The 60,948-nt window shown below is 44.8% G+C and overlaps 1 protein-coding gene across 7 annotated transcripts; it reads left to right on the top strand.

The window, feature by feature from the left end:
- Positions 1-259: 259 nt before the first annotated feature.
- tns1b (tensin 1b) lies at positions 260-36,231 on the top strand. 7 transcript variants are annotated; one of them, XM_044131287.1, is made up of 29 exons: positions 260-290; positions 1,326-1,497; positions 2,349-2,399; positions 2,482-2,604; positions 3,577-3,641; positions 4,184-4,267; positions 4,386-4,498; positions 4,571-4,631; positions 5,107-5,182; positions 7,537-7,666; positions 7,744-7,809; positions 7,925-8,041; positions 17,400-18,884; positions 20,808-20,888; positions 22,768-22,949; positions 23,026-23,164; positions 25,673-25,768; positions 27,199-27,379; positions 27,492-28,513; positions 28,733-28,822; positions 30,887-31,015; positions 31,140-31,232; positions 32,053-32,130; positions 32,207-32,275; positions 32,377-32,403; positions 32,629-32,797; positions 33,057-33,125; positions 33,711-33,740; positions 33,818-36,231. In XM_044131287.1, the coding sequence occupies exons 2-29, from the start codon at positions 1,465-1,467 to the stop codon at positions 33,954-33,956; spliced, it is 4,998 nt and encodes a 1,665-aa protein (XP_043987222.1). In that variant the 5' UTR covers positions 260-290; positions 1,326-1,464; the 3' UTR covers positions 33,957-36,231. The 7 variants fall into 7 exon arrangements, with proteins under 7 accessions (XP_043987222.1, XP_043987225.1, XP_043987221.1 ...); XM_044131290.1 differs by having other exon boundaries at positions 7,919-8,041; positions 23,026-23,101; XM_044131286.1 differs by having other exon boundaries at positions 7,919-8,041; positions 28,736-28,822.
- Positions 36,232-60,948: the final 24,717 nt, after the last annotated feature.

The raw sequence follows: 60,948 nt of genomic DNA, 5'->3' as shown, positions 1-60,948 counted from the left end.
TCACAAAATCCTCCCAGTAGATCAGACTGATCTGATCAGAACTCCTGGTTCTGGTTCTGGAATAAGAAGATCAAGGAAGCAATATTTGATGCAGGTGAAGTTGACATGTTTTCAGACAAATATCTGCGGTCTCTGTTTTGAGGAAGGAACTGTTGTGAGCAAATCAGATGGGCGTATTACAAAAATTTCTGATGTTCGTTTGTAACTGTTTCTAGAAAAAAACAAGATGATCATTTTCAGGGGTTATGGAAATCCTCCAAGCGTTGAGTCTCCTCCAGGCGACCGTCCAGGTGGACGGCATGAAACCGACCGCAGTTCCTCTCATCAGTCTGATATTCTACATCACAGAGCGGATAGGAATGGAGAAGATCAGGAAGCAATGTTTGATGGGCAAAATAAGGTAGCATCTGATGGTTGTCATGGAACTACTTTCATTAATTGTAGCTTTGGAAGTTTTCACCTTCTGCTAAAGCTAATTTTAGCTTAGCAGCTTTAGCATTTACATTTCAACCAGAGAGTTATTTAGAAATACCTGTACAAAAATCAAGATGAAAACCTAGAAAAGTTTTTAGGTTTCAATCTTTCAACAAATTGACAAATCAAAACAGCAGCTGACCAACCAGAGAGGCCCGTTCCACTCGGCGCCCACATTAGAAATGAATCACATTCAAAGTTTAGCAACGCTAACAATCAATGCTAGCAAGGCTGCTGCTCCACCTCCTGACTCGCCACCAGGGGGCGTGTCTGACTGGTGTATGGTTTTATACCAGAATGAGTTTCGCCGGATCGCTGGAACCAATAGGAAAATCCAACTGCAGTACCAACGTCCAACCCAATGAGGGCAGCACTGAGACCTTTTTAGGTTAAATATTACAGAATTAAACATGAAAATGTCATAATTGGAACAGAAACATTAAGTTACAACCATTAGGGACCAATTTAGACATTGAATCTGTAAAAACAGGTTTAAGTTTCGTTACTCTGTTGAGTTCTGGCAGATTAATTCAAACTAAATGATCCGGTTAGTCAGTTCTGGGACTCTTCTCCTCTGACTCGTGTTAACTGACCCGATCTGACTCCGAGCCGTCCCGTCAGAATCCTTCCCTTCATCACATGATGAACTTGTGAGGCTCACATTTCTCTGAATCCCTCCTGCTGTGCGGCTGCACGGCGCGTCAGCGATCAGCTGCAGGAATGACTGATGTCGCCGTGGATTCAGCGTTGATGCTGCAGGCTCTGCCTTCTCCATATTAGGATGTTTGAGGTGAAGGAATGTGAGCGAGCGCCAGAGCTGCTAACCTCTGATCTGTGCTGTTTGCCTGCAGGAGCGCGAGTCTCCTCCAGGCGCTGGACGAAGGCTACGAACTGGACCTGATCTACATCACAGAGCGGATCATCTCCGTGTCGTTCCCCAGCAGCGTGGAGGAGCAGAGCTACGCCGCCAACCTGAGGGAGGTGGCCTCCATGCTGCGCTCCAAACACGGACACAGCTACCTGGTACCAGAACTCACTCGTGCTTCAGCTTCACGTCCAGCTGCCATCATCAACAGTTCCTGTCCAAACTCGACCAGTGGAAACATTTTCTGAGACTCAGCTAATGCTAAAGTCCAGAAAACTACCCGTTTACGTTTGTGATGGTAGAAAAGAAAAGGCTTTTTCCAAGCAGCAGTTAGCCTGAAGGTAGCATCTGATGGTTGTCATGGAGATCCATGCTACTAGTTCATTAATTGTAGCTTTGGAGATGTTTTCACCTTCTGCTAATTAAAGAGCTAATTTTTAGCTTAACGCTTTAGCATTTACATTACCAACCAAGAGAGTTATTTAGAGAAATACCTGTAAAAATTAAATTTCTCGATCGTTTTGAAGGAATAGTCAAGTTTTCCTTGTTACACACGGTAGCACTTTAGCATTAGCTTCACCTGCTCCTGTTCATGTAGCGCTTTAGCATTAGCTTCTCCTGTTCATGTAGCGCTTTAGCATTAGCTTCTCCCGCTCCTGTTCATGTAGCGCTTTAGCATTAGCTTCTCCTGCTCTTGTAGCGCTTTAGCATTAGCTTCTGCTGCTCCTGTTCATGTAGCGCTTTAGCATTAGCTTCTCCTGCTCTTGTTCATGTAGCGCTTTAGCATTAGCTTCTCCCGCTCCTGTTCATGTAGCGCTTTAGCATTAGCTTCTCCTGCTCTTGTTCATGTAGCGCTTTAGCTTTATCTTCCACTAAACTAAGCAGCTGCTTTTGGTTTTGTAAGGATTTTAACACAACTAGGATATAAAAAAAATGAATTTAATTAAATGAATTTCTCTCTCTAATGCATCAAAACGCCTCTATTAATATTTTCTTTGTTTATTTTCAGCTCTTCAACCTCAGTGAGAAACGTTATGACATCAGTCAGCTCAATCCGAAGGTGAGTTTCTGTTCTCCACTCGTCTCTCCCACATCCTGATTGCTCTTCATCTAATCCTCCTCTTCCTCTTCCTCCCTCCCAGGTGTTGGACTTCGGCTGGCCTGACCACCACGCTCCGGCTCTGGATAAGATCTGCAGCATCTGTAAGGCCATGGACACGTGGCTGAGCGCGGACAGCCACAACGTGGTGGTGATCCACAACAAGGTGAGGCTGGGCAGGGTGCAGTTCCCTCTGCAGACAGCAGGCGGTGCTGTGGGCTGCTCTCTGGGGCCCGTCCTGGTGGAACAGGGCGGGGTGTTTGTTTGGGTCAGGTTCCACTCGCAGGCTTAGGAAAACACAGTCAGAACCGTCATCATGGCTGCTCAAATTTATTTACTCTTTCGTCCTCAACAGTGCCATAAAATCTCAACTTGACCAATATTTCCCTGTTGTTGCTTCACGTTAAACTTTTGTGGCGAGCCACACTCATCTGGTGCCAATAAAACGACATCCAAGAGCAATTACTGAACTGATGCCCCAAAAACTCCCAAAATCTGGATGCTTTCCTGTCAGACGCGCCGCGCTGCTCGTTTTCAGGCTTCCTTCAGCGCGTTCCCACTGGGAGGTTGCCATGACGACTGCAGCTTTTCTTCTTATTATTAGTTTGCTCTAAAAGTTGGGAAATGTAGCTGAGAGGAACCGGGCCATGTTGGGTTTCAGCAGATCAACAAATCATTTCCACTGGCTCGGTGCGGTTCGAGCAGCTGCAGTTTATAAGGCAGAAATGTTTTGAGTCGCCGCGATCTGCTGCAGAGGAACCAGAGGAAAGTCAGTCCAGCTGGAAACAAGAGGAAGCAGCAGCTTCACTTCAAAACACTTCACTCTGTCATAACATCTGACCATCGTCTGTTTTCAGGTTTCAGGGTCAGAAACTTCTTGACTGAAAAAGTCCTGATCCATTCAGCCCAGTTGGTTCCAGTTAGATGTTTCTAACTGGTCAACTGGGTCGGTTCTTGTCTGGGAACCTCATGAAGTTTGCTGTTATTGGTCTGACCCGGGATGGAGATGAGTCCGGTCCACCGGTGTGGTCAGACCCGCCTGGAACAGTACCGGGTCCAGACCTGGACCGGGCTTCTGCAGGTCTGGGGTCCCTCTGGATGACGCTCTCCTTACTGATTCCTCTCTGGTCTGTTTCAGGGGAACCGGGGCAGAACCGGCGTGGTGGTGGCAGCCTACATGCACTACAGCAACATATCTGCCAGGTGGGTCCGGAGTCTCCGATCAGGCGCCGTGTTGATGATCGGACCATGAGGAGCCAAACATGTGATGCTTTCAGTTCACACATCTTCCTGAGGAGCAGCAAACTCCAAGTTATCAAAAACAAGGAGATACGCTCCGTATAATTATGAGCAGAAAGCAGCAAGTTAGCTAAAACCGTCTCTGCGTCATAAGACTCGGATTATGCCAGATAGTCTCTGCTATTTTTTTCCTGGGTTTGTTTTTAGGATCAAACGGTAACAATCAGACGATCACATGATGCTTTCAGATCGGCTCCCTTCACAAGCTTCAGTTTCTGCCTTAATCTGATTATCCTGGCAGCTTTTCTGAGGCTGACAGTGAGCAACCTGAGAGCCTTTATTAGCAGCAAGCTGCCTGAATGTGATGAATCTGATGGATTATGGGTAAATCAGATTTACAAATCCAAGCTGGTAACGGTTGCTACGTTGATCATGAAGGTGGTGGTGGTTTGGGTAAACGGCTCTGCTGGTTGTAGACATGCTAACCTCGCCTCTGTCTGCTGCAGCGCTGACCAGGCTCTGGACCGCTTCGCCATGAAGCGCTTCTACGAAGACAAAGTTCTTCCTGTGGGCCAGCCGTCTCAGAAAAGGTCAGTGACCCAGTGACCATGTGATCTTGTTTGTTTAGACGTCCAACATGTAACCAGGATTAGAAGCAATGACTATAGATCAGCTGTGATCTGTGGTCCCGGTTCTCTGATCCTTCAGGTATGTGGAGTACTTCAGCGGCTTACTCTCCGGCCAGATCAAGATCAACAACAAACCGCTGTTCCTTCATCACGTCATCATGCACGGCATCCCAGACTTCGAGTCCAAAGGAGGTCGGTGTCCGTTGGGCTCTCCACCTCCGTCTGACGCCTCCAGCCGTTTTCTAACAGCTGTTTCTGCCGCAGGTTGCCGTCCCTTCCTGAAAATCTACCAGGCCATGCAGCCCGTCTACACATCTGGGATCTAGTAAGTCCAAACAGACACTCAAACAATTTACAAGTTTCCAGGGATGGAGAACTCGTAAGGGCCGGATAATAAAGCCCCTGATTTTCCTTTATTGCCTAGTAGTATCCCCTCCTCTCTTGTATAGGATATTAATCTGTGACTAGAGAGCCAATGAAAGAGCCGGTCAGGCATCTGTGTGGACGCCCTCAAGGTTGTTCCTAGATGAGGACCCTTCAGGGTTCCAACAGTCAGAGGGGAAACACACCTTCCTGTCAATTGAGGGGACGATTCAGCTCTTCTTCTATGGTCTCCTTGGTCATTTTACATCCAACATGCCTTTAACCTTGTTAGGTTAGAAAACCTTCCAGACCTTCCTGCACCATGTGGTCACTCCTGAAGAACAAACCGGCTCCTATCCACCGGGCAGTGGGATGGCGTTGGCTGTTTCCACCACTGATGATGTCATCATCTGACATTTTGTCTCTTCTTCCTGCAGCAACGTTCAAGGCGACAGCCAGACCAGCATCTGCATCACCATTGAGCCTGGTCTTCTTCTGAAAGGAGACATCCTGGTAAGAACCGAGCCACAGAGCAGGTGGTTACTGGGTTCCAACTGGTTCCAGTAAATGTCCAGAAACCTCCCAGGAACTTTCCTTTGGGAATCCATGGGAAAGTTTGGACCTAAACCAAGAAATGTTTAGTCATGGGAAGCCATACATGTGACGTTTAATGAATAATCACATGTAAAATATCAGTTTCAAGCCCAGATGTTCACATCTGTGTGTCCTCATTATGCATCAAATATATTTAGCCGGTAATTTCTTTAAACTTCTTTAAACCTTTCTGTTGTCCACAAGCTCAGATGTGCAGCTCAACAGTCAGCTAGCAAGCTAAACATTTAGTGTGAAGCTGTAGCGTTTAATAATGAATGAATGAATAACATGGTGAACATATGAATCCCCTCTTTATTCACTTATAATAATCTAAATAATCCAAACTGCTGCTCATGTTTCCTGCAGTGCATGTTTCCGGGCCACCAGTTTAACATCGTTTGTTTATTTTGGGGTTTTTTAATGTTCACCTTTAAGACTTTAGCTGGTGCTTTGGTATTGTTAAAGGTGTCGTCCAATAACATAATTACCTCGTGATATTTTCACATTTTTAACTCAGAAACACGGTGGGCTGCTGGATCCCTGCCCCAGCATCCGCACCGCCGGGCTCAGGGAAACCCTGCTGCTGTTCATACTTCACTCTGTAACTTTACAATAGAACCCCATAAAAACCTCTTCCTGACCAGAAACAGTTTCAAGTTCCATATTTTCCTCAGTAATGATCATTTTAGATCCCGTAAAAAAGCGGCCTGCCCAGCGGGCAGTGAGTCCGGGTTCTGGACGGCATCGTATGAACGCTCTGCAGAGGTTTATGGGGATTATTGACAGAAGCAGTAAAACGAGGGGAACGACTGCCGGACTGGATCCTGCAGGCCTGTTTATAGAACCTCATTAGCACAAAATGTGTTTCTGGAAACCGCGATGCAGCGGCGGACTGTTAACTCTGAGATCCGGTTCTTGGGGAGGACCGGCCCGGCAGGCGTGTTGTTGGGTTTATTTCCATCCTGTCGCTGAAACCATAAAGTTCTCCAGGAGCCGAGTCCTCCGGGTCCATCAGAACAACCTCTGCGGTTCTGCTCCTGGCCACAGACCCAAACCCGTATCTCCTCCGTGTTTCAGGAGACGAATGGATTCTATTGGATCAATGATCAGACTGAGCTTCTTGTTGCTGTGATTCCAGGAACGGAGATGATGTCATTGTGGGCCGGGGGGCCCGGACCCAAAGGGGGCCCCGGACCCGAAGGGGGCCCCCGACCCAGAGGGCCCGGGATTCTCTGATTCATCTTTAGGATTGAAACATTGATCCTGATTCATTTTAAGGATGTAGATCTGAATCAATTTCTTTAATTTCTTATTTCTAACGAACAACAAAAAGGAAAATAGTTCCTGGTTTTCCATCCGGTAGAAAGTTAAATAAATGCATCAAATCAACTGATCTTAGCATTTATCTGATTTTTACTGAACTCAGTTTGGTCACTGATGCGTTTAATGAGCAAGAAAAAAATCTGATTTGTGAATATTTGAGCTGCTGCTGGTCATCCAGAGGAATGGCTGATTCTAAAACTGAATCCAGAAAAAGAATCGTTCGACGTTGTGACTGAATCATTCCTGAAAGTGAACACAGATCCAGATCTTGTGTTTACAGTGGAAACAGGAAGAAGCTGCTTCTGGTTCGGAGCTGTTAGGAAATAATAACAGAAACATCACAGCATGTTCCCTCAGGTTTGGAAAAAATTCATTTGTTCATATTTTTGTTTTTTGGTTTCTTCTGGAGAGAAATGTGAACATTTGGTGGTTTTAAATCGAGCAGTTTTGTCTTTATTAAAGGTTTTCTAAAAGCTGCTTCTTCCACCAGAGAAAGTTTTGCTTGTTGAGTTTGAGGTTTGACTCGGGGTTCTGGTGGTACTTCTGGACTCAGAACCAACTCACATCGAGGCTCTAATCCTGCATCCAGGGGTGTGCACAGACATTCTGGGGGCCTGGTGTTTGAGTGGGGAAAAGGCCCCCCTGGGGGGGCACATGAACCTGATTCAAACCGTTAGCCACATGCTAACAAGCAACAGTACATTAATGTGATTGATTGTTAATGTAACCCACATTTAAAGTATTGTTCTCAGAAGGCCACTTCCTTTGCCCAGGGGTTAAAGGTCATGTGCTTCAGCACCACATAGCCTCTCTGTGCTCATTCCTGCCAGCAGCTGTTAGAACCCAGACGAGCTCCTGGGTCAGAGGTATCAGGACATGCGGTGCTGTAGCAGTCTGTGAACCATCCAGCGGTCTGACGGTGACCTCTGTCTGCACTGTTTGACCCCCAGCTGAAGTGCTACCACAAGCGCTACCACAGCCCCTGCAGAGACGTGATTTTCCGGGTCCAGTTCCACACCTGCGCCGTCCATGACCTGGGAATCGTGTTCGGGAAGGACGAGCTGGACGAGACGTTTAAAGGTAACGGAGCTTCTCCTCTGGGTTCCACCTGCTTGATGCAAAAATGATTCATACTTTAAAATGCTCCCTTTGTTCAGATGACAGGTTTCCAGAATATGGGAAAGTAGAGTTTATTTTCTCCTTTGGACCAGAGAAAATCCATGGTAAGCATCAGAGAGTCCCAACGTCCGTCTTTAACTCTGAGTCACTGTAAAGTCCAAGCGTCTGATGTAAAGACATTCACGTCTTCTGCTCCGTCTCTTTGTACTTCTGGTCAAGGTATGGACCACCTGGAAAACGGGCCGACCGTCTCGGTTGACTACAACACCCAGGATCCTCTGATTCGCTGGGATTCCTATGAAAACTTCAACCAGCTCTGTGAGGACAACACAGATGGTGAGAACAGGAGTTTTATTATTCAAGAGGAGTAAAGCTCTGCAGACATTGTTCAGGTGGAACAGGTGATTCTATGCCTCGTTCTTACTGAGCGGTACGGGTCGGTACGGGTCGGTACTCTGTTTTATGACTCTCCTCCATGGGCTCAACCAGTTCTTCCCCAGTCCACCAGGTTTGTGTCCAGTGGCAGATCCAGTGTGGTTCTCAGGGTTGGTACCAGCCGGTCCAAGATGGATTTGATTGGCAGCAGACGATATTCACTGATAGAGTCTCGTCATGGATTTCAACCCATGATGAGACTCTAGTAGTTGGTGAGACGGCGAGTTGGAAATGGGTAATTCGATGGTCAAAGCTTGAGGTTTGAATTGTTCAGGATACGATGCCAACTGGACGGGCCAACCTGGAACGAACAAGTAGACTGAGATTTTGTAGAAACTGGTTTGGAGACGCACACCATGACATCATCAGCCCAGTGACCACACACTGGAGACACACCCAACTTGGCTGTAAGAGACATTGACCTCTGAAAATGAGGCCTGGTGAGAAGCTGGACTCTCACTGGGCAGGCAGAGTTAAACCCACAACGCCAAACATCATCCTGGAGCGACAGCAAGTGTGGTTGACACAATGACGTCTTTCTGTCCATCAGTCGGTGGTCAGAAAGACGATGTTGTGGGTGTTGTGTGTAGCTGTAGCTCCGCCCTAACCGAACCGTTGACCTTTGAACCTATAGCTGAAGGAAAGATGCAGAAAGAGTCAGAAAGCTGAACTGTATCAAACCTGTGTTTGGATCCAACTCTGAGGTCTAGTACAAGGACGGAGAGTTTTACTGACTGCCCAACGAGATCCAGTGATTCTGGACCTGGTAGTTTGTCTAAATGGATTTGTGTTTCGTGGACTTGGAGATTCGCCGCGGCGTGCTGCGTCGTCTCAGCTCTTGGGTTTTGTGCAGCCATCCGGTTCCTGTAGGACCAGACTGAGAGCTTGGTCCAGATTGGGTCGGGTTGGTTCTGGTTGGTTCTGGTCCAGTGCAGCAGGTCTTGGTGCTGAGCAGTTGGATGGAGACAGATCCATCCGCTCTAGATGTCACAGTGTGAACACGGTTCTGTGTTTGACAGGACGGTGCCATCATTGGCACAAAGACCTCTGAACCGAAGCTGCTCTTGTTTTCTTGTGGGCCGGACCGGACCGGACCGTCCCACCGGGCTGCTCTGCATCCAAAATACCCTCACATCATAAACTTGTTGTGTTTTATTATCTCCTGAAAATCTCCCCACCCGGGGTGTAAATGATGGTGAAAGGAGACGGTTTTACGGCCCAAATCATCTGCGGTAAAATTATCACAACAGAGAAGCCAACCGGGCCCAGCAGAACCGGGTCTGCAGACATTCCTGGGCCGAGCCACAGGCATGGAGCGAGGTTTCCCCTGAGGCGGCCGCGGTCGCTCGGAGACCAGAGCGCCGCTTTCTGTGCCACCCAAAAAAGGAAGCGACGCCACGCCCTGAGCGGCACCGAGGAGCCGACCCGACCCGACCCGGACCCGCCGCTCAACAAAACACTCAAACAGGAAGTGTGTGTGTTATGGGAGGGGTCAGGCTGCTGTCCTCACATCCCCTCCCCCACCTGTTTTTATTAGGCTCCCAGTTAGTCAAAGGTCAGAGGTCATTTGGCTTCCCTTTATCACAGCTCATAAAGTGTTGCAGCCTGAAATAGATGTTGCTGAAATAGAGCAGGTGAAAGTCTCACCTCATTCTGGGGAGGTGTGTGTGTGTGTGTGTGTGTGCGTGTGCGTGTGTCACATCATCCTGAACTAGTGGGATCAAAACAAGACAAACCTTTTTTAAAAACCAGCAGCCATTTTTATTTGAAGACATTTTATTAATTCTTAAATTCTGTTTAAAAACTGAATTTAATTGATTTTATATTAAACTTTAATTTCTTACAGTTTTCCTGTAAGGTTTGAATTATATGTTTATAAAATGTTCAACATGTGAAACATGATGAGACTCAACTGGCTGCATGATGAAGTGATTTATGTAGCAGAACCGTTTGGATCCACTTCAGACTCATGAACAGAACCAGTTCGACCCGGAGCCGTTCGGCCGGCCCAGAACCATCAACCTGTCTGGTTCTGGGCGTTAGTCAAAAATCATCTGTTTCACACGGTTCTGCTCTAAAACCGAGCTTCTGGAGGTTCTGCTGAAAATTACAATACAGTACAAAGAGATGGTTCATGTGGCAGAGTGGCCTAGTCAAAGTTCAGATCTAAATTTGATTGGTGGAAGACTTGAAAATTGATGTTGGAAAAGTGAATGAATAATGGAGGGAAGTTTCAGCTGCAGTTCGTCGGTCTGAGTTCGTCCTTCCAGATGACTTTCACTGGATTCCTGTCATCAGTGAACACTCAGCGTCTCAGACAGAAACTCTCTGGATACTTTCTGTTTTTCCCTTATTTCTCAGAGTGTGGAGGCAGGTTGTTGTGTTTTTGCGCCTGCTGCTGCTCTGAGGAGCTGCAGGAGTTAACGCAGACTCCCGGTCCCGCGGCGGGTGACGCAGCGGGGCGGCGACTCTGTGCTGCTCCGCTTCAGACTGCTGTCTGCAGCCCGGGGTTCGGCTGTGCTGCTGGTTTCTCTGTGACGCTGCGGGAAGAAAAGCTGGGAGGAAATGTGAGTCGGACCCTCCGGACGCAGCGGAGCCACAGCCTCTGATTCACCAAGTAACATCAGGTTCTGCGTTGTCCTGCTGTCTGGATGTTTGAACTGTGTGAATGTTGATGTTGCTCTGGTGCTTCTGTCCGTTTGTCTCGATGTTTTGATCATTTCTGGGATCTTCCTGGAATGAGAGGAGAAAACCCTCCAGAGGTTTCAATCGGCTGAAGTTTACAGTTTGAGTTTCAGTGTTTTGGAGACACTTGTGAAGCTTCAGATGTTCTCCTGGCTCAGCTGTGGTCGGGTCACCTGAGGTTCTGTTACCAGAGTACTTTGTTAGAGGAGTAACGTCTCCAGGACGAGCTCAGACCTCTAGTGACCTTGATTTCTCTGTAAACAGATTTTCTCCTGCCACAAAGTTGCGGTTTCACCTCTTCCAGTTTTTCCTCGATGTCCTCTTGCATGTTAGCTCCGGGTCGTGGTCGTTTTCCCAGCCGAGCCCGGTCCGTCTGTCCGGTTGACCTCCTGCAGTCCAAACGGCAGAACTGGACTTCAGGAAGTCAAACTGAAACTTTGAGCCCAGAAGGATTCAGATTGGGATTGGAGCGGATTAAAGAAAGACGCTGCCAGGACTTTGTAATGTGAAGCTTGTTTGTGGTTCAAGGATCATTGAAAAGATCTCTAACTTTAAGATCAACTTCATTCATTTTTAGCATTTTGTAGCAATTGATCTGTAAAACAACCAACAAGTTAAACTAGATGTGACTCAGATTTAAGTAACGTCCAGCAAACTAAACAGCTGGATTCCCAACATCAGTCATCAGTTACATTTAAATATTTATTTGATTGGAATACATTTTTAAAAAGTGGATGAAGTTAAAATGAGATGTTGGGTTTTTAAAATATTGTTTCAAAAGGAAAACATGAAAAGAATAACTGGGCTGAAAGCAGAACCCTGAGGAACTCCTGAATGTTGTCAGGATCTGATTCATGGAAACGGCTGGTTGAAAGGCAGAGTCTGAACTGGGTAAAGTGGTTCCCAGGAAAGTAATTTCTCCATGTGAAGACGATGCTGACCCTTTCCCACTGCCGGGTGACCTTCAGTGGTTCGCTGAAGGTCACGTTCCATCATGGAAGAAAACCCAAACCTGACAGTTCGAAACACTTGTTGTGGTTTCCCTGAGGTTTGTTGGGACGGGTTGTCCCCCCAGCGGGTCGTCCCCCCAGCGGGTCGTCCCCCCAGCGGGTCGTCCCCCCAGCGGTTTGTCCCCCCGGCAGGTCGTCCCCCCGGCAGGACGCTGACGTCTCGGCCTTTGTGTAGGACGCTGACGTCTCGGCCTTTGTGTTGGCAACAGGCTGCAGGCTGGTTCCAGGCTTTGGCAGATTATTCTGCTTTGACTCCAAACAGCTCTGGTTGCGTAACGACCCCGATGGAGAACTAAAGGTCCTCTAGTGGAGGCTGCATCGGACACAGAGACAACAAGTGTCCCTGTTTGGCTCATGAAGGGGCCACAGAGGCAAAAGGGCCTCTGCAGGGCGACCGGGGATACGGAGCTTCATTAACAACCAAATGCTTTGTTAAGGACTTCCAGGAGAATTAATGGTTGATCTGCCTGTTTCCTTGTGGTCTGTGAGCTCCAGCGCGGTGCTGGTTATCTGCTGTCCATTATGTGTTGGAATGAATGGGAGGTCTGTTATCGTCTAATGGAAACGGCTTTATTCCAGCTGTTAGCAGTGAGCAGCACAGCTTTATACAGCTGATTCGGCTGAACGAGCCAAACACGACCAAGGATGTTATTAATTATGGGCCTTTATCCATCTGGAAAAAACCAAACATGGACAGAGTTATGAGGAAGGAAAACAAGGTTATAGCAGATGATGCAACCTCTGATATCCGTATGTTTGCTTCCTTCTGCCCAAAGCTGCTGACTTCCTCTAACCGCAAATGATTAAACTAGCAAAAAGAAACCATTAATTACTGGAAAACTTAAACTTCTTTTCTCTTAATGTAATTGTACATGTATGCTGCTATCTTTTCATGAAAATTCCTCCTGACATTTTCAGAAATCGATTTCCTTATCACTATATTTCTAGCTAGCTGCTCATATTTAGAACCACTTTAAAACATTGAGACTAACAAAGTATTGAACAGAAATCATAAAAGTTCCCGCAACTCCCTTTCTTCTTGTTGCTAAGTACTTTCCTTGTGTTTGTTAGCTAGCTAGCTAGCAATCTCAGTTTCCAAAGGAATCTGAAATGTTTGAAGCCAAATTAAGAGCCTGAACCACCAACCTTTGGTTTCCAGTCGTCCTCCCAGCATTCCCAAAAACAACATGAACAGATGACTTCTGTGGTTCTGCTGCCTTATTTATTGTCCTGCGGCCTGTGGGACCTGTTAATGTGGGTCGTTTATCTTCCTGAATCGGCCAACGAGGCCTCAGCTTCTCTATCAACTCATTCTGGTTCCACTGGGAAACTGGCTTCTCTTTGGTTACCGTCTTTCTTTTGATACTCCTGTTCCTCGTCATAACACGATACTCCCCGTTGCACATGGAGCCATGTTTTATTATCATGAAGCACATCCTACATCAGTGGCTGGTCGCATTAGATTTTGGTTTATTGTTTCATCAATAGCCTTTCGAACCAACCTGGGGGAAAAGAACTCACCCAAAACCCAAAAGAACCCAAAAAGGTTAAGATGGAGGTTGAGAACCGATGAACAGAGTCAGAGGATGTTGAGTCGTTTCCTTAGTGGTTCTTGGTGCAGCGCCCCCACAGGTGAGGAGGGGAACAGGTTGCTCAGAGGATGTAGTTGGTTTGACACGGAGCAGTGAGAAAGAAAACCGCAGAACCAAAGTTACAACTTTCCAATTTGTTTCCCAATCAAACCAAAGTCTACCAGACTAACAGGTGTGGAAACACGGCTGGATCTTTGTCTTAATGTGGCCACAAGGTGGGGCTGTTTGGACTCTGGTGTCAATGTGGAGGGTGTTAGCTGTTGCTGCTTTCTTATTTGTGGTTTCTGTAAAACTGCTGACATCATGATTGAAAATCAATGATCTTGTTGGTTCCATTATCTTGTCCTTTATTTTCCAGTCCTAAACACTTTGCACTTCCAGATATCGACTCTCTACGGCTTCTGATGAATATTTGATGAGCTGCAACACAAGTGTTTACTGGGACCAGTGTTTTGGAGAGAAAGGGGTTTTCACTTTGCCAGCTTCACTCAGATATGCTTTATTGTTGCAGACCTTGTGTAAGCATTTCCAAACCCTGTGTGTTACTGTAAGTAAGAACCATTGAGCTCTGGTTTACAGTAAAGGCAACCTCTGTTGGCAAATCAATCGTTCAGCCATTATCTTTGTCCAAATACGGCCACAGACTAAACTTACATACGATTACAGCATCATGCGCCTCTGGGGCGTATTAAATGTAAATACATGTAGAGCTATTCTGGTGCTGCTGTGAGTCGAGAACATTCCCAGAACGAGTTTCATGATTGCTTTTTATTAACGCAGAGCTTCAAACGCAGAGAGACCAACAGGAGCTGCACACATGTGTGTTTGTATATGGACGCCGCAGGAGGAACATGCTATTTCCGTTGTAACGGGGGTATCTGCTGCCACTGGGGTGAGAGGTCAAAGTTCAGAGATGAAGAGGTCAAACAGTTGCACCATATGGCTCACAGAACCTCAAAATATCTGGCACCACCTAAACGCGCCTTAGATTACAGCCGTAAAAAGTTAGAGTTTATCAGCTGCTGTTCTTGTTGAGGATCTGAAAACGATCAGAAATCAACTTCTGGTTCCTCCACAGCAGATCAGCACATGATCCGTCTTTTCACTTGGACGGCTCAGTCAAAGGTTATTTGTAGAGGCTTATGTGGATTCATTTCAGGCAAATGAAACAGCAGCAGACGCATCAACATAAATAGTCGTTTGGACCGCAGACGAAAGTGTAAAGTGACGGATTAGATGTCCTGTAGTACAAGAGGAGATGCTGTTTGTTCGTCACTTCGGTTTCAGGACGGATGACTAAAGTCCTGGAATCGTTCCTTATCTTCCTCATCAGGGAAGAACGGAGGACACTGAGACGGCCGGGGGAAATTTGTTGGTTGTTTTCAGCCTAATTAAAAATATTTTTCATATTGTTATACACTGATACACCCTGATTTGAATTGATGTAAAATATTTTTCATGAGGTTAAAAAATGTTATCCAGCCGTTGGAGTCTTCTGACAAAATGCAATAAAGGAACTGAATGGTTCGTATCTTCAAACAGTTCAGAAAGAATGATTCTTTCATGGCATTAAATGAAAAGTTGGCGTTTCCTCCGCCTGCAGCTGGGTGGAGCTTCCAGCTTCTTTCCATTACAGCCATGTTTTTAACTCCAGCAGGCGAACTGAGCAGCATCCAGGTCCAAAGAGAAGAGGCTCTGAATTATTTAGTGTGTTAGTATAATAAAGGCCTTTCTGCAGTTTTCATCAGAATTGGTGTGTAAAGGCAGGATGTGTGTGTGGATGAGGCTCCATCAAACCCCACTCTGTGGAATTCAGTGGCCCCTTAGCCTCCACCTACACACACCATCACACGCTGTTGTGACAGACCTCCCACATGCCCAAACAGAACAGGGTCAGCCTGCAACACCAGCAGCTCCAGTTCAGACACAAAGTGGCTCCAGAGGGAGGAGGAGCCAGGAGCCGCTCTGCTGATCCGACTTTCCGCCGCAGGGCTTTCCCTCCGTAGTTTGGGGATGAATGGTTGTGTGTCGCTCACACAGGTAGGAGACCTGCTGGCTTGCTGTTGTTTCCCTGGAGCAGGCTGCAGCGCAGCGTGTTGAGGTATTAAATCTGAGTCGACTGAAGGACAGGTGATAAAAAAGGTGCTGAAATTAGAGCAGAGAGCTCAAAGGGCTCGTCTTTCATGAGTAATGTCTAAGTTTATCTGCATGACTGTGAACAGCTTGATATCAGAGTGTTTTTATGAGCTTTACAAATATACAGTGATGACTTGTTCAGACCAGCTGGTCATTCAGGGGACACCTGATGAAAAATGGACAAAGTTGGTCCCATTTGGGTTTGAACTGTGACAGTTGGTGTCACTCAGCAGGTTCTTCCTGTGTGGGTTCTGCCCAGGAAGCCCAGGTTCCACCCAAAGTCCAAAAACATGACTATAGGTCGATCGAGTTGGAATATGCTGGTGCTGTTTTGACCTGGTTGTTGACTGAGTTGGAGCCACAGACCTGGCTGGGTCACCTGAACGGTCAGTGGAGGAGAAAACTGAACCAAACAAAGCTGGTCAACAGTTTGACTCACTAAGCAACATGCAGGTTTTGGTTTAAAGGATCTGGTGCAGGACATCAGCAGCACCTGCTGCCACGGCGCCACCTGGAGGTAGCTTCTTGTCCTTCAGGGTGAGTGGGACCCCAAGGCTCAGCCAGCAGGTTAGAGGTCAGAGGTCATTTAGATCTCTGAATGACCAGGTCAGTTGTTTCTTCTGATGCTCCTTTCCCAGGTTTAGAAACAGCTGCCTGACTTTTCCTCATAGGAAGAGATCCCAGATCTCACCAGATCACCTGGATATCCAGGAGTCAGACAGGAAGGGATGCTTGGGTTTCTTCCTGAGGTGGTTACCATGGCAACATGCCACGTGGATGAGTAAAGATGGATGAATGAATCACATGGTCACTGCTCATTTCTCTGCTGAGGGTCTTGGCCCTCGTTGTGTCTAAAGCTATAATGAGTCTTTTCTTGATCATCTATGCTTCACATCAAGTATCAACACGTTTATATTCTGTGCCCTTCCTTCCCTTGGCAGTCTGCCTCGGTCAGCCCAGGAGGCTCTGCGGTGCCCGGCGTCCGCCCACTGGGCTCTGTAACAGAACCCTTATTCAGAACCGCTGAGATGAAGGTTTCTATAGGCTGCAGAGACACAGGCAGCGTCTTTGTGCAGCTCCTTTCTCAGTTGGACAATCAGGAAAGGATTCATGTCCATGCTTTGATATGAGTTTCTTGGAAAGTTTGGTGGAGGAGGAAAGAACCAGGTATTGCTTTTATCTGAACTCTGACCCATGTATGACGAGCAGAATGTTTTAAGTCTTTAGTCTGACAAGTTGACTGCTTGTTCACCAATGACAGGAAAGAACTGGGCTTTGTTTGGGGTTCTGATTTAACTTTCTAAGTGCCTCTCCTGGTATGTTGAGCTTGTTTTTTAAACACAGGAGAACCCTTCTGGCCTTTCTTTGTCAGAGAGGAAAATTTCCAGTGATGACTAAATCTTTCTGACTGGGACACCCTATATCCTTACAGGTCTTGGCTGGAGCTGCAGGCTGTAAATACTAGAAAAATCTTTGTGTGATTGACCAGTATTAGTCAGATGGCACATATTTATATGGTTAGCTAAAAAAAGGGGGGCAAACCCTGGTGATTTCATATTTTCCACAGCACAATCTGCAGTAAATGTTCATTTCCCGAAGCTGGTAGAAAAGTGGAAATAAGCCAGCAGCGACGTTGGCTGGACAACCTTTCTTCATAGCTGCACACACTTTTCTTCTTAATGTCTTGATTTATTTTTAGTAGTTTGCACAGTTGTATCGGTAGTTGCCGAGTCACTGTGGCTATAGGAATGTGTGGGCAGCTGAATATAAATGGGTTCTGAAGAACAGACACATTGTTGATCAGACTCTAAACAGACTTCGTTCTTTTTGTTTCAGACGTCATTCACACCCAGGGGCCTCTGGACGGGAGTCTCTATGCCAAAGTTCGTAAAAAGGAGTCTGGTGAAGGAACGGTCACATCAAATGGCCTTCCAGCCACAGCCGTTGAACACGCCCTACCTGCTGGTGACCACGCCCTGTCAGTGAGCAGCGATTCAGGAAACTCCACTGCCTCTATCAAAACTGACCGAACGGATGAAGCCACTTCAGCACCTCAAGCTTCCACTGTGATTCAGACGCACGTCAGCGTGGACGAGGTGTTACCTTCAGTCCGTCAACAAGCTCCAGCACAACAACCAATAAGTCCCAAGGAGAAGAAGGAATTAGAGCAACTACTGAGTGGACTGGAGGGGCCCTTGCACAGACAGGCCTACTTGTCCACGCCAACATCTGCTGCCGCTGCAGGAATGCTTCACCTGGTGCCCGCCCAGGTCCATGTAAATGGACACAGTGGTATTGATCGTGAAACGGACATCCTGGATGATGAACTGCCCACCAGTCAAGAGGGCAACAGTGTGGACAGTCTGGGGACGTTTTCCTCCACAGATGGACGAGCTACACCGGCTGATCTTTACTACCAGTCTGAATCACTTACCAACGGCCAGGAACCTGTGCCGTATCTGGAGCGCAACATCCCAGAGAAACCTCTGGAAACCATTCAGCCACATGTTGGCAGATCTGATAAACCTGTTGCTCTGATCCAAAGTGATTTAACCCCATCATTGGAAAATTACATGGCTACCCAGAACGGCAACTTGTTTCGTTCTCGTTCCTTTGGTGCCGAGCCAAAGTCCATGCCACAGGCTCCCACCCGCACCACCAGCAGCAGGGACGCCGTCCAACGTGGTCTCAATGTCTGGCAGCGATTTGGAGTTCCAGAGGAGCCAGTAACTGAAGGAGTCACATTCAGTCCACTCCCGTCTGTGTCAATGTCCACTCACCACAGCCTGCCGCAGTTCCCACACCGCCACAGTGCTTCTCAGGAAGAGATCGAGCAGTCTATCGAAACCCTTAACCTGCTCATGTCAAACCTGGAGCCCAGCCGTTCAGTCGTATCAAAATCCCAAAGTGCTCCACTGAGGGAAATGGTGGTGACCACGCAGCCGTCCTTCTCCCAGAGCCAAACCAGACCGTCCCTCCAGACTGATGCTGCCCTTAACGTTACCGCTCCAGTGCCCAACCTGGCCAGCAGTCTATCGATAGCTCACACATCATCAGGGAAGCCAGGTTCACCAGAGACCTCACCTTTCAAGGGATCTCCAAATTACTCCTCTGCAACCAGTGGTTCATCACAGATCCCTCCCTCTTTAAGCCCCCACCTTCAGCTCAAACCTGTCACCAGATTCCCAACAAGTATCCAGTCCTCAGATGTCTCAGAATCCCGAAGAAGCCCAAGTTCTGCCTCAGCATCATCTCAGCCAAGAGACGGTGAGCCAGAGGAAGTCTTCAATGTAGAAGGTCTGGTGGCCCAGAGAGTTGCAGGTAAGACCGTTTTATCTGTTGTGTTGGAACAGGGCTGTCAAACTCTCAGTCCTCCAGCTGCTGCCCTGCAACCTTTAGATGTTCCTCTGCTGGAGCACCTGAACAGAATAATTACATCATTAAGGTTCTGGAGAACTGATCTAAACCAGGAGGAGGAAATTAAACCGTTTCATTCCAGTGTTTTGTACCTGAGGCTCAGGACAGCGACTGGAGGACTGGAGTTTGAGACCCGTGTGTTAGAAAATAATGTCCTATCTTTGTTTTATTCATTTCTTTGGCCACTAAACATGTACTTACCCAGTAGTGGGTTCTCATCTGCCATCAATCTGAAGAAATTAAACTTGATATCTTCTAGTCTGCAAACATCGTCAATGCCAGAGGTTGGAGAGAATACTAACGATGTTACTATTCAAAGGTATCGGTCAGGAGAAGGGTACAAAATGAGATCTACAGCAGTATATCAACTTTTTAGAGCACAGTGAAGCCATTCATGTTTAGAAACAAAATAGGATGACTGACAGAAAATACATGCATTTCAAAAATTACACAGAAAAAGTGCTGCTGTCCAGCGGTCCACCACCGAAGGGTCAGCAGAAAGTACCGGTCATTTCCAGCGTTATGTCTGGACGTGGTTGAAAAACAGATTCATTCAGGGAAAACATCCAGGCTGGGCTAAAATCTCCTGAATCCTTGCGGGAGAACAAATTCTGTGTTCTGGTTTGAAGGAAACCAACTGGAATGTTTGGGCCCCAATTCCAGAAGTTCTGATCGGCAGAAAAACAACACGGGTCATCACTGGAAGAAAACAAGCCCTGTTGAGAAACGTGGTGGTGGCAGCATCTGTGGTCAGGTTTCTTCAGAAGGAGCTGAGGTTTCATTTCATGAAGATAAGAGCAGCTCTTCTTCAGTTTGACCAGTAATGTGAAAATGGATGAACAGGTTTTTCATCGTTCAGAGAGTCTGAATGCAAACCCAAAACAAAACATTAGCAGAACTGTCTGGTGGTCCAGAGATGAATCTGATCCAATCTGTGGAGAAACGTGAAAAAATTTTACAAGGTGGGGAGAGTCAACATTTTCCACTGAGGATACCGGATGGGTCAGGACAGTAGTTTCTGTTTCCACTGTCAAAAGCTGTTTAGGCTAAAGGTCCGGTCCGGTCCGGTCAGGGCGGAGCTGCTGACATTTTGTCCATTGCTTGTAACAAGACATAACAGTCCGTCAGACTCATCATTGTAGCATCATGATGCTAGCAGGCCGGGTTTAACCCCTTCCTGCCCAGTGAGAGTCCAGCCAGTTTCTCTGCCCTGTTCTTCTCCCAGGTAGATCAGTTTGCTTTTGGGTCTAATTATACAGAACTTCAGTCTCATTGAATGTACAAACAATCTCTAAATAATTTATCTTGGTTTCAGAATTTTCGATTTAAAACCTGCAGTTTGTTTTCTTCATAAAGTCCACCCAGCTTCCCTTCATTTGATCTTTATCTTTCTGAGTGGAGGACGGACCAGAGGAGAAAAATGGCCGAAGCCGTCAGCTGAAACATAAACATGCTGTGGCCTTATCTCGTTTCCTGGCCGTCTCCATCACTCAGCCTTAAACAGGAAGAGGCTTCCAGTCCGGCAGGTTGACAGAGTCCAGATAAAAACCTCTGACATCCTGCAGATGTTTTAGCACAGAGAACAGAACCACAGCGACGGACAGAAGGCATTCTGGGATCAGAAAGGATTTTACTGCTATTCAAATGTTTAAGTCACTGTTTTATTTGAGTTTTGCCATCATGTGAGAACGTCGTGTGTTCTGAACAGGAGCACATGATGTCTGTTATCTTCTGCTGTTGTTTTCAGATGACCTCATCCTCCCTCTGCTCCTCTTTCTTCTAGTTTATCATAATCTCCTTTCTTTCATCGTTCATCTGTTTGTCCAGAGTACTCGGCTCGAGTCCAAAACATCAACCCCAGCATGACCTCTCCTCAGTCTGAGCACCGCCGCTCTCACTCCCTCCCGGGTTGGTTCTCCCAGCCGGACTGAAGGAACGCTTCAGGAAATCAGGACCTGCTTTTCCTTTTGTCTGAGCGTTCCTTCAGTCTGACTTCAAATCTCTCTCTGCTTTGCCTTTTTAGTGTGGTGGGCTTTTGTTGGCATTGAATCGTCTTCGTTTCATCTCTTCTTCCTCAATAAAAACTCTTTCCGTTGTTCTCCAGCTTGAGAAACACCAAACTTCCTCACCACTCGTGTTTGTTCTGAGCTGCAGTTTCCTCTGTGAAGGTGAAGGAGTGGTCCGAACAGACCAGAGGGGATAACTTTAAAGTTTCAGAGGAGGAACAAAGGAGGCTCTGTGTCCTGCCAGGAGAGAGCGTGTCACAAGATCTGTTTTGCCAAAGTTGGGGAACAATGCTGCAGCCAGGATACACTGGCCTCATTCAAAACCACTTTTATCTCTTGAGCCGTTTTCACCATTTACAAAAGCAGACAAAGTAAATGCAGACCAGTTGTCCTAGTTGGAAGCATCAGAGAACCTGAGTTTGTCCTCTGGAAGCTGGTGGCCCAATCCTCACCACGGAGGAAGATCCTTCCCAGAGATTCAAACCACAGAGGTGGAATTAGGTAACGATGGGATTCAGATTCATCAGCGCTGCCTTTACTGTCGGAGTGATCAGTTTGGTTAGTGGATCCCCTGTGGAGATCCATCTCAGACTCACCGTCACAGAACGATCGGAGAAAAGGCCTCATGGTTCTGGGATCAGCAGCTGCTAACCATTAGCCGTTACCATGGTAACAGCATACTGTAACAGGGAGGTGTGTGTTTTTGGACACATCTGGGCCTCAGTTTCAGAGCTGTGTCTCTCAGTGGGTGTGTTTCAGTTTTAAAACCAGATTTTTCCTGAATATGAGGCGCAGTAGAACAGCTGTTCTCATGTCATGTCCTCCATCGTTTCCATTCAGTCTGGAGAAACGCTGCCTCACTTCATTTACAGCTGAGACCAGCCATTCGTCCAGCCATTCGTCCAGGCATTCGTCCGCTCCGCCTGCAGACCAGAGTAAACAGGTTTCCCTCGCTGCCCAGAGTCTCAATCCAATATGGCCACCTAACGTCAAACTGTTGTGAAAGTTGAAGAAATCAAATGTTTATTGGCTCTTCTGATAGTTTGTATTGGATTCGGCCAGCAGTGTAAACTGGACAGATTGGATCTGAACTTCCAGCTGTTAAACTAAACATTTAGTGTTGTAACTAAATATTTGGCTTCCTAAATAAATATTTAACATTTTACACATTTTAAGTGATTTCCGTCAGTAATAAAGAGGGAGAAAATGAAACACTTCATTTGGATGTAAAGCATCTGTTGGATTTTTCCTCCTGGTGAAACTTAAACTGCCTCAGAACAAATAAACTAAAACCTTCTTTGTCTTAATCTTGTTTTTTTCCTGCCTTCCTCCAATAAGAACCGATCTTGATGCAAAATGTGGTGATCCAACACGCTGATCTGTTTCTGCTGTCGTGTCGTTTTTCCAACCCTCCACTTTACACTTTGTTTCCTATTTGCATAAAATTTTAACTCCGGTCCTGTTTGTGGTTGTAATGCTGCTAGCTTTCTGCCTGGCTCTCCAAGTTGAAGCAGATTAATGACAATCAGATTAATGATAATCAGATTAACTCAGTGCTTTGAGGAGCTGCTGGTGTTTGAAGTTTATGAAAAAAGGAGCCTGTTTATTTACCCAGGTTGAGAATTTAACAGCTTTTATTGGATGTGATGCTAAAATGTTGGTGTGTTTGCTCCTTTAGTAACTTTCTCCAGCTTGCATGTTGAATATGAAAGGATACTTTTCTCGGGCCAACAGGCATTTCTCATCTCTGACCTTTGACCCTCATTTATACGTCCCCTCAGGGGTCCAGGCCCGTTCAGCACCTTCAGATGAACCGACAATCCTTCCCCGACGTCGCATCACCAGTGAGGGACACTCTGATGACGGGTTGTCTCCAGATGTCCCTGTTCGCTCTCCGGTCCGGTGTGTTTCTCCAGAGTTCGTCAGCGCCATAGCCATGAACCCCGGGGGGCGGCCCAAGGAGGTAGAAAACTCGCTCCGGATGCATCAGAACATTTAAAGTTTTCTGTTTTCTGATTGGATTTTTCCCGCCTCGACAGAAAAACATGCACAGCTACCGGGAGGCCTTTGAGGAGCTGGAGGGAGGCCCCATCAGTCCTACACCCACAGCTGGTGGTGAGGCGTTTCCCCAAACCCCCGCCTTCCCCGTCTCACCGCAAACCCCTTACTTCAACCTGTGTAAGTGCCCCCTCCGGCTGACAGATGGCACTGTGGAGCTGTGACTTGGATACTCATGTAATTCATACGATTGATCATTTTTAAAATACAAGTTAAATTACAACCAACTTCTTCCTGTTGGAGATTTGAAAAAACAGGAAAGAAGGTTAGAAGGATTATAAATGTGACCATTCAATCAGACGTTTAACTCGTCTTTCTATCAGTGTCTTATAGGTCATGTTGTCTTAATAACTTCGTTTATTAAGTTCCGTTCCAGTTAACCTTTTGTCAAGATGACCAGAAATAATGTTCCTTCATTGGATTCCAGCTTCGCCTCAGGCTGCGTTCACACAGCAGCTCTTGATGCTCCATTAGGACTTTGTTACTTGGTGGTTCATTCATTGAACGTAATCAATGAAGCAATAATTAAAGTAGCTCACTGTCTTTCTGTTGATTCGCTCCATCCAAAGAGTCGGCACTGCTTGCTTCAGCCATTGTTTTGTTCAGATTTATTGTGTCTGGATTCCTCTGATGTAGTTTGACAATGGATGTAACACGTCAGCAACATCAGGGTCAGACAAAATGAAACATGACCATCAGACTTCAGACACTTTAAAAACTGTCGGATAGGTATCTGATTTGTTCTGCATATAAGTTGGATGGAAGTGATGTGTAAGTTAGCTTCCTTATGACTACATGTCTAGTTTTTACACAGCTCAGTTCCTCTGCTGTCGTCTTTACATCCTCCTGAACAGGTAACGCTGTTCTTAAGAACACTACAGTTTCCTCAGCTTGGTACAAAATGCAGCGTAGAAGTAAAAATGACCAATTCCTCAGTCAATCTTGTGTAAAGTTCATGTTTGAGGATCAGTGCAGTCTGTTGTCAGTCTTCATGTCTCTTCCAATCGTACCATCTATGAGCAAAAGCTGCGGTTTCAAAGAATTGATTGCGATTCTTTGGTAAGTGGAGGGAGTCCCACCGTCCCAACCCGTCAGCCATCCTGACCCCTGAACGCCGTTCTGTGCCTGAGTGTCTCTCTGCCCATCACTTATCACAGCCCTGCACGGCTTTGGCGTGAAACTCCCAGGAGAGCAGCAGTGTGATGAGACTGCAGAGCAGTCAAAGCTTCCAATGAAAACTGAAACGATGTTTTTACAAACCAAACTCTCAGCAGCTGCTGCTCTCCCTGCTCCTGAGTTCCCGTTGCTGCCCTGTTTCCCTGCCACAACCTGCTTCTTTCATTGTTACCTTTTTGTTGTTGTTCAGAATAATTACTTGTTGGCATGAAAAAATGATAAATCATCTCAGTGATTCAGCAGGAATAAAACCTTTTCCCAGAAACACGATGTCACCAATGTTTAGTCGAGTCTCTCCCATACATCATTCATTCATAGCTGAACAGTCGATGTGCAGCCGCGTGGCTGCAGGATGTTCGTATTACTGACACCTTACATTCATACAAGACGCAGACCACCTGGGGTCACCTGGGGTCACCTGGTGCTTCCAGGAGTAAACGCCATGGAGAGACAGTCACACCTTTCTTCTCTTCTATTGACAATGACTTTGCTGTTTCCATTCAGGAGTTTTTAGACATTTTGACAATCTTTATAGGTATTGTGGATTATCCATACAAATTACCATAATTTCACACCATGTCTGATAAAAGCTCCTCAAAACTATTCATGTCGCCTGCAGACACAAAAACCGTGTAGTAGAGGATCAGTTGAAGTGAAATATTAACGCTGCTATCAGGGCAAATATCTGCATAAAACATAAACTTCTGGACAAATCCCACAACATTTTACACTGGGCTCTGGAAGACGCTTCCCTGTGAACAGGATAGTAGAGTTTTTATCATGGAGATAATTTCAACGCTTTGGATGAAGTCTGGGAGAGTCTTTAGTTTCGTACATCTTCAAAAAAGGTTAAAAGTTGTTTAACTGATAATGTTTGACCCTGTAAATCATATTTCTTAGTTTTAACTGGTAGGAAAAAAGTGTCGATTAAAAGGAGCAAGCAGGTATTAGTCCAATAAACTCTTTTATGATTAGAGGTTAAGGCATAAAAATCCTTTGACTTTATTTCAGTTTTAACTTGGATGGTTTTATGTATCTTTCATGTTTAATGCCTGATTGGCTTCATGGGTCCAGACAGACAAAAACCCCAAAACCTTTAATCAGAGCTTCTTCATTTGTTCATTGGTTCAACTCAGCTCTGCTCTAACGCACCTTGTTCTACTAGGAGTCAGGTTGGGTCAGTTTGACTGCGATTGGTCACATGCATGTTTTGATCCTCCATCAGAGCATGAAGCATGGGAACACCCACCTGAATATGTCCGTCTCTGTGTTTAAACCCAGACATGCTGATGGTTCCTTACCTGGTTGGTTGTTCAAATCACATTTCTAAGAGTTGACAGAAATAAAAATAGTATCCTAAATGGAACCACAGTTTGTGTCAACAGGTAACGCTGTCAGCATGGCTGTAGGTCTCTGTCTCTGCGTGGTGCTAACTGCCCCGTTTCCCTCCAGGTCGGTCTCCTCCTGGTCTTGCCAAGACTCCCCTGTCAGCCCTGGGCTTGAAGCCTCACAACCCGGCAGAAATCCTCCTCAACCAAACAGGCTCAGGTTGGTCCTGAAACCATGAAGATGTCTTTAGGGTCATAGGTCAGGGATTACTGTGCAGTAGCCTCCTAATCACTGCAACAAGACCTTCAGGTCAGATAAAGAAACAACAATGAAAAGAGTGTTTAAATCAAAAGGATGGGAAGTTGATTTGCTTAGAGCTGTAAACTCCAAGAAAGAAGACACACCTTTACTAGGACTGTGAATTCACGTTGTTCTTTACAATATGTTGTTTCTGGGTTATCTCCAATGATGCCAAACAGATGATGAGAGCAGTGAACAGGAGGAAGGTAAGAATTAGAGATTGTTGCTGGCACTTGAGCTCATAATCAGCAGCCACCTCATTTATCTTAAAGGGCGATTATCATCATTTTTATAACTTTTGTTCAGGCTAATAGGTCAGGACAGGTTCATTCCCTCCCACCAAAAAGACTTGAGGGTTGGCACAGAGTGTTGACGTTAATTTTTAAACACAAAACTTGGGCATGAATGCAAAAAAAGAAAAAAACGCCCAACCAGGACAAAAGCAGTCACAGTCTGCACTTTGAATGGGAGAGAAGGTTAAAATGCTGATTCATTCCAAGAGGAGGAAGAAGTCAAAAGAAACCAAACAGACCAACATCTTACCCAGAGATTTAGGGTGTTTTCACACCCGACAGTCAGACTCACTTTTATTAGGGACCAAAACTGCAATATTTGTTCCATTTTTTAGCTGCTGTGGTTCTCTTTCATACTGCACTGAGTCAAACCAACCAAATCCTTTCAGCAACCAGTTTACCTACTCACCTGTACTGGTGCTGCACCAAGAACCACTGAAGGAAGCGACACCAAAATAACAGTTTCTGGTCTGCTTGGCATTCACATACGGCTCAGAACCGCACTAGAGTTCACTTCAACTGAGTCTAGAGCTGGGTTTGTAGGTGGACCAGAGTTTGATTGCACATTCACGCCTCCCCAAACAAACCAGACTTGAAAAAAATCTAGCTCAGTCATAGAAACATGCTGCAACAGCTCATTTATAGCAAGGATGTTTTTTCCAGCTAAACTCAATTCTGGTGAATAGCTGCTTCTGTCTGATGTAGCTGCATTTTGTTGTGTAGCGTTTTTATCCCTCAAGCTTTGGTTTGTTCCTTCCCAGGAATTCCCATTGTCCAGTTTCCCACCTCTGTTCACTTCCACAGAACTCCTCCTCTGACTGTTGATGGTGATACGCCCTTTAAGATCTCGCTTGTCTTTGTCAGCATCATCAGCTACTTTTTTTTTCTGTAAAGGAGCATTTCCTATTAGTTCCTTCTCCTTTGACCTGATTGTTGCATTGTATTAATCTTTTGCTCAAGGAAAAAAAACACAAATTATAAACCAATCATCAACAATGTACAGCATGAGGCTACACATTTAAATCTTACTCTTATTTTTTATTTTTTTTAATCAAGGCCCAAGAAGCTATGTGGAGTCTGTGGCGAGGTCGGCAGTGGTAGGAGGACAGCCACCGACATCACCTCGGAGCCTTAGTCCTCCTGGAGACATCAAGAGTCAGCAGCGAGGTCCAAGCCCAACCACTCATACGCTGAACCCACCTTTATCCAGCAGCAGTCCCATCCAGGACTCACAGGGGTGAGTCACTTACATAGTACCAAGTCCTGGTCCTCGAACTGAGGCTACATTCATACACCAGGCAAATGCGACCCATACAACTCAACTAATAGATTTCTTCCCTTAATTGTAGAGATCATCTCCAAGCAGAAAGCAGCATTAGCACTCCATCCCAACCGACTGTTGATTCTGGGTTCCACTCTCACCCTCCAGAGAGTTCATATCCTACTCGCACGCCATCAAATCAAGATCTAAATCCATCCACTTCTCCTTACCTGGACTCCAGCTCTCCAACCTCTTCCTACTTTGGATCTACAACCCCAACACTGTCCTATCTTGGTCCTAGCAGCCTACTGGGAAGCTATCCAGGCTCTGATCCCAGCCCACCTCTCTCAGAGCCCTCAAAGACCACACATGGCAATGAAAGTCTCCAGCTACAACCAAACATCCACTGCTCCAACTATAATCCCATCCTCCAGCAAAACTTCAGTGTCAAACAAGATGGATCCATCCAGACAGGTCAAAAACCCCCATCTAACGGCTTTGAGGCAGTAATGGCAGATCTTGGTGGCAGTCCGATCCTTGATCGTCATCTGCCTCAAGGAGCACAGAGCAGTCCAGTTCTCAGCAGACAGACCTCTCAGCGCAGCCCGATCCTCAGCCGGCAGCCGTCCCTGGGTCAGACCATTCAGAGCAGTCCTGTGCTTAGCCGACAGCCATCTATCACACACCCTCAAGGTAGCCCAGTGTTGGGCTGTCATCCATCTGTCACACAAATGTCCCAGAGAAGCCCCAGTTTAGATCGTCACCCCATGCACAGCGGTTACACCACACCAGATGAAAGACATGGAAACTTGTCAAGGCAGAGTAGCTCTTCGGGATATCAGGGGCCACCCACTCCCTCCTTTCCCATTTCCCCTGCTGGCTACTCAGATGGGGGGATGATGGGAATGAGTGCAGGTTTCAGGCAAGGCAGCCCAGCCCCTGGCTTCCAGCCACAGCTCCCAGAGAAGAGACGCATGTCGAGTGGCGATAGACCAAATGGAGCATTGTCCTATGGGACGCTAAATGGGAAGATCATGTCCCCGGTGAGTGGAGGGAGTACGTCTGGCTACTTCCACACCCTCTCAGACTTCTCACGGTTCAATATGAATGGTAAGAACATAAATTTTGAGAACACATATTCAGATGTTCTGAGGATTCTTCCAAGCTACCTCTAGCAGAATTAATAAATATCTGATTTCAGATTTGTCATGTTCTCAAGACAAGATTTATAATGTGATAAAAGAGCCTTGAAACATTTTTCTATAACTGTATATCATCATATCACATCTTTCACAAACAAAGGTTCTCATCGTAATTTTATTTTTACAGCAGATGGAACCCCGGAGACCAAGCTGAATGTTAAATTTGTTCAGGACACGACCAAGTTCTGGTACAAGCCAGACATCTCCAGGGAGCAAGGTACGCTGCTTTTAGACTCTGAGTTCACGTTTTCAGTCTCTGTGGGGTAACTTGTTTTAGTTGTTGGAAAAGAGGCTCCTCATGTTCAGAAGCAGCGTGGATTTTAATGCTGGCAGGGGGATATTGGACCAGATCTTTAACTTAAATAAATCATTGTCTTGTTGTTTTGACCACTTTGTGGATCTGGATGAGGATCACTAAACAATTCCCTTGAGGTATTTTATATGAAAATAATTTCTCTCAAGCGAATACAAAGATAAATTTTTCAGAACAAATTTGTCTTGTTCTGGGGTTGGAGTGTTTTATGTTCATGAAACAAGTTACAAAGGAAAGGAGTGTCTGTTAATCTCAGGATATCATCTATGGTTCTGTTGTCTTCAGCATCTGAGGGGAGTTAAAGTAGAGCCACTGCTCCTCCCCATTAAAAGTAATCAATTATTGATCAGGTAATCAGGCATTGATCAGGATGCCTCCTTCGGGAATTCTTTCATAGAAGCAGTGAGGAACTGGCTCTAGCACTAGCCCCGGTTAAGAACTCAAACCTCAGCGGTGGACAAGCCCTTTTTGATATGAACCTACCTTTTAGGGTGTTTCTAAGCCTGATTGTCTAGTGGACTCTGCTTGTTGACCAAAATTGCAACATGTATTGAAATTTCAGCAGGTATGGTTCACTTTCATGCTGCACTGTGTCAAACTAACCAACCCTTTAAGAAATCTGTTGATCTCCTCTCTTGTGGGGGAGCTGCACCAAGAAACTCTGAAAGAAACAATACAAAAACCTCTGACATTGAGCGCAACCTCCTTCTTTACTAACTGTTAATAAAAATGGAGTGGTGTCAGATTTTTTCACTTTTGTCTTTGGTACAAGAACACAAGCCGTTTCTCCTGCTAGCACCCGATACACACGTCTGTTTTGGTTGTATTTAGCCCTTCTGTGCTGCTCTGTCGTCCACTTCCTGCTCTTGGGGCAATCCCCAGTCCACTTGGCATTGCATTCGAACAGCACCAGAGCTCACTTCAACTGGGCCAAGGGCTGCTGCGGATGCACTCCTGGTTTCCCCCATCAAGCACAAGTCAGGACACTGACTGGGTCTCTTCAAAATTCCTTTTTTTTTGTTTTGCATTATGAATCAAGTAAGGAGTCATTTACAGTTTATCTTGTGTTCTTTAGCCTTGGTTAATGCTGTGCACATACTTTTAGAAGGTGTGTTATGTTTTCATTTAATGCTGCACAGATGGTTAAATATTCATGGTTTTCACTCTGAGATGATGGACACAATATCAGTGACCCTATAACATCATTTTAGAGAAATAATGAATATGCATGTGGTCTTTGGTTTGGGTCAGTTGCCACCAGCCATCCTGCATGCATTTTCTCCCTTGCGTTATATTGCATCATCTTGAAATCATGCACAACTGCAGTGACATCAGGCGCATGTAGTTTATATTTAGTGCAGTCCTAAAGAGTGAAAACCACAGCATATGTAGAGAATTACTGAATATCTCATTCATCTCTCTTAAACTGTCACATGTGCAGAAGTGCAGCAGTGAGGACTAAAGCCCGTCTCCTGAGTGTCTGAAACAAGTTGTCATCCTGGAGACTAAACTCTTGGTTTACTTCTTCATTTTTTTAAATTTGCATCATTTTAGAGCTTTTTTGCTTCTTCCTGTTTTTAAATGTTAGCACTCAAATCTAGTTAAGTGTCACTGCTTTGCTATAGCTAAGAGGTTAAATTGAAAAATTACCACAATCTATGTTTTTTGTTGTTAAAAAACAAACCCTAGTGTGACCCTAGTATTGTAATGTTCTTGTTATTCTATCTGCTGGAACGAAGCTCATCTTTTTGCCCAGTATTCTTTTAAAATCAATATCTAGACATTAATCTCATGATACTTGTATGTTTTAGAAGGTTTATACCAGAATAGTGTCAGAGAGTCTCTACAGAGCCACAGTGATTGGCTGGTTGACCGTCTGAAGGCGGTCTCAGGGCTCAGACAACAAAAAATTGCCCTCAACATCCACACTTCCTCTGATGTATTCATAAATATGTTGTGTGATTCCAGCCATCAACCTGCTGAAAGACAGAGAGCCGGGAGCCTTTGTCATCAGAGACAGCCACTCGTTCAGAGGGGCGTACGGCTTGGCCATGAAGGTGGCGTCCCCTCCACCCTCAGTGCATCAGAGCAAGAAAGGTAGGAGGCGTCTGTACTGCAGCTACTGCTGTCTTGATTTGGCCCCAGTACGGTTGAGATTATATCATGACAACAAAGAACTGAGAACTGGTTTGATGTCAATCGATTGATCTGTGCCATGCAGGTGACATCACCAACGAGCTGGTGAGGCACTTCCTGATTGAGAGCAGTCCTAAAGGAGTGAAGCTGAAAGGCTGCCCCAATGAGCCTTACTTTGGTAAGCAGAACATCAGCAGGCATCTTTGTACAATTAGACAAGTCAAACATAAGTACATATCTGCTTTTCTCTAACTTATTAAAGTGGAGTCTCTATAATCTACATTAACATTGTGAACTGTTTTCAATGGGTTCAGGAGCTTGTTAGTTTTATCTATAATACCTCTACTGGCATGAAACCAATGTCTTTGTTTTCCTGAACCACTGTTTGAAGAAAATGTCTTCTAGAAACTAGCAGCAGGTTCTGAAATTAATTTTGAGGCCGTCTTCAATCCAAAAAGGCCCAATCAGCTTTTTACAGTACCCCCCCTCACCCTCCCAGCAGGAAGTGAACCTCTGATTACTGATCCACCAACAGGATCGTCTATCTGGTCCTTCAAGAGTCACTCTCATTTCATCCATAAAGCCTTCGTAGAATCTGTCTTCAGACATTTCTTGGCCCAGTCTAGATGCTTCAGTTTCTTGTTCAGCGGTGGTTGGGTGAGCTCTGAACTTCTTCTCTAGTTCCTCCAAGTAGGTGACAGTTATAGACGATGACAGATGGATTCCTGGTAGCTTCAGGCTTGATTCTTCTCAAATCCTTGGCAAGTCATTGGTGTCTTTTTCTCTCAACCCACTTCTTGCGACCCTGTTGACTATTGACCCAAAACATTTGATGGTTCTGTGATCACACTTTGACATCTTAGCTATTTCAAGGGTGCTGCATCCTTTTGAGAGACTTTTGGTGATGATTGTCTAAATGTCTCCCTATTTTTTCTCACAAGTTGAGGCTACTTTGAGTATGAAAGATTAATTGAAAGAGTTGTTTTTCTGTTTGGCAGGTTGTCTCTCTGCTTTGGTCTACCAACATGCCATCACACCTCTGGCGCTCCCCTGCAAACTCGTCATCCCTACCACAGGTATTGACTGACCTTCCACTCTGATTATAGAAGCATTGCTTTGGTTTTTTTAAGGTTGTAAATGTGCTTTCTGTAGATCTGATGGAAGAAACTCCAGAAGTCGCAGCTACAAACCCGCTGGCTGAAAGGCTGAAACAAGGAGCAGGTAACACATCTAACACCATCTAATTCTGCTGTTGAAAGTTCAGTTATCTGGTGTCAGAAGCAGCATTTAGATACTCACAACCTGACTCCTTGTTATCTCAGTGCAGAGGGCCCCAGCTGAGTCCCATGGTAAAGCCATTTTCACATCTGGAATGTGCATCTTACATGTTGGTCTATGTTCTTAACAGCAGCGTCCAGCATCTCCTCAGTAACCTTTCTGTGGAATGATTTTCCTCCTAAAACTCCCAGATTCCTTCCTGAAGCATGATCCACGTTAAAACGTTTTCTGCATGAACAGAGGAGAACCTGCTCAACACGTTTGATCCATCTGGGGTGATTTCTCTCTCCTCCCAGCATGCAACGTTCTCTACATCAACTCGGTGGAGATGGAGTCCCTGACGGGTCCCCAGGCTGTTGCCAAGGCGATTTCTGAGACGCTGGCTGCGGCTTCGCCCCCCACCGCCACCGTTGTGCACTTCAAGGTGTCTTCCCAGGGCATCACGCTCACTGACAACCAGAGGAAGTAAGTCGGAAACATCCTCCCCGTTCCGACACCAGTCAGAATAACACAAGGTTTGGGTTTTATCTTCAGGCAGGACGCTGCAAAATGAGCTGAATTCAGATTACCTAACCACAGACTGAGTGTTGTTTAGATAACATCATGTAACTGGTGAATAAACTGAAAATGACCAAAACATTCTGGTAGAAACTTTCCACAGCAACATTTGTAAGCAGTTCAATGATAAAACTAATCCACCAACATGATTTCTCCTCTTTTCCAGGCTTTTTTTCCGACGCCACTATCCTGCTAACACCGTCACCTTCTGCAATACTGACCCTCAGGACAGGAAGTAAGTCAGACACAAATCTACTCAGGATTTCTTTTGTGTTCAACCTTTTTCTTGTTGCATGTATCAAAGAACAAAATGTGAAACAAAACTAAAGCAGTTGCTATGCTAACCAGCTTTCTCTCTAAAAACTGGATTGGTGGAGAATTTCCAACATGCACTGGTGGGCACCACTAACTAAAACGTTAGCTGTGCTAATCATATAGCATGAATCATTAGCATTAGTTTCACTAACCCTAAAGCGCTATATCATATCAAACCATCAAGCATCAATTGATGCAATTACATGTAATTACATTATAATTACATAACTAACAATTTTAAATAAGGTGTTAATTACAGTCTAGTTTTGAATCTGTTAGAAAATGAAGGGATTACAGATTTGTAAGTATTTTTGGGAGTAAAACCTTTGACAGATCAGAAGGATTTTAAAATGACAATGGAGTTTTCTTAGAGGAATGTAAAGAAGCTTTAGTTGTGACAACAGGTTCATTTTTCATCCTCACTCAGCGTTTGAACAGTTCTCTGTGTGTCCAGGGAAAACCTGAGAAAAAAAATCCCTGACTTGTGTATTTTCTACCCTTCCAGATGGAGCAACCCTGAGGGCGGTCCAGCCAAGTGAGTGGCCGCTCCATCAGCAGCGTTTCCTGCCCGATCCGACCTTCCTCCTCTTTAAATCTCTCGTTTCGTTTCAGGCTCTTCGGATTCGTGGCGCGGAAGCAGGGAAGCACAACGGACAACGTCAGCCACATCTTCGCGGAGCTGGACCCGGACCAGCCGGCCAGCGCCATCGTCAACTTTGTGTCGAAGATAATCGCCTCGCAGACCCGATGAGGAGCAGGCTCAACCCGCCCCTCTTAGCCCGGTTCCTTTAAAACCTTTGGTTGCTTTTCGTTTCTTCTTCAATGTCGCCCTTTTTTCTTGCTCTGTCTCCTTTAAGACGTGTGGTCGTTCTCAGTCGGGCTTCAGGACAGAGCAGAGGAAGTGACGGATGGGGGGTAGCTGTGTTTGACGGAGGGATGGGGCGGTGATTAAGCCTCCAGGGAAAAGGGAATGATTGTGTGCAAATTTGAACATTTTTATGTTGTTTTTTAAGGAGGAAGTGAAGTTGTGTGAAGGTGGATTGTTTATCTTTTAGACCGCTCAACCAAAGATTTAACAAAGGTAGTCCAGGTGTGAACCGTGCACCGCCGAGGGAGGGTCACAAGTACTCTTTTGTAAAACAGATATGGCTGCTTAATCCAAAAAACCCAAGTTTCTGTCTGTATGTACTGATACTGTAGGTCAATCCTGCACCACTGCTGTCTTACATGAAACACTGTTGGACATGTTGCAGCTGGTGGAGGTCTGTAAATATTCTGAATGGCTTTTTATTTTGGAGTAGGACTAGTAGACGACATCTGGTGTTTTGTTTTCTAAAGCTTTGAAAAAAAAAAAATCCACGATGTCTTAAAGACGTAGGACTGAAGCTGATGACCGTCACTGTGACCTCACTTCATGTCCGCCACCATCGCAGCAGTTTAACTCGCGACTGAAAGGCTCAGAGCTGATCGTTCTTTACGGCTCTCGGGTTTTTGTCTGAATGCTCACCCTACCCAAAAGTAAGCTATACCTATAAATATATATGAGTTCTATATATAAACTTCCATTGGTTTAAGATATTTATTTTTTTTGCTTCATTTTAACTTGTATACCTGTATTATAAAGTATACATTACTAAAAACAGAGAAGATGGCTGAGAAGTTGTAAAGCGTGTGCTTTTAAAGTGCATCACTGTTGTTTTGAATGTTTTTCACGTTTTGTTTTCTTTTAACACTTTTATGTTTTATTGGGGAAATATTTTGTATCAAAGAATATTATCAAAGTCCAAATTGGAGTTGATCTAAAGTGAAGCCAGAAACAAATGATTTGTTGCCTTGAACCTACCTAGAAAGTACATCGTCCACATTCAGTACCTTAAGTATGTGGGATGGTATCGAGGTCCGGTCCAATACGGTTTTCATTCTGATCCCTCAGAGTCGGTTTAATTTCTTAAAACCCAACGAAAGCAGCAGCCATGATGATGAACAGGTCAGAGTTTCTTTACTTGTAATGTACAGCTGGGTCCACTCACTGACCACAGCGGGTCACCACAACCTGAACCATCCAGGAGGAACAGTCCGACCTGGATGCAGATCATTTAAGGAGACGGAAACATCTAGAATAGTTTCATGGAGCTTAGCGCCACAAAAGCCCACTGCTAACCGTCCAGAACCCTCAACGCTGTGGCCTCTACAAAGCAAAGACCAGGACAGAGAAGTGGAAGGTGGTGAAAAGAGATGTTGAAGCGGGTCGTCCAGAGCTCACGCACTCCAATAACACAACGCAGACCACAGCATTTTAGGTCTGCGTTGTGTTATACAAGCCTAAGTATAGCAAACCCAAAATCTCAACCCAATTCAGCTCCACGATTTAACAAATTTAAACCTCTTCATGTTCCCTAAAGGAAAGACTTCAGGATGAGAACCGATTCAACTGGACTCTGTCTGCAGGCATTGAAAACCCAAATCCTCCCAGCCAGGTTAAATGAGACACTACTGCCCTCCTGTGGTGCAGAAGAAGAACTACAACAGATTCTAATTCAGTGTTTTAACTGTATTGGATGAGAAATCAAATCTGAGAAATTAAGAACTGGTTGGCAGCAGGATGATTGATTAGACGTATTTGGAGCCTTATGATAAATTTTTAAAAATGCAGCACTTACAGGGTTTTTGTATCTAGAATGTATTTATTAGCTGGGGGGCTTGCACGCTCAACTGTAACCGTAATGCTGCTGACTAATCTCTACACAGCATCCAGTTTTACTCAAACCCGGCCCGTCAGTAGTTTATAGATGCTCTAGACGCGGCTTATGCAACAACAACAAAAAAAAAAAGTACAAACGTTTTTTGCTTCCAAAACAATTACTGAAGTTAAATGACTTTGAGCTAAGAGTCCAGATTTGTCTGGACTGTAGAGTGTATGAATGAGCTATAATTTCTGTAAAGAGCTTTGTTGATTTTGGTTTGCTACATGGTATGCATTTTATCATTTCAGATTGACAAAAACATTAAAAAGCAGTACAAATCAACATGCTGGAGTTTTATTTGTACTTATGAAGAGTCTGTTTCTTTTGTTGACTGGAGAAAAATCCTTTAAGAATCAAACTTTATATGCTTTTTGGGTGGCTATTACTGGGATCGTAGGAAAGTGATGTGAGGATTATTATACAATACAAACAGAAAAGATTTAAGATACAATTTCTGCATAGACCTTGAAGTTTTAACCAGTTCGTATTAGATAGGCAAACAATCTTTAATCGGTTGCTATATTTGATTAGCATGTGGTTTCTAGAGCTGGCCTCCCCTTTAATAAAAGGGTTAATATTATTAAAAATACTAGTTTTTATATTAATTCATTGTGCAATAACTCAGTTAGGGTTCATCAGTCATTTTAAATTTGAACCTGTATAAATTAGTCTACAACCATCTAACCCTCAGAAATGATAAAAAGTTTCTCAAATCACAAAGTTGGGTAAAAATAAGTAAATAAATAAAATAAAGCAATTTAGAAAAATTAGTCCACGTTTATTATGTTAAATTGGATTTTGAGCTGTATTATTGAGCCATTCAATATGATCTAGAGTTTCTATAAAAAAATATGGAATCTGGAAAAAGTCTGACAGCTCTGAACGTTTGAGATTAGACTAAAACGAATTAATACAATGTAAACAAACGCATAGAATAACGTTTTCCAAAAAGCGGCCAAATCTTCCATTCGTAGAAGTGATTAACCGCAACCTACTCCAGTAATTAGACGGCACCGGAAGGTGCACATTTACTCTATTTAGCTAGCGATAGCTGCCCCTGTAACTGCAGCTAGTTCAAAATTGTTTTAAACATTTCATTACCTAAAATAAATTAGGACAAAAGAAAGACATTTATGTTTAAAAAAGAGCCTCTCTCACTAGAAGAGCAGCTAGCATTGCTGCTAACTGACAAACGGCTGGTTTAGAAACACCAGTGAACCTAGAAGGAACGTTAGATGTTTATATAACATTAAAATTGACTTAAACTGTAAAAACAAAACACATCGAACTCACCAGTGGTGAAAGCTTCTAGTTTCAAAGCCAGATGATCTGCTTTCTCCTCCGGGAGAAACAGCCGAATCTGCAGCCTGGGAACAAAAAAGTTATTAGATGTTCTGACCCAATCATTTTGTTGTCGCAATTTATTTTCATTTTAAAACTATAGAGAAAAAAGTACAAATAAATTTGAATATGTGATCTTTTTTTTCCTGAAAATGTTTACCCTAAAAGTGGTTTAGAATAATACAGAAAATTAAATCAGTTCTTTACATGCAATTAAAGGCTCACCTGTAATAACGCGCCTGGCCACTTGGTGTCACTGTTTCCATTTCAGACATACAGTTGCCCTCTGGGCTCCGTCTACCCTGCAACATCGCTGCTTTAGGGGACTTTAATTTCATGTTTTACCAATTTCATCTCAATATTTGCTTTTTTTGCGCATACAGCCTTAAAATAGTAATAAAAACAATCAATTTCTGGACAAATCTGAATAATAAGCATCGTATTTTAGAGCTTTCAGCAGGTCAGGTGCTTTGTTTCCCTATATGAAATCTTCACACAGTGCAAAGCCTCATTTTTCACAGCCTGTAAAGGTTCTTTTACAAGTAAATGAAGTTCAATCCTAGTTCATGGGAAAATGTAACATCACCACTGGAAGTCCTGCATAATGCTTCCTGAGAGGAAGCATTATGCAGGACTTTAATCCTTTCATCTCCCTTACAGCATGGGATTGAATTGTGATTCTGGAAAATGGTAATTTGTGCCTCCACAGGGAGTCCAGATGATGAGTTGGGGGTCTTAGATTGTGGTTTAGGGCAGAAGAAAGGTTGTGTGTGGGGGAAATCTGCATTTGGGTCAGTCTCCTTTTGGATTCTGACACATTTTTCACTCCAAGCCCAACTGTTGCTTTGCATCATACATTCACTGGCCTGGGCAGGTCTTATTGTAAGTGTAGATTTCAGCAACATAAACATATTTTCTGTCTCTTTGCTGTGATTTCTAGGGTTGGTTTCACCAGAAAGAGCAGCTGCATTTCCTCTCAAGACCCTGGTAGTTCTGTCAGCATCTCTGTGCTCGAGTTACGGAGACCCAATCCGGTTTGATGAGGACAGAAATGGGTAATTTAGGCTTTGTGCCTCCAGTCGCTGTAAACAGTGGCTTCATACTTCATCTAACTTTTCAGTTAGCGGTGCTGAACACTGAACTGCTAAGGTGGTTAAATATGAACAGGAATCAGTTCATTTGAACTTGGTTGAGATGAAACTTTAGTTTCTTTTCAAAAGGAACTGGTACAACAGTGAATGTCAGTTAGAGATAATGAATCGCAGCCTGTAGCACCTTTTAGGTGCCAGGCTCTAAAATAATTTAATGTTCATCACAACAGCAAAAATCTAAAAGAGAAAACAGAAAACTGAACATAAAAACCCACAAGTAATGAAAGAAAGTCTTAAAAGGGACGAACACATTTGCTTTGTGGACGGAACCAGTTGACCTCTGGGTGCGTTCGCTCATCTCTGACGTCTGCGATGATTGAAGGTGTCCACACGGGTCCCGGCGGAACGGCCTGGTCCTGAACGCTATCTGTGACTCACTGCTGCTCCATGTCACAGGGAGTGTTTCCATGTTGGCGCCTGTAAAGGCCAGAACCGTCACCATCTGGACTGTAAGGGCCCTCCTGGGCTCCCACCTCGCATCCCTGACTCACAGAGAGGCTAAAAATATAAAAATCAGGATGTGGTTCCAAAACACACGACAGCCTGGGAAAGTCCTCTGAATCTGGAGCTTCATGTTTGTCTCGTTTCCACGAATAAAGATAAAATGACCCAGACTCTTCAGATAGGAAACATGATGGAGTCACATCTTAGAAATCATGCCAACACTTTCTGTAAAATTGTTTCTTGAAGTTTGGGATGTATTCATCGAAGAAATGCTTACTTTTGTGGCCTCTGCAGCACTTTTAAGGAAAAACATGGGCTGGGAGTTGGCCAGGAGGAGTTGATGGTCAGCAACTCGATGATCGGATGAACTTCATGCCATGAGGGCCAGAACTGTTGTAAAAATCATATGAAAACAAACCTTTGGTGATTTTTTTCTCTATGTTGCATTTTGCAGCGTTTTGGACCCATCAGGTGGGCCCAGTTGTTTCTCCTCGCAGCGCTGCTGGCTTTGGGGACGAATAAATTATCAGCTTGGATTCTTGCTGCTGTGTTTGGCTCCAAGCACTTCATCTGTTGTGCATTAAACGCTGGAAAGCAGCATTATTGGGAAGCTTTATTAACTCCATCCATTTTCCAGTTCATGCTGTTTTCTATCATAATCTTTACATATGAAGTGGAAAAGTGAGCAAACGGGTCCAAGTTTTAAACAGTCGATGCTGCTGCTGGAGGTCGGGATGAGAAACGCTCCAGGTCAGATTAACAGACTCACACTGACGGAGAAATCTTTACAACGCTGGAGAAAATATGAAACTTCAGACCAGAATCTGGTCACCTCGGCCCTCAGATTCCTCTGGTTTTCATTTTTGTTACGTTTAAACATCAGAGACAAGTTGAATAAATACGAAAACTATTTTAAGATTTCTTCATGGAAAAATGCTAACCAACCTTTGTCCCCAATGTTAAAACATGAATTAACTGTGATGAGTGGAGTCACAGTTTAGCGGTTGGAGAATTTTTGTTTTGTCTTTGGAAAAAGATGCGTTTGTCTTGGTTGTTTTTACCCAGAATGCCCTGGGTTTAGAGCGCTGTCTGGTCTCGGATTAAACATGGCTGATGTGGACGGCGCTGCTGTGTGAACCTCAGCCAGCCGATCCTGGTGGAAAAGCCTCCAGCGTCTGAGTTAAATACTAGCCAGAAGTGGAGGAAACAGTTTTTAGGTTTAAGGGCCGATTATTTTCCAGGCTGGTTTGATTAGTTTGTTCCTTCACTAAAAGAAATCGCTGCCTGAAAACAGCTGCTTGTTTGTCTTCGTCTGACAAGCTGAAACATTTTAGGGTGACATAAAATAAAAGAGGAACCAAAGGAAACAGTCAAATACAAGAAGGATGTTGATGTAGTCTGACGAATATCTAAAATTATGAACATCAAATCTTTTTGTGTAAAATCTGTGACGGGATAGAAACTATCAGCGCTCAGCTTCAGCCTCTTTGTTCTCCTGACATTCCCTGCAGCCAATCAGACGCCTCAGAGGCCTGAAGCAGATGGCTGCAGAGTTCACCAGAGGTCACCAGGGGTCACCAGGGGTCAGCTGAGGTCAGGTCGGAGCGCCGAGGTGTTGGAGGTCGTTGCAGGATGCAGGTGTCTCACACAGATGTGCTGGAGTCAGAGCTGTGAATCATGAAATGGTTTAATAATAAATACAAACAAAGCAGCTCAAACCTCCAAGATGGCCGCCGCAGGTAAGAAGTAAATAAAATAAAAAGTGGGTGAAAGAACGTTCCCTGGTTTCAGCTTCACCTCATGCAGATGATGTGATTTTATTGATGTTTATGATGCGTCCATCAAGTTTTGCTGATACAAAGATCTGAAAACCAATGCATGTTGACAGCAAGGCATTCTGGGTAAATATAACCAAAACAAAACAAGCTAGCTTGTGGTCTTTAGCCAAAGACTAAAGAGTTAAAATCTGACGACTGAATTTTTGTTTCCATCTGGTAAAGAAGGAAGTTGCTCTCAGTGTCTTCAGAGGTTTTTGTGTGGTTTCCTTCAGTGGTTCTGGTGCAGCGCCCCCACAGGCCAGGAGGGGAACAGGCTGGTGAAAGGGTTTGGCTGCTTTGACTCAGACAGAACTGCAGCAGCTGGAAATCAAACCGAGTCCACAGGACTATCAGGTGTGAAAAGGCCCTGAGAGACAACATAATGTCTAAAGGAAGCCTTGTTAGCTTTGGCTCATGTGTTTGAAAGTGTAAGAACCAAGAAAGTGAGAGGAAGATCTTCACACGGCGTGTGAAAGAGAACCAGCTGGAAATTAAACAAATGTCGCAATTTTGGTCCCCAAACGAACCGAGTCTACCAGACCATCATGAGTGGAAACATCGTCATGTTTCATTAAAATAAATCAAGCCGTGAATGAGATCCAGCTGATCAGATTGTGGCCCAGACTCCCTGCTGTGAGCGGGTCATGGCGTCTTCCATCATGTTTTCACCTCCGTCCAACAAGCCGCCGGCCTCCATGATTTACAGAAGCACAGCGGCGTCCCCGAGGACGCAGACTGAGGAAACACAGGGCAGCGACGGACACATCAGGCTGTGTGTGTGTGTGTGTGTGTGTGTGTGTGTGTGTGTGTGTGTGTGTGTGTGTTTGCACGTCACTGATATCTCTGGGAAAGTCTTCTGCCGCTCAGACCGGATCTTGGCTAGCAGATGCATTCGCCTGGTGGGACCGAGGGAAAGCCAGCGCCTCTGTGTGTGTGCATGTGTGTGTGTTGGGGTGGGGGAGGGGGACGTAGTGCTGTAACCATGGCAACAGTAAACATTCACTGGTATCGAGTTCGTCCCTGATTTCTCTGTGTTTTCCCCGCTCGTTGCCTTTTGCAGGATGGGAGTCAATTCTTTGAAATTTATGATATTTCTAAGTGCTAAACCAGTTCTGGTGTTCTGGACGGTCTGCTCATATGGGTTTGGGTCGCAGCGGGGGCCTGAGGTCAGTCCTTTACCGTACTCTGTCCAGTCGAGCCTCTGGGGGGAGCGCGGCGCTGAAGCGCTTTAACAGACACACTTCAGATTCATTTGCTCACCGAATACGAAAGAGGAAAACTGATCCTGACGAGAAGTTTCCCGCCACATGAATTATGGTCCAGACAGCGCTCCGTATCCTGTCGTCATGGCGACAGCTCCCTGCCACACCTGTTGTTATGGCAACTCCCATGTGAGTCGCTGGTTTCATCACCAAAACCCATTCTACATTAAATTTAAGCTTTAATCTAAATGTAATAATCTATTGAAAACAGACAGATCACATTGTTTTGATAGATATTTACTAGAGAAAATTTAATCTCATGTGTTAAGAATCATCACTTTATTTCTGCTTTACATTTTAAAATAAAGGCAACCAACATTTTTGTAATAAAGCAATGGATACATTTTGTTCTATCAGATGAGAGTTATGAAAAATTATATAAAAATGTCTTTATTTCTTTTCCTCTAAAGTTTAATTATGTAAACTTATTGTCTGTACATGAAAACATAGAAAGTTTCCAAATTAATCACAAAAACGTTTAGAAAGCAGCACTGATTCTTTTTTTGAAGAAATTTACTGCAGTTACTCCAACAAGTCAGAAAAATGTTTTTTTTTTATATATATCTGATTTTTTTTCCCTCCAGGGTCTTTTGTGGCTCTAGTGTCCCTTATATACAGGAAGGGGGAAGATATATTTTAAAACCTTTTTACCTTTTATAAAGAGCCACAAGTTAGATAGATATAGATATATAGATATAGATAGATATACATATAGATAGATCAATAGAGAAATAGATAGATATAGATAAATATAGATATAGATATAAATATAGATAGATATAGATATAAATATAGATATAGATAGATATACATATAGATAGATCAATATAGAAATAGATAGATATAGATAAATATAGATATAGATATAAATATAGATAGATATAGATATAGATAGATCGATCGATCGATCCACCAAAGCGTTAAGCAGCTTTACAGACGGTGAAAATGAGCCGCCACACCTGCTGGAACAGAAACAGAGCGAGGTCAAAGGTCGTTCCCAACCTCCACCGGCTCAGCGCACAGCTGAGTGTAATTGGGTTCAGGGGTCAAGGTCAGGGAGCAGACGGGCTGGGGGTCGTGACCTCGTGTGGCCCGGCTTGATTGAGCGGTCTCCGGCCCGACCCTTGAAGCACCTGCCTCTGCAGTCGCTCTATGTTTCCATAGCAACGCCGCTGTCGGGGTCAAAGGTCCTAGAAACGCTGAGTCAGCATCGTTCAGCAGAGGAAACCTGAGGAAAGTATTCACACCCCCACAGACTTCGACCCAAACAGAACCTGTTCAGGTCCAACAGGAAGACAGACCAGACAACACAGAGGCCCGCCAAAATAAAAGAGGAGCAGAATTACAACACTGCAGTAAACCTGGTGGTGGCAGTGTGATGATCTGGGACTAGTCAAAGTATGGGGGGGTCAAAGTTCATCCACAGACATGAAAACATCCAGGTGTTTCCTGCTTTGTTTAAAATTTATTCAGCCGATCTTTGATGCGAAACAGTTGAACAAAAAACTGTTTTTTCACAGAACTACAACCAATTGAAGCGGCTGCTCGGCGTTTAGAGGCGGTCTAAAGCTGAACGTGATTCTGCTGCAGCTGAGAGGAGGAGGATGCTGCGCAGAGAGCCAGAGGAAGGCGTTTCTGTTGGGCTGGCTGCGTGTTAATGAGCGGCAGATGGCCATGCAGGGCTGCAGCCTGCAGCTCCAGGCGGCCTGGCAGGAGGCTCTGGCTCCTGGCTGACCCCTGCCTCCACCAGGCTGCCCTCTCTCACCCTCCTCATTAGCCTGGCTGAGGCCAAACGCGGCCGGGCCGGCAGCGAGCAGCGAGCGCCGCGCTCCTCCACGGGAACACGCTGCCTCTCGTTCCTTCGCTCCTCCCCCTACAGGCTCCGTGGTACCAGCTCACCGCCAGCCGGGTCGCTACTGCTGTACAATGAAGTCCCAAACAATCCTAATTATTTAAAGAGGCCAAATACTAACAGAAACTGTTTTCCTGATTTGCTGGGAGCTCAGCTGTGGTTCAGGGACAAACCCAGCAGGGAGTTTCTGTTCCGGATGATATCAGGCCGTTCTGTTCAGCAGAAGTTCATTTAAACTGCTTTCAATCAAACCGTGGTGAGCACTAATCTGCTAATCTGCTCATTGCAGATCACAGTTTTTGTTTGGCACTTCAGCATTTTGCAGCAAATGTTTTAGAATTAGTCTAGTTCATTTCAGCTGCTTTCAATCCTCATAAACATTTCCACCAATCCACTAATAGCAGAGCTCATTTTCCATGTTCCGCTTCAGCATTTTGTAAACTTTGGGAACATTGAGGCCACTTAGCTTCCAGGGTGCTAATTTAACAAATACATGCAAAAATTCACACATTTGACATGGTTTGTTGCATCGCTTTGGTCATCTGGATGGATTCTAACAATTATTCCCATGAGAACAAGATAATGATGGAAATTCAAAGTAAAAGCCAGAAGTCGACCCATTAAGCAGGAACTTTGAAGAATGACCTTCTCATAGCTGCAGCTTTTGGTCTTTATTGCAGACAGAAGGTTCAGGCTGAACTTCCAGCCAAACAGGAGGCAGCGCAGGGTGAAATCAGACACAGGTGGAGTTAAAGAGGTGCTAAAGAGACAGAACTGCCAGAAGGAGCATTCGAGAAACCAATTTGTTCAACAAGTTGAACTCTGTCGTCTCTCACCTTCATTCTTATCTGGCAGTTTTGAGTCACGACCACATGGAGCGGCTTTCGGCTCAATGTTTTAATTTTATGGCCTGAACTTTGAATGAGCCGTCGACTCCAAAACTCCTCATCAACCCTCTGATAGCATCCAGACAGCTGCCAACGAGCAGCTGGTGGAGCTGGACAACGGTTTGAACAGACGTGTCTGAGAAAACACCCAGACAGTTCATTTACCGAGCCAGAGATCCTTCAGACGGGCCGAGTGAGCAGAACCTGGGAGAGACGTCCAGAAAGACGTCTAGAGAAACGTCTAGAGAAACGTCTAGAGAAACGTCCAGAGAAACGTCCAGAGAAACGTCCAGAGAAACGTCCAGAGAGACGTCCAGAGAGACGTTAGAGACGTTCGTCCACTGATGAATCTCTGCTTGTGTCTTCAACGGCTGTGTTTCTATTAACCATAAAATTTAGCAAATTGAAATTATGAAAATAAATTAGCTTAATGCACTAGGATGATGGAGTTTCAGTGACGTTATGAGTTTCAGTAGACTGATGTTACTACTGGTGAAAACGCCAAAGAAGACGACAGGAAGTGGTGAGAGGATGATGATTTGTTTTTTTCTGGCTCCATCAACATCACAGTTGGTAAAAAGTTGTGCATCCTTCCAGCGCGTTGAATCCGTATCTCTTCTGTAAAATGGAAAGACTTCAAACCAGAACATCTACAGGAAAACTACTGACCATCCAGTTCAACGTGGTTCCCATGTCTTTGGAAGCTGGAAGACCTTTACATTATTACTGATCATTCAGATAGAAGAACTTAATTTAGGAATGACCTCTGACCCCTACGCTCTGTTTGACGTGAAGCCTGGCAGCTTGGGATCGGTTCAGCTAAGTTTTCCACTTTTCCTTGCAGAACCACATCTGGCAGAAGAAACAACCCTGGGTTTAAGATTTAAAGTTTCTGTCTGACCTACAATTCGTCTTTAGCTGATATTTTCTTTTCCCAGATCCAGCTCTTGTGCCCAGAGTTTCTGAGAGACATTTGGCTTATGTAACATACGACCATGTAAACACACACCCTGTGCCTGGTGATGGCGCTGACATCGATCCCCGCTAAATCATTCCACGGCATGCGATGGGCGTCCACTTTCAGCCTCGTTAAAAGTATTTTTAGCTTCGGTCTCAAGGTTCACAAGCCCGTCCTTCTGAACATCTTCCTGATAAAAAGGCATGAAATATGATGTGTTTTTAATGTGAAACATGCTCCTGCACGCTCTGTTCTCGAAGTGTAAATACAGCTCCAAGCTCCGAATGAGCAGCCTCATCCGTCGGTGTCAGGGAGCGATGTTCCCAGAGTGGATCTGAGGTTTAATCGACAGGCCACAGAGTATTTTAGCCACATCTGGGATGGTCATTACAGGCCTGAAGCTGCAGTGCATGAGGGAAGAGGACGTGTTTTAGTGGTGAGGACGGTCCAGCGAACAAAACGGAGGAAGGAAACCAGAAGTTGGAGGAAGAAAATTAAAGAGAATGCTTTCCTGTTGGTGCAATGGACTGGCGACCTGTCCGGGTGACCCCGCATCTCACCTATTGACCGCTGGAGATCGGCACCAGCTGCCCCCATTAACCGCACTGGGAATAAACATGTTAGATAACAGATGGATGGAAGGATTTCCTCTTGATTCTGTGATAATATCTGCCTTTCTGCTGCAAAAATGACCTCAGTTTGTAAACTAAAGTCCAGTCCAGGAGAGAAACCTGCTTAATCCACTTTAATCCAGCTCCAGTCTGTTTGTTGAGAAAGTCTGGATTGTTTGGGGAGGTGTGAATGCTAACCGACTCTGATGCAAACCGATAAACAAACTGGGTCTGGGTTCAGTTGAAGTGACCTCTGGTTCAGTTTGAATGCATATGTGAACACCAAGCGGTCTGGAGACCAGTGCAAAAGCAGGAAGTGTAACAACATGCAGAGGATTCTGGGTAAACACAGCCAAAACAAACAAGCTAGGCTAGCACTAGCAGGAGAAATGGCTCGTGATTTTTAGCCAAAGACTAAAATGAAACCCTGACGCCTCCATTTTGTTTCCATTTGGTGAAGAAGGAAGTTGCTCTCAGTGTCTTCAGAGGTTTTCATGCTGTTTCCTTCAGTGGTTGTCGGTGCAGCGCCCCCACAGGCCAGGAGGGGAACAGGTTGGTTTGAGCAGAGAGAAAGAGAACCACAGCAGCTGGAGATGGTGAAGTTTTGGTTCCCAAATCAAACTGAGTCAACTGGATGATCAGGTGTGAAAACATTCTTTAATTCAGCCCAACTTATAAAATCTTTAAGAAAGCCCTGTAGAGGTGGAAGAACTAAGAGACCTGCACCTACAACCAGCACACGAGTTACCTAGTGTTGGAAAAAATCCAGTTGGGTTTGGTAATAAATTCACGTTGACGATTCCAGTTGTCCTGTTTCCAGTTTGTAAATGATCCCGTTACCTTCGATTCACAGATGGAAAGCTAAAGCACCTTCAGGAACCAAGACAGAAACGTTCGTTGGCCTGGCCTTGTGGAAAAAGAGCTGATGAGGAATGGAAGTCGTCTTGGTTTTGATTCAGGCACTCATGGCGTTTTCACATCTGTCGTTCGTTTGGTCCAACTCAGTTGATGGGTTTGATAACGTAACTTTTTCCACTGCTTTGGTTTCTTTTCACACAGAGAAAACTCAACGAGAGCCAGAATCTCTCACCTCAAATGGATGTAATTCATCCATCCATGGTTTATACCTGCCTGACCTGGCAGGGCTGTGCTGGAGCTCTGCCTAACTCCAGCAGCCATTGCGTGAGGGTCAGAGGTCACCAAATCCTCATATGAGTGAAGTACATTAACTGATTGAGAAGTCTTGAAAGGAAAAGAAGGAAACAGAAGGACAATATTTCTTTACGGCATCCCACAATGCAATGCAGACCTGGTTGAGGTGTTTGGATCAAGCTGGTATCTGTTAGGGTTCCACTCTGAACCGCTCTGGCTTTAGATGGGGGAACCGAGGCCCTTAAACGGACCTGGGTCTTTAAGATGATCATGACCCGGTTAGGGCTGAATCCAAACTGACATTCCTACCTTCACACAGAGGAACACACTGACAGCTGGAATAAGATATAGCGGTCACCAGAATAGAACCAAAACAGCCAAGAAGGTTTTATGGCTCCCCAGAGCTCAGCCACCAAACCCAAACTATTTCCCTGTGATCTTGTTCTTCTCCATGAAACGCAGCTTTTTCCTTTCTATGTGCCGATTTTAGTGAGTCCTGTTCTTTCCCTGCAGCCTGGATCCAGTTGAAAGGTGGTGAGCTTCCTGTGCTGGGTCCACTCCAAGGCCCCACTGAGCATATGAAAGGTCTGCAGAGGAAAAGCCTAAATCAGCTGCTGAGGCTGAAACTCATTAATTCCTGAACAGAGTCGGTGGTTTGGGATGACCGGAAGATCAGCAAAAGGGATTTTTGTTTTATGAAACAGAGAGCTCTGCCATCGACCTGAATCCGGAGATGAGGGGAAAAAGGTGGAGAAGTGAGAAAACATCCCAGATCTACAGCGAAGAGGCTGGCTTCTCAAAACATGAGAGACGGATGATGGAAAAACACACGAATACATTTTCCAACACTCTCCTCCAACAACAGCTCGCTCTTCCATCCAGCGCCGGTGCAGCTGTATCTGCTTGTCTGCATCCTCTCATCTGCAGCCAGGTGATGTTAGAGGCACGAAGTCTGCAGTCTGTCTGCAGCCTGTCTGCAGTCGTTTGCCGTCTGTCTGCAGTCTGTCTGCAGTCTGTCTGCAGCCTGTCTGCAGCCTGTCTGCAGCCTGTCTGCAGTCGTTTGCCGTCTGTCTGCAGTCTGTCTGCAGTCTGTCTGCAGTCTGTCTGCAGTCTGTCTGCAGCCTGTCTGCAGCCTGTCTGCAGTCTGTCTGCAGCCTGTCTGCAGTCTGTCTGCAGTCTGTCTGCAGTCCGTCTGCAGCCTGTCTGCAGCCTGTCTGCAGCCTGTCTGCAGTCTGTCTGCAGCCTGTCTGCAGTCGTTTGCCGTCTGTCTGCAGTCGTTTGCCGTCTGTCTGCAGTCGTTTGCCGTCTGTCTGCAGTCTGTCTGCAGTCTGTCTGCAGCCTGTCTGCAGTCTGTCTGCAGTCTGTCTGCAGCCTGTCTGCAGCCTGTCTGCTGCTTCCACGGCTCCAACCCAGACACGACTGTAGACCGGTCCAGACAGAAAACAGAATTTGATTTTATTTAAAACCTGGTGAAATATTTAAAATGTAAATGCTGCATCCAGCAGAGAAGAGGCTGGATTGTGTTTCTGATCATGGTGGCTCTTCAACTGCTGGAAACAAAACGATCCTCATTCCTGTGATGTCACAAAGTTCATGCATCACTTCCTCCCATAAATGTTACCACTAATAAATAAAAAAACATTTATCTCAGGACCTGCAAACGTTTAAAAATGTGATTTTCAAGCCAAAATTCTTCTTTTATTTCTTTCAGGTTGACTTTAGATGAGAAGAAAAACAACATTTACAGGTTTTGTACAGTTAAGTTAAAATGATTTCAGCAAAACACATATGAAGAATAAAAATAAATGATGACAATTAGCATATTAAAACTAAATATTTAGCTACTGATATGTTAAATAGCATTTGTGCATTGCTAGCTAGCATAAAATATAAACTAGCATACTGCTAATATGCATTACATACAATTAGCATATCAACATTAACCTTAGTAGCTGATTTACCAGCTAATGACATGCTAACTAGCATGTTGCTAGCTTTAGCTAGCTAACATTGACTAGATTATTACCTACTTAGGAGCTAATAATTAGCTAAGTAATATTATTGTTGGTCGGCATGGCAACAGTTCAATAATTTAGCAGCTGCGTCACAAACAATGTCTAAACAACCACAGCAATTAAATATGATATAATAATGAAAACGTACAAATATCACTGCATCAATGGAGCAGAACTAAAATTAATGGTTTTATATTTTGTTTTCTACGTTAACATGTTGTTCATGAGTTATTGTTGTTGTCCGATGCTGTTCCCAGATTTCCCGTAAATTCCTGAGCCTTTGTGAAGGTGCTGTATCTTCATCCTGTTAGAGCAGCTCTGCTTCAGAACCGTCAGGTCCAGTGTGTCGGGCTGAACAATGGCTTCAGAACCGTCAGGTCCAGTGTGTCGGGCTGAACAACGGCTTCAGAACCGTCAGGTCCAGTGTGTCGGGCTGAACAATGGCTCCACTCAGTCTTTGAACTCTGTCACATTGGAAAGCTGGTGGCCATGCTGGTGCCTCCATCAACATGGCGGCCTGAACATACTTAACACGCCGCTGTTTACAGAAGGTTTATCTGCAGGAACGTCTCCAGCTGATGACGGTCTGAATCCGTTCTCTGTAGGCTGTCGGGTTTCAGACTCTGTCAATTTGAAGAAGATGAAAACTATTCCTGCTTCTTCTTGGCTTCATGATCCCAATCAAACAAATTTTATTTTCAATCGGTAAATAAGAACCAACCCAAACCGATCTGGTCATGGTTCTACAGAACCACAGTGTGAACCAACACCTACAAACGGAGAACATGAAACAGTGGGGAACCTTCCCAGAACCGCCGGCCGACCCAGATTACCCAACAGCAGTACGATAAGGTCGAGGTTTTACCTGAACTCAGTTGGTTTGGGTTGAACCTTAACGTTCATCGTGCTCCGGTGGCGTAGAGGGCAGCGCGCCCCACGTTTGGAGGCCTTCAGTCCTTGACGCGGCCGTCGCGGGTTCGATTCCCGGACCGACGACTTTTGCCGCATGTCGTCCCCTCTCTCCTTCCCCCTTCCTGTCAGCCTGCTGTGATAAAAGGGACACTAGAGCCATAAAAAGGACCCCCTGGTAGGGAAAAACAAACAAACAAACAAAACCATTCATGTTTGAAAGCAGCAGAAATCGTCCATGTTTGTGGTCTGAATCCCCTCAGACCCACCAGAACGTCTCCCTGTTTTCTGTTTTGAACCTTTCTGTTGGGTATTATTTAGTGACTGGAAGGGGCGTTGCTTCACTGACCTTTAAAAACCTATAAACCTATGAATCATGCACCAAAACAATTTTACCACTTTCAAAGGAGACTTCAATAATTCAAGGTACACAACTTCTGTAAAACTTTAGATGTTTTGCAGAAGGTTAACATAGATTAATAAAATATTGAAACAATCAGATTGGATCTTTTGGAAAATGGCTTTATTTTTGTTTATTACTTTATTTTATAATTGTGCCTGCAAATAAGGGATGATCTCACCTGTTTTCGACAAAACACTTTTCAGTAAATGAAATCTTTGTTTGTAATCACTCTGGTTGTCCAATGTTGAAGTTTAATGATGATTGGGAACAGGAAAACTTTTTCCCAGCGCCCACAGCTGCAGCTATTTTTATCCCTCGATCAGCAGGCGCAGCGCTTTGTTCTACCCGCCGTCAACCCGCTTCATGAACACCAGGAACTGCAAGAGACTGGCCATAAAACGTGGATGTGCTGCAGGACGGATCTCTGCAGGAACCGCACTCCTCTTCGCAGGTTATGACGGATCCGTCTCCCTTTCTCCCAGCGTGAGCGCCGAGCCGAACGAAACGGGACACAATAACCGCCCTGAGCAACCGCCGCCATGCGCTGCATCACCGCTGACGGTCGCAGCTCTTCAGAACGTGGGACCAAAAGCTAACGGTAATGAGAAGCAACTGGAGCGAGCCTGCAGGAGAAAAACGTGATTTAGTTGGAGGCAGAAACTGCAGCAGGGTGTTAACCGTTCTTCTCACAGATCTCAAACACGACCACATCATAATGAGAAATTGATGAAGCTGTAAAACTGTTGGCTCATGTTTGGTCCTAAAACTCTTTGGTTGCTGTACAAGAAGTTCTGTTGTCTAAAGTTTTCCTGCCTTCACAGATGTTTCTTTATGTGGTTCTATTGGGAAAACTGGTTTGTTGAAAAGAGCCACCAAGACCGAACTCCAAGGTTGGAGAGTCTCTTTCAGAGTCGGCTCCTCGACGGATCAGGACCGTTACAGTCTGGATCAGCAGGAGGAATTATCCCTCTGCACTGCGAATCCTTTCTGACCAGAACAAGTACACTGACCCCCACTGGACTGACCTCTGACCTCTCCATGACCCCGTCACGGTCCGAGCGCAGCATCTGAAGCCGGACGATCTCAGCAGAGGCTTCAGGAATGTTTTAAAAACACGGCGGGCTTCTCATCACTGCCAGACCAGGTTTATGGAAATCTGGAGCCAGCGTTACCATGACAACAAGACAATTAATTACAACACGTCACGATTTTAACATATTTAATTCAGATTTTTTCCCAGCCGGGAACCTTTGTATGCACTCGTTTCTGGTAATTAAAAATGTTTATTTTGTAGTTTCTATTTTAATGAAGGGAGAAAAGAGGCAAAAGCAAAAGAGGCGGATTAGCAGAGTTAGCTAGCAACTGATGATGTCATCCACCATGATGTTGTGGAAAATCATCTCTGCTGCCTCGACGTTGAGCTGTTAGCATGTTAGCATGAGGCAGCCGTAGAGCAACAGTCTTCAGTCAGAGGCCTCTTCAGATTCACTGAAGCACAGACTGCTACAGCATCACCTTTAAAACCAACTGAGGATGTTTGTGGTGAATAAAATATCTTTGACTTTTATTTGAACAACCAGAGAAAGTCCAGCTGGGAGGAGAAATGAGGGAAGAGTGAAGTTTTCCTCAGATGCTGCTTTCAGGGAATAATTTGGGATTTGATTCTTGGATTAAACTTCACTTTCATAACTCATTTCTCTAATTTTTTGCTTCTGTTCTTTTCACACATCGGCAGCGATGTGGAAACACCAGCTGGATGAGTCCAGGTTTGGTTTGCTGGGAAGCGAGCGGCTCATTTCTCCCGGTTGGAGGGAGCGATGTGACTGGGCCCGGCAGCATGTCAGGGTTCTGTCTGTGCTGCGTGGCGGGCCGCGCCCGCGCTCTGGTTTACACCCCGCCGTTCGCTGGCAGCCGGCTCAGCCCGCGGCCCGCGGGGCTTCCACTCAGCTGTGCCACACCTAGCGTGAGCCGGGCTTAAAGAGGACCAGCGTGTTCGGATTACAGCAGGTATCTGTAAAAGCCAAGGCAGCGGAACCGTCTGTCAGCGTGGGCAGCAGCGGGCCGGTCCGGCTCACTGGTGCAGACACTCTAATCAACGCTCGGGTTTTACAGCCAGGAGCCATGTTCACTCTGCAGGCTGAAACATCCAGGTCTGCTGCAGACCTATGGAGCGCTATCAGCACCAAAATTAGGACGGTCACACACACAGGAGGCTGCATCCACTCAGAAACCAGCTACTGGTCCGATTAACCATCGACCAGCACCGCTAAATGAGCTATGGGCGCTGGCTAATGAGCAGGAGAGCACCAGCTAGTATTAGCTGTGGACAGGCTAACAACTAGCATGCGTGGCTGGTCACCCACTTGCATTCTTACTCTGCTAGCCATTAGCACGGATACACCTTAGCATTGGATTTGCTGCTGTTAGCCTTCAATAGTTTAGCATTAGTTTTGTCTGCTTCCTCTGTTGTCCATTAGCAGAGATAGCCCAGTATATACTATGGATTGTGTATATTATATGATAACAACTAGCATAACTGACTATTCACCTGTATATAATGTCTATACATTAAACCAAATATAAACATGCTGTAATATTATACAAAGCTGAAGTTGGTTTCTGATTGGAGCCTCTGATTCAGCTGATGGCTAAAGGTCAATTCCACATAATGTTTCACTACATTGAGCATCTTTAGTTTAAAATACTACATGGTAACTATTTTCATGAATTTTTTCTGCTTAACAGGAAAAAGCTGGAATGAACTGAAATTCTCAATTACAAGCCAACTTCAGCTCTGTTCCTACGTTACAATGTTTTTATGCTTGATGCCATGTTGGATTACAATAAACTGACAAAAAACATGCCAATAATCTAATGTATGACGCTTACTTTTCTTGATGAAGTTTATTTTCAAGAACAAAATAAGCTATGCTAGTTGTTAGCCTATTCAAAGCTAAGGCTAGCTAGTAGTCCTTCTCTTTTGCCAGCGCCGGTTGTTCAGTTAGTGGTGCCATTCAATCAGTAGCTAGCTTCAGAATGGATATAGCATTAAGCTAAAAGGAAGTAGCGTTGTTGTCTTAAGTTAGCGCTGAAACCGTTTGACAGTTAGCTGCTCCAATCCGCCTGCTGAGCGACGAGATGACTTAAATATTTACTAATTTAGACAAACCACATCTTACAGGAGTCTGAATTAACTGAGTGAAGCAGCAGCAACATTTCTGAGGTGTAGGTCTGTAATTCCTGCAAACAGGCGGAGAGCTTACAGGGCAGAGAGTTACAGCACGAGAACCATCCAAACATCTGGTCCCGGCCGGCTCCAGGAAACTAGAACACTATGATGCACGCATTCAACAGGGCCAGCGCAGATTACATGAGCTCACTCTGCACGCGCTCAGTCCAAAGCAAACATCCTGAGGAGATGGAGGACAGAGGAGAGCAACAAGATGAAGGAAAGAAGGGAGGAAGGAATGAAGGTTTGGCTCCTGGTCTTAGTGCCTTGCTCAGAGGCTCTGTGGCCTGCAGGGATGGAAGGTAGCGAACCAGCAGCCATGTTTATCTTGTTGCCGCGGCGTCAGAACCGAGGAGTCTGGTTCTGAAGATCCTGCTGTCCCACCTGCAGCCGCGGTCCGAAACCAAACAACCAGAACATCTCCAGGGTGGTTCTACTACTGCGATTTAACTTCCAACTGTTCGAACCACTGCGGCAAAGAAAATGGAGACGGAACCAAAAGGAAACGTCCTTCCGCTCGTCAAGGTCCCGCCGCTCCAGGTTTGTCTGGACTCTCAGACCCGAACCAACTCTTCCTGCGATTAAGTTCAGCAGAAAAACTCACAGCTGCAGTTCAGCTAGCACAGGAGCAACATCATGGCCGCGGATCAAAGCAGCTGCACCTGATTATGAGACGCCATCTTGTCCCTTCTGATGCCTGTGACAGTCATTTGACCCCAACAGCTGGCCCTCACAGGAGCCTATTTATAGGCCGGCTAAATGGGAGCCAGGTGCTTCCAAAACGCCGACCAACCCGCCGACTCCGAGCCGCATGGCTGGAAAAACACCAGCGGGGTTGGGAAGCCGCGCGATCAGGGGGATTATCCCGACCTGTGAACCCTCCGGTCAGAAAACCGGCGATGCTCTTTCCACTCAGGAATAGCAGAGAAGGAAATCTGATCACGGAAAATAGCCTAACGTCCCATCATCAAAGGTCCGTTTTAAAATATTCTGTTTTCCAAAAGCAACACAACTTTGTTAAGTTTATTAAAGTGATTCCCACTTTTATGGCGGGTTCCCACCGATCTGAGAGCCACTGGGAACGCTGGGTTCCCACCGCTCTGAGAGCCACTGGGAACGCTGGGTTCCCACCGCTCTGAGAGCCACTGGGAACGCTGGGTTCCCACCGCTCTGAGAGCCACTGGGAACGCTGGGTTCCCACCGATCTGAGAGCCACTGGGAACGCTGGGTTCACAGACTTTTAGTGATTTTGCAAACTGAAAAGCGGACGGTTCACCCGGCTGGCTGATCATGACATCTACTGCGCTTCTTCTGGACAGTTAATTAGATTTTACTGTAAGCAGTTAAATCTAGTTGAAACTTTTATAAAAGAGAAGAAATTAAGCAAACATGGTGGCCTCACCTGAACACGGGGTTATCCATCCTCCTCCTGTGGATCACAGAGAGACACTCTGCTTATTATTTAGTAGAATAACAAAACGGGGATTAGATCTGCTGGTTTTATGGGCCACTGGATGCATGACGTCCTGCATTTGTCTGGTTTGGGTTTCTGCTGACTTTGTGCATTTTGGACAACAAGCACAATGATATGTGCAGCATGGGCAACAGCCCAGGGCATCATCATGTGGGCGGCGGCATGTTGAAGTGACTGTATCCATACCAAAATAATATATTCTGGACACTTTTTATGAAAAACTGAACTTTCTTTGGTACTTTTTCAGATGGTCGGGAATTTTTCATAAAAAAAATAAATCTAAAAATATATTTTTTTTTAAATCTATTTTTTGCCAGCAATATAAAAAACTACAACAGATAAATAAATGATTTTATCTGATGCTGCAGACTTATTGACATCCAGGAAGGAAGTTTCAATAAAATGCATAAAAACATAAACATTTTGGTCCAACTCAAAAATTAAAATTAAAATTAGATAAAAAAAAAAATCCAATAAAATATTCCTATTTTCTACCAGAAATATCAAAAAAACTATTAAAGATGGCCAAAAATGGATGCCTTTACTTTATTCAGCTGCCTAATTTATCTGTAGCAGAGAAGTTTTATTGAAATTTGATGAAAAATAAAAAATTTGGGGAATGGTCAAAAAATACTCAATTTTTGAAATTTTTCAGTCAAATTAGTTTTGGAAGCGTTTTTGCGGCCTAATAAATCTTTATTAAACGGTTCCAGACCTCTACAAAAAACCAAACCTGTTAAAACCACAGCAGGCTGGAAAAAAGCTTCTGGCTTCAACATATCTTTAAATATGGTATCCCAAAAATGTTATATTTAAATTTGTTTTACTTTTCAAAATGACATTTTTTAAAGAATCTTCGTTTTTAAAGTCAGCTATTCATACTGTGCATTTTCATGATTGGCAATATGATTTATACATATTTAAAGAATGTCACTATAAATAATTGTCAAACTGATTTCTTGCAGAGAAATGTAAGTTTTCTGAGAATGAGGCATGAAAGGTGAACTTCTGGAAGTATTTACCAAATCCAACCTTCCTGGGTTTGGAGCTGCCAACCACCTCTGAACCCAGGAAATCCAGACTTATCTTCCTGACCGCAGGTACCATCCGCTGCTCGGCCTGCAGCCTCCTGATCTTCTCTCCATTACTATAAACCTGATCCTTTAAGTTTGCACTGAAAGAACAGATTAGTCAGTATTTGGGGTTCAGTCCATCACAACCAGGCGCCGTTCTGGGGTTTGGCTCTGGGTTCAGACAGAAACAAATGTGGAGATGTTTTCTCCTTCATGGAAGCTGCTGGAGGAGGTAAGACCTCCGGCCTCCGGTCAGCGCTCTGGAGGCGGTGAGCTGCAGTCCAGACGCTTCAGAGGAAAACATTTCAGTATCTACAACTCAAAGCGCTTCATCTGATTGTCCTGGACGGGTCCGAATGTTTTCACTTCCAAGACATCCAGAACCGTGAGCGCCGCTTCCTGGACCCAAACTGAAGCCGCTGCTCACCGTTTCTGGTCCAATCAAAGTTTGGGCCAGAAACGGCTTTGGCTGCTTGTTCCAGGTTAAAGCAAATGGTTCCGTTTCTGGAGGCAGATCAGGGTGGATCGAGATGATCGATGTTCTGAAACAACGAGGCCCAAAACCTGGAAATAAACTTATTTCATAATCTGAAAACGAGATCTCTTCCTTTTAATACAAATGTCAGGGTCACTGCAGAGAACAACTGGACATTCCCACCAAAACAACTTGGAAATTTTTACATTTATCACAGAAATTTTCTACATCAAACCTGAAAATTTCTGAGTCAAATGTTGAAACTTGGAGAAATTCCAGGTTTTTTCTAGAAAATAACTGAGATTAATTAGTAAATTTCTGTAGTTTCTGGTGGAAATCTACTCCCCCTTTAATTTATTTTTATTTACAACGGCCCTGATCCTCTGTCACAAAAATCCATTTCAGGTTTTGGATCTGCAGTAAATATCCATTTTGAAAAAACTAAAAATCAAAAAAATGACTCCTTTACTTCAGGTTGGGGGTTCTGGCCTGCGATTCGTTTTGTCCCAAATGACCTGAAGGTTGGACTGCTGCAGGTGGCTTAGAGGTGACCTTTGACCCTTCCAGATGGATGGAAAGCAGAACTTCTCTAAAGTGATTTTGTCGGACCGATCTGCGTGTTCAGAAGTGATCAAACTGCTGTCATAAAGTCTCGCTCCCGCTGCCACTTTCACGCTTATGAAACATTTCTCAATCCTCCGAACTTAATCCAGGATAATCCGGCGCAGTAAAACATGGCAGCATCGAGGTTTCTGCTCTGGCAATAAACTTTATTGTACTGAAATATTTGGTTGATTAAAACTTATGGTTGAGTGAAGAAAACTTCCAACAAGCCGCTGAAATGCCATCTAAATAACTGAAATGCTTTTCAGCTTGTAAATGTAGCAGCGAGTTTTGTTTTTCTGAGCAGCTTTGTTCTCATTTTTATTTTTACATTTTGATTCTGTGAATGTTTTTAACACAAATCTCCACATCCAGGCTCAAAAATGATCAAATGTTCACATCCTGCCAGTAGGTGTGAAGAAAGTCTGGATAAAGGTACAAAATATTTAAAATATCAAAACCACAGTAACATAAAATTAGTTGATGTTAAAGTTTCTAGTTTCATGCTGCAGTGTTTCCTTCTACCTAACTTTCCTCTTTTTCTACCCTTCTATCAAGTTTCAATTACATTATTTTGTATTCTGAATCCTTTTTTTGGTCTTTTGATATATTAGCAGTTAGCTTTGTTAGCATAGCACTTGTTGGAAGCCAGTTAGCGTAGCAGGATTTGTTGTTGTTTGGCAAATAGTGATGAAGATCAACACTGAGTAACATCTCAGGGCTCGAAAGGTTTTGGGTTTGAGTTCTTGTAAGTCGTTGATAGAGCGACTCTTAGAAGCTGGTAAGATGGTAACTACTCATCTCTACTCTAGATAACCACCAACGCCAACCAATCAGGCAGGATTTGTGTTTCCTGACGACGAAACCAGCAGCAGGTAAAACAGGTGACAGATTCGTCATCAAACCTGGACAGACGCCACAGAATCAACAAGCGCAAAGCAAGCAAACGATTAGAGAGCTGCTTCCTCAGGGTGAGTCATGAGCCGGCAGAGCGAGGAGATGAACGCATGAAAACAAACTTACACACAACCACGACAGGAGTCACCAGGACGGAGCCTTCCCATTGGTCGAAACCACAAACCCTCAGCTCCCCCCGCAGGAACGTTTTCATTTTACTAACGAACCGCGACCCGAGTTCACACCCACTCAGGACCGATCCACACCTGCTGCTCCAGGCCCATTCTGACTGGATGCCCAGGGAGCCGGGTCCGGATCCAGGTCCGAGTCCGAGTCCAGGTCCGGGTCTGAGTCCAGGTCCGGGTCTGAGTCCAGGTCCGAGTCTGAGTCCAGGTCCGAGTCTGAGTCCAGGTCCGGGTCTGAGTCCAGGTCCGAGTCTGAGTCCAGGTCCGGGTCTGAGTCCAGGTCCGAGTCCGGCTCCAGGACGCCACTGGAAAATGCTAAATGTGACTCAGATTTTCCTGGTTTTCCTGGCTTGTGGAGTCAAATGAAGTCGGTGAAGGTTTGTGTGAAATAATTAGATAAAAAATAAATTATTGAAGTTTTTATTGTAAAGTTTCTGTTTTCTTTAAATACATTCCTGGATTTATTCTTTGACTTTAACTTAAATTAAACATTGCAGAAGTTTCTCTTTTTGTCTTTGCTCAGATGTAGAATCTCATCAGTTCAAAGTTTAAATAGAAGCGCCTGTAAAGTAAGGGTGTCTAAAGGGAGGTAAGGGGGCCAGTTGTGGACCAGGAAGTTATTTTGTTCGGCCCTTGACTGATATCATTAATCAATAAAGTTCAGTTTCATAGTAAATCTGATGGAAAACGTCCAGTAATTTAGTAAACTGATAAACAACTCAAGACTGAAATCCTGTTAACATTTAGCACTGATTTTATGTTTCAATAATAATTCACAGCTCTCCTCTCTGGAGCATTCAGACTATTTTATTAAATCTATAACTTTTTTATGGCTGTCCAGGTGAAAGGGAAGAAGGAAATGTTACCATTTTGTTTCTTTCATCTACTTTGTTGTGGTGAAACGTTTGGACCTGAACCTCATCGTCTCCTTTATGGATCTGGTGAAGTGAAGTTAGACGCCTTCATGCTCCACTGACCATTTTTTATGAATAACTTTCATAAAAAGGAAAGGTCTCTTTAATAGAAGAGTTCTGGTGCATTTCAGTGGTTTTTAATGAAGAATAATCTTTATTTGGTTGTTTTTATTGGTGCTCACAGGTCCAGAGCCAAACTCTCAGCTCTTTGTTGTGAAAATAACTTCTTCCAGCTCTCCTGAGGGAAAGCAGCCGCTAATAAGAAAAGCTTTTCTTCAGACCACCTGACAAATTAATGGAGTAGCTGCAGATCCTTTTTATTCTCTTGGCAACGCCGTAAATATTTGTCGGTGCTGGCAGGCCCGGTCCGTAGGACGGCTCTGTCTGGGTTTCGCTCCGTCCTGGTTGGCATCTGCTGCAGACAGCTTGGCGGACGGAGCGGCCGGCCGCTCCAGAAGGGACCGGGCCGTGTTTACTGGAGCTACGGCTCGCAGCAGCATGGGTGGCCCGGCTGCGCGGAGGCATGGAAACACCGCAGCCGTCTGGTCGGGTCGGACCCACAACATGACAGCTTATAAACCACCTGCTGGCGCTTTCAGTGCGGATGTTAGCTTGCAGGATATTGGTGGCCCCTGAACCCGAAAACAAAAACATCCCAGCGCTATCTGTACCTCTCTGCATCGACTCCTGGAGGAGTTTAGAGAAACAGGAGAGACCCGACGCTGTCAGGAAGTAAAGATGAGACTTTCAGTCTCTGACCTGTCATACGGTGGCCCAGAAGGGTCAACTAAACTCCAGAGCCACAGAACGTATCCCAGCCAGATTAGCATAAACTCTGTGGCGGCTCTTGTTGTTCCTCTTGTGGCGTTGCTGCGTTGTGACTGTTTGTTGTTCCTCTTGCGGGTTTTATTTTCTTGCTGATGATGTTTTGAATCAGGCAGCCTCAGTTTATTCAAACACCCAGAATCCACTGGGGCGAGTCATTCTGATGCTTCGTTGCCTCGTTTCAACCATTGACCAACTCAACTCAGTTGCTTCCTTCGCATGTGAGCAGAATGGATGACAGTAAACTAAACTGACTGAAACCTTAAAGTTCTCCTTGAATCTGGAAACAGATCCGTTGTCGACCCGTTCTCGTTTTGAGGTCGGACACGGAAGAAGTCGCGTTTGTTGTGCGTTTGACCTTGTGAGATTGACATGTCAATAATTGTGAAAACAAGGTAATTTTTTATGAATTTGTTAATAAATTGAATTAAATGGGCTTGCTGATCACTTATTGATCACATTTGACCTCATCTGAAAAATCATATTTTTACCTTTGGATGGAAAATCTGAACTCCAGAAGTT

Source organism: Gambusia affinis, linkage group LG11, assembly GCF_019740435.1.
Source record: "Gambusia affinis linkage group LG11, SWU_Gaff_1.0, whole genome shotgun sequence".
NCBI classification, from domain to species: Eukaryota; Metazoa; Chordata; class Actinopteri; order Cyprinodontiformes; family Poeciliidae; genus Gambusia; species Gambusia affinis.
Note: the sequence above shows the minus strand (reverse complement) of the source record. Positions and strands in the feature narration are given on the sequence as shown.

What these genes read in the sequence shown, in the direction of transcription:
- tns1b (XM_044131285.1), top strand. Translation starts at nt 1,465, where the DNA reads ATGCTGCGCTCCAAACACGGACACAGCTACCTG. An exon ending in AGACATCTCCAGGGAGCAAG is followed by an intron (nt 28,823 to 30,886) that starts GTACGCTGCTTT and finishes GTGTGATTCCAG; the next exon opens with CCATCAACCTGCTGAAAGAC. An exon ending in AAGGCTGAAACAAGGAGCAG is followed by an intron (nt 32,276 to 32,376) that starts GTAACACATCTA and finishes TTGTTATCTCAG; the next exon opens with TGCAGAGGGCCCCAGCTGAG.